This window comes from Bubalus bubalis, chromosome 23 (assembly GCF_019923935.1).
Source record: "Bubalus bubalis isolate 160015118507 breed Murrah chromosome 23, NDDB_SH_1, whole genome shotgun sequence".
NCBI lineage: Eukaryota > Metazoa > Chordata > Mammalia > Artiodactyla > Bovidae > Bubalus > Bubalus bubalis.
Genome location: NC_059179.1, coordinates 1,530,522 through 1,602,610, shown reverse-complemented (window position 1 = coordinate 1,602,610; position 72,089 = coordinate 1,530,522). Strand labels below are relative to the sequence as shown.

Below are 72,089 nucleotides of genomic sequence, written 5' to 3'. Positions count from 1 at the left end.
TGTGGAAAATTCTTCAAGAGATGGGAGTACCAGACCACCTGACCTGCCTTCTGAGAAATCTGTATGCAGGTCAGGAAGCAACAGTTAGAACTGGACATGGAAAAACAGACTGGTTCCAAATAGGGAAAGGAGTATGTCAAGGCTGTATACTGTCACCTTGCTTATTTAACCTATATGCAGAGTACATCATGCAAAACCTGGGCTGGATGAAGCACAAGCTGGAATCAAGACTGCAAGGAGAAATTCCAATAAGCTCAGATAAGCAGATGACACCACCCTTATGGCAGAAACGAAGAAGAACTAAAGAGCCTCTTGATGAAAGTGAAAGAGGAGAGTGAAAAAGTTGACTTAAAGCTCAACATTCAGAAAACTAAGATCATGGCATCTGGTCCCATCACTTCATGGAAAAAAGATGGGGAAACAGTGGAAATAGTGACAGACTTTATTTTTTTGGGCTCCAAAATCACTGCAGGTGGTGACTGAAGCCATGAAATTAAAAGACACTTACTCCTTGGAAGGAAAGTTATGACCAACCTAGACATCATATTAAAAAGCAGAGACATTACTTTGCCAACAAAGGTCCATGTAGTCAAGGCTATGGTTTTTCCAGTAGTCACAGATGTGAGAGTTGGACTATAAAGAAAGCTGAGCACCAAATAATTGATGCTTTTGAACTATGGTGTTGGAGAAGACTCTTGAGAGTCCCTTGGACTGCAAGGAGATCCAAACATTCCATCCTAAAGGAAATCAGTCCTGAATATTCACTTCAAGGACTGAGGTTGAAGCTGAAACTCCAATACTTTGGCCACCTGATGTGAAGAAATGACTCATTGGAAAAGACCCTGATGCTGGGAAAGATTGAAGGTGGAGGAGAAGGGGATGACAGAGGATGGCATCACCAACTCAATGGACATGAGTCTGGCAAACTCCGGGAGATGGTGATGGACAGGGAGGTCTGGCATGCTGCAGTCTATGGGGGCACAAAGAATCAGACATGACTGAGAGACTGAGCTGAACTGATATATGACAAACTCACAGCAAACATTATCCTCAATGGCAAAATATTGAAAATATTTCCTCCCAAACCAGGGACAAGACAAGGGTGCCCACTCTCACCACTACTATTCAACATAGTTTGGAAGTGCTAGCCATAGCAATAAGAGAAGAATTAAAAGGAATTCAGATTGGAAAAGAAAAATACAAAACTCTCACTGTGTGCAGATTATATCAGATCAGATCAGTCGCTCAGTCGTGTCCAACTCTTTGCGACCCCATGAATCACAGCACGCCAGTCCTCCCTGTCCAACAACAACTCCCAGAGTTCACCCAGACTCACGTCCATCGAGTCAGTGATGCATCCAGCCATCTCATCCTCTGTCGTCCCCTTCTCCTCCTGCCCCCAATCCCTCCCAGCATCACTCTTTTCCAATGAGTCAACTCTTCGCATGAGGTGGCCAAAGTACTGGAGTTTCAGCTTTAGCATCATTGCTTCCAAAGAAATCCCAGGGCTGATCTCCTTCAGAATGGACTGGTTGGATCTCCTTGCAGTCCAAGGGACTCTCAAGAGTCTTCTCCAACATCACAGTTCAAAAGCATCAATTCTTCGGTGCTCAGCCTTCTTCACAGTCCAACTCTCACATCCATACATGACCACAGGAAAAACCATAGCCTGACTAGACTCACCTTTGTTGGCAAAGTAATGTTTCTGCTTTTGAATATGCTATCTAGGTTGGTCATAACTTTCCTTCCAAAGAGTAAGCATCTTTCAATTTCATGGCTGCAGTCACCATCTGCAGTGATTTTGGAGCCCCAAAAAATAAAGTCTGACACTGTTTCCACTGTTTCCCCATCTATTTCCCATGAAGTGATGGGACCGGATGCCATGATCTTCATTTTCTGAATGTTGAGCTTTAAGCCAACTTTTTCACTCTCCACTTTCACTTTCATCAAGGGGCTTTTGAGTTACTCTTCACTTTCTGCCACAAGGGTGGTGTCATCTGCATATCTGAGGTTATTGATATTTCTCCCGGCAATCTTGATTCCAGCTTGTGCTTCTTCCAGTCCATCGTTTCTCATAATGTACTCTGCATAGAAGTTAAATAAACAGGGTGACAATATACAGCCTTGACGTACTCCTTTTCCTATTTGAAACCAGCCTGTTGTTCCATGTCCAGTTCTAACTGTTGTTTCCTGACCTGCATACAAATTTCTCAAGAGGAAGCATAGAAAACCCTAGGGCACTGCCAGACGCGCTGGTTGGGTGGGGTGCTATCTGTAAGCCCAGGGATTTTTCTCACCCAAGCATTGATAAAGCAGCACCCTGCTTGCGGGGCAGCTCACGCACAGGGGCCTAGCTTGAGAGGAGAAACAAGGTGCAGAAGGAGTACCTCACAGGACCAGAGTGGCTGTTCCACTAATAGAGGTTCCCTTTCGAGGTCTTGTGATGCACAGAGGGACTTGGAGCTTGCAATTGGTGGAGTTCTCCCAGCTGAGAAGCAAATTAAAGATAATTTGTGAGAGGTAAAAGCCCAGATTCACTGCTGCATAAGTCACCACCTAGAATGCCTTTGAAGCTGTAAGGTGTGGTAGTATGAGCAAGTAAATCTCATCTATCAGCTTAAAGAGAAGACACTCCAGCAGCAGGCCCAACAGCTCTACTGGTTACTGGGCCAGTTCAGTTGTCTTATTCATCAACTGGAGTGTAGCCAATCAAGTCTCAACGTGCCTGGACAGGCTGGGCAGTCTGACCCTCAAACCTGAAGATTCAACTGCCCTACTCTGAAGCTGACATAACTGCCCTGCACAAGGCAATCGCCACATTTGGGTCTCTTGAGCATTCAATACAGTTTTCTGTGAGTATGGTTTCAGTGTGTCTGCCCTCTAATGCCCTCTTGAAACACCTACCCTCTTACTTGGGTTTCTCTTACCTTGGGTGTGGGGTATCTCTTCACGGCTGCTCCAGCAAAGCACAGCCGCTGCTCCTTACCTTGGATGAGAGGTATCTCCTCACCGCCACACTTCCTGAACTTCAATGTGGGATAGCTCCTCTAGGCCCTCCTGCACCCACGCAGCCACGGCTCTTTGGACATGGGGTTGGTCCTCCCGGCCACCACCCTTGGTCTCAGGCGTGGGGTGGCTCCATTCTGAAAGAGATGGGAATAGCAGACCACCTGAACAGACTAGTTCCAAATAGGAAAAGGAGTACATCAAGGCTGTATACTGTCACCCTGTTTATTTAACTTCTATGCAGAGTACATCATAAGAAACGGTGGACTGGAAGAAGCACAAGCTGGAATCAAGATTGCCGGGAGAAATATCAATAACCTCAGATATGCAGATGACACCATCCTTATGGCAGAAAGTGAAGAGGAACTAAAAAACCTCTTGATGAAAGTGAAAGTGGAGAATGAAAAAGTTGGCTTAAAGCTCAACATTCAGAAAATGAAGATCATGGCATCCGGTCCCATCACTTCATGGGAAATAGATGGGGAAACAGTGGAAACAGTGTCAGACTTTATTTTTTGGGGCTCCAAAATCACTGCAGATGGTGACTACAGCCATGAAATTGAAAGACGCTTACTCCTTGGAAGGAAAGTTATGACCAACCTAGATAGCATATTCAAAAGCAGAGACATTACTTTGCCAACAAAGGTGCGTCTAGTCAAGGCTATGGTTTTTCCTGTGGTCATGTATGGATGTGAGAGTTGGATTGTGAAGAAGGCTGAGCACCGAAGAATTGATGCTTTTGAACTGTGGTGCTGGAGAAGACTCTTGAGAGTCCCTTGGACTGCAAGGAGATCCAACCAGTCCATTCTGAAGGAGATCAGCCCTGGGATTTCTTTGGAAGCAATGATGCTAAAGCTGAAACTCCAGTACTTTGGCCACCTCATGCGAAGAGTTGACTCATTGGAAAAGAGTGATGCTGGGAGGGATTGGGGGCAGGAGGAGAAGGGGACGACAGAGGATGAGATGGCTGGATGCAACACTGACTCGATGGATGTTAGTCTGGGTGAACTCTGGGAGTTGTTGTTGGACAGGGAGGACTGGCGTGCTGTGATTCATGGGGTCGCAAAGAGTCAGACATGACTGAGCAAATGAACTGAACTGAACTGAAGACCATTCAAATTCCTGAGCACCTGATGGCTCATGCTAGTTCATCAAATATTGGGTCCTTCTTAGAGAAGAGAGGCTATATCCCATTGCCAGAGCAGAAGTCAGCATCCAGCACCACAGCTGTCCCTCTCAGTGAATGGCGCCTTGGAAGCAAACCTGCCTTAGTCACCAGGCTCCTTACCTACGCAGCACCAATCTCCAGGACTGGCTCAACCAAAAGCAGACTTTGGAGAACAGCCAGACATCTGCTAGAGCCTGCAGTTTCTTGAATAATGTCTGGGGCAACCTAAAAGATTTGGAAAACTGGCTCCACAAGAGTCAGCAACAACTAGTTTCTGAAAAAGCAAGTTATCAAAAAGTCTTAATAGCTATACCACTACCAGTTCTTACTCCATTGAAATTGAAAAAGTTAGCAATCTAGAGCCTCTTGATCAAGATGAGATGGATCTTTCTGGTTGGCTGGTAACTCCCCAGGAATCCCATAAGCCTGAGAAGCCTGGGAATGGCAGCTGTGAAACCTCCAGTGAGAAGTTTAAGCTCTTGTTCCAGGTGTTCCGGGAGTCCTACAATGTGAATGACTGGCTTGTCAAGTCTGATTCCTGTACCAACTGTCAGGGTAACCAGCCCAGAGGTATGGAGACTGAGAACCTGGGCAATCTGAAATGCTTGAATGACCACTTGGAGGCCAAGAAACCCTTGTCCACTCCGTGACTACTGAGGATTGGCTTGTCCAGAACCATCAAGACCCATATAAGTGGAGGAGGTCTGCAAAGCCAATGAGCCTTGTATAAGTTTTGCAAAGTGCATGTGTGATGAAAATTGTGAGAAAGAAGCTCTGTGTAAATGGCTTCTGAAGAAAGAAGGAAAGGATAAAAATGGTATGCCTGTGGAACCAAAACCTGAACCTGAGAAACATAAAGATTCCCTGAACGTGTATCTCTCTCCATCCAGAAGAGAGGCAGCAGAACAAGCTAAGGCACCAAAGGCAATGGGTTCTTCTAGAATTGCTGATTTCTTCCAAGTTATAAGGAACAGTCCCTTGTCAAAGTGGCTCATGACCCCCTCACACAAAGAAGGATGTCCCAAGGAAGTGCCTCTTACAGAGGATAGGGCTAACAAACAAAAGCTTACACCCCTTGGCCACCTCCTGGTGTCTCTTTAACACAGCTGAATGGGTCTTGCCAGGAAAGACGACAGGAAATTTTAGCCCATTATCCTCAGGAGAAGACAAGTGGCTACTTTGAAAGAAGGCCAAGGAAGTATTGCTTAATTTGCCCCTACAGGAGGAACACAACTTTCCCCTAGACCGTTATGGCCTCCCAGCAGTTTGTGATCTCTTTGCCTGTATGCAGCTTAAGGTTGATTTTTAAAAAGTAATTGTATCAAACCCCTCTACAAATGTGAAGGAATCAAGTACTAGCCAAGCAAATTTTCTGCAGATTATCACAAATCCATGAGCTGAGTGACTGTGGCTTGAGAAATCATTGTTTCTGGGTCTGATGTAGTTCCTTTCCTGCCCAATTTCGAACAGAAATTAGTCATCAAATTATGAGTTACTGTGTAAAAGAAAATGGCTATTTGTTGATGCTGAGGTGATTCAGTTCCTTCTTACAGAAGTATTAATTCACCCCTACACTAGAAATGCATCTTAGTGGGTAGGTCTTTTTCATAAGCCTCCATGGCTCCTTAGATTGCATTGTTATTAGAAGTACATTAAAACACTGCAGTTTTAAAAAATGAAATAGTTTGATAATCAAAGTGTGTTGATGTATTCTAAAGCTAGTAAAATTACCCAGCTTTTTGGTTGCCAGTCTTTGGATGCTTCCCTTATCATGGGTTTTCTTCCATTAATGGTGAATTCTTCTGTTTAATTAAGATACTATTGTATTTTACACAATTAACCTTGGCAATATAATAGTTTTTCCTTACCAAAACATGTTTTGAAAGTCTTGGCAATTTTTGACATTTATCACAAAACATTTTAGCTTAGGTTCCAGATTCTACATCATTTTTCTTCTTTTGAAAGAAACTCAGCTTTTGCAAGATCTGTCTTTACTCCCTTCTTTAAATGTTATTATGAAAGAAGACAGCTCTTTCAGAAGGGCTCCATATTGCTTGAAGACTATATTCAGGGTAGTTCTATCCTCTTTCAAAATATTCTGAAGAGCTACAGGCAGAATAGCCCCAGTGCCTACTAATCAAAAAGCAAACTATGTTGGAAATGTAGTACTTGAACTATTCACTATCCTAAGTGTTATTGGTGCATCCTGTGTAAATGGAAGCTGAACTTGACACTTGGTGCTTTTAACTAGGTATAAATTAAACATCCGCTCACTGCAAGCATAGCATACCTATACCTCTAAAAGGATAATGCAGTGACATTTTAGTGAATAGGAAGTTTTGAACACTTGTGCCTTAGGGTGTTTATTGAAACTTTATGAAAACTATCGATGTTTCCTTAGTATCCAAAGTTATGTCCATGCTTGAAAAAGTTTCTCTGTAGGAGAGAGATGGTATTTATACCATGTTTTAAAATTCTCTGAGACGTCTTAGCTGCTTGCCACTTTTAAACTATTAAGCCACTCAACTTGCCTGTGTTATTGGAAATATCTTTAAAGTTTGTGATGTGATAATCTAGACAGCCCTTTTGAGGAAACTTCACAGTCTTGGTGTCATTGACATACAGCTTCACTAGAGTTCTTAACCACAGCTGAAAGGAGCCTATTATTTTTTAGTTCTTCCAGACACCATTTAGAACTTTAAGGTGGTGGGTAAAAACTTAAGGAGATTTTCATTATTTTAGGTTGCAGGAAACTTTGTAATTGAGGTTTAACACATTGTGTATCCCTAAATTAACATTAATCACTATGCTAATGAGCATTTAAACCATTCTTTTGCATTGATGCATTTTGTACCTCCCTCCATTCAATAAAAGCATAAAGCCCCCCCCCCCAAAAGAAAGAAAACCCTAAAGATGCCACCAGAAAATTACTGAATATAGTAAAGTTGCAGAATATAAAATTAATACACAGAAATCCCTTGCATTCCTATATACTAACAATGAAAAATCAGAAAATTAAGGAAATAATCACAATCACCATTGCAACAAAAAGAATAAAATACTTAGGAATAAATTTACCTAAAGAAACAAAACACTTGTATACAGAAAACTATAAAACACTGATGAAAGAAATCAAAGATGACACAGATAGATGGAGAAATATACCATGTTCTTGGATTGGTACAATCAATATAGTGAAAATGAATTTACTACCAAAGCAATCTATAGATTCAATGCAATCTCTATTAAAATACCAACAGTATTTTTAAAAGAACTAGAGCAAATAATTTCACAATTTGTATGGAAACACAAAAGACCCTGAATAGCCAAAGCAATCTTAAGAAAGAAGAATGGAACTGGAGGAATCATTGTTCCTGACTTCAGACGATGCTACAAACTACAGTCATCAAGACAGTATAGTACTGGCACAAAGACAGAAATATAGGTCAATGAAACAAAAGAGAAAGCCCAGAGATAAATCCACATACCTCTGGACACCTTATCTTTGACAAAGGAGGCAAAAATATACAATGGAGAAAAGATAGTCTCTTCAATAAGTGGTGCTGGGAAAACTGGTCAACTACATGCAAAATAATGAACCTAGAACACTTTCTCAGAGAAGGCAATGGCACCCCACTCCAGTACTCTTGCCTGGAAAATCCCATGGACGGAGGAGCCTGGTAGGCTGCAGTTCATGGGGTGGCTAGGAGTCGGACACGACTGAGAGACTTCACTTTCACTTTTCACTTTCATGCACTGGAGAAGGAAATGGCAACCCACTCCAGTGTTCTTGCCTGAAGAATCCCAGGGACAGGGGAGCCTGGTGGGCTGCCATCCATTGGGTCGCACAGAGTTGGACACAACTGAAGCGATTTAGCAGCAGAAGCAGCAGCAGAACACTTTCTAACACCATACACAAAAATAAACTCAAAATGGATTAGAGACTTAAATGGAAGACCACAGACTATAAATTCATAGAGGAAAACATAGGCAGAACACTCTGACATAAGTCACAGCAAGAATCTCTAAGACCCACCTAACAGAGTAATGGAAATAAAAAATGGGATCTAATTAAACTTAAAAGCACAGAGAAGGAAATTTGCACTATAAGCAAGGTGAAAAGACAGCCCTCAGAATAGGAGAAAATAACAGACAAAACAACTAACAAAGAATTAATCTCCAAAATATACAAGCAGTTCATGCAGCTCAATACCAGAAAAATGAAAAACTCAATCAAAAGTGGGCAAAAAACCTAAACAAACATTTCTCCAAAAAAGACATTCATGGATGATAATCCATGATAACACATGAAATGATAATCAGCATCACCCAATATTCAGTTCAGTTCAGTTGCTCAGTCGTGTCCGACTCTTTGCGACGCCATGAATCGCAGCATGCCAGGCCTCCCTGTCCATCACCAACTCCCGGAGTCCACCCAGACTCATGTCCATCGAGTCCGTGATGCCATCCAGCCATCTCATCCTCTGTCGTCCCCTTCTCCTCCTGCCCCCAATCCCTCCCAGCATCAGAGTCTTTTCCAATGAGTCAACTCTTCGCAAGAGGTGGCCAAAGTATTGGAGTTTCAGCTTTAGCATCACTCCTTCCAAAGAAATCCCAGGGCTGATCTCCTTTACGATGGACTGGTTGGATCTCCTTGCAGTCCAAGGGACTCTCAAGAGTCTTCTCCAACACCACAGTTCAAAAGTATCAATTCTTCGGCGCTCAGCTTTCTTCACAGTCCAACTCTCACATCCATACATGACCACTGGGAAAACCATAGCCTTGACTAGACGGACCTTTGTGGGCAAAGTAATGTCTCTGCTTTTCAATATGCTATCTAGGTTGGTCATAACTTTCTTTCCAAGGAGTAAGCGTCTTTTAATTTCATGGCTGCAATCACCATCTGCAGTGATTTTGGAGCCTAAAAAAATAAAGTCTGACACTGTTTCCACTGTTTCCCCATCTATTTCCCATGAAGTGATGAGACTGGATGCCATGATCTTCATTTTCTGAATGTTGAGCTTTAAGCCAACTTTTTCACTCTCCTCTTTCACTTTCATCAAGAGGCTTTTTAGTTCCTTTCTGCCATAAGGGTGTTGTCATCTGCATATCTGAGGTTATTGATATTTCTCCCAGCAATCTTGATTTCCAGCTTGTGCTTCTTCCAGCCCAATATTAGAGAAATGCAAACCAAAACCACAATGAGACATCATCTCACACCAGTCAAAATGGTCATCATTAAAAAGTTTACAAACAATAAATGCTAGAGAGGGTGTAGAGAAAAGGGAACCCTCTTATGCACTGTTAGTGGGAATGCAAACTGGTACAGCCACTATGGAGAACAGTGTGGAGACTCCTTAAAAAACTGGGAATAGAACTGCCACATGACCCAGCAATTCCACTGCTGGACATATACCCTAAGGAAACCAAAATTGAAGGAGACACATGTACCCCAATGTTCATTGCAGCACTATTTACAACAGCTAGGACATGGAAGCAACTTAAATAACCAACAGGTGAATGGATAAGGAAATTCTGGTACATATACACAATGAAATATTACTCAGCCATAAAAAGGAACACATTTGACTCAGTTCTAACAAGGTGGATGAACCTAAAGCCTATTATACAGAGTGAAGTAAGTGAGAAAGAGAAAGACAAATACTGTATATTAACACATATATATGGAATTTAGAAAGATGATACCAACAATCCTACATTCGAGGCAGCAAAGGAGACAGACATAAAGAACAGACTTTTGGACTCAGTGGGAGAAGGCAAGGTGAGATGATTTGAGAGAATAGCATTGAAACGTGTACATTACCATTCATAAAATAGATGACCAGTGCAAGTTTGATGCCTGAAGCACAGCACCCAAAGTCGGTGCTCTGGAACAACCCAAAGGGACAGGGTGGGGAGGAAAGACGAGGGGGTTCAGGATGGTTGTGGGGGGAACATATCTATGCCTGTGGGTGATTCATGCTGATATATGGCAAAAAATCATCTCAATATTGTAAAGGAATTATCCTCCAATTAAAATATTTTTTTTTAATTGGAGGGTTTTTGTAAATACACACACACACACACACACACACACATCCATTATATCCTTGAACCATGTGCTCAGAACATGTGAGAGTAGCAAAGAGAGGATATAAACATTTAATATTTGAGGAGAAAGACTGAAGGAAAAATGCTAGCACCCAGGACATTTATCATCATTTGGTGTAGTTAACATTTAGTGTCTCAAATTGTCAACAGTTTTTCACAGGAAGCAACAGCTGAGAAATGCCAAAATTCATTTGATTTGAACCTTTAAGTTTTATCCCAAGGTCAGCTTTGTAGAGGAGCTGTCAGGATCATTACTTAAAAAGTTAGTTGTATTTAATTGTTTTGCTTCAAATGTAAATATCTTATTGGATTTTATTTTATTTATTTTTTTAATTTTATTTTATTTTTAAACTTTACATAATTGTATTAGTTTTGCCAAATATCAAAATGAATCCGCCACAGGTATACATGTGTTCCCCATCCTGAACCTTCCTCCCTCCTTCCTCCTCCCTCCCCATTCCATCCCTCTGGGTCGTCCCAGTGCACCAGCCCCAAGCATCCAGTATCGTGCATCAAACCTGGACTGGCAACTCGTTTCATACATGATATTTTACATGTTTCAATGCCATTCTCCCAAATCTTCCCACCCTGTCCCTCACTCACAGAGTCCATAAGACTGTTCTATACAAACACATACAAAGCAAATTCTCCAGCAACAAAGGAACACAGCCCTGAGCTTCAAGATACAGGCTGCCCAAAGTCACCCCAGAACCATAGACATCTCATAACTCATTACTGGACATTTCATTACACTCCAGAGAGAAGAAATACAACTCCATCCACCAGAACATCGACACAAGCTTCCCTAACCAGGAAACCTTGACAAGCCACCTGTACAAGCCCACACACAGTGAGGAAACGCCACAATAAAGAGAACTCCACAAACTGCCAGAATACAGAAAGGACACCCCAAACTCAGCAATTTAAACTAGATGAAGAGACAGAGGAATAGCCAGCAAATAAAGGAACAGGATAAATGCCCACCAAACCAAACAAAAGAGGAAGAGATAGGGAATCTACCTGATAAAGAATTCCGAATAATGATAGTGAAATTGATCCAAAATCTTGAAATTAAAATGGAATCACAGTTAAATAGCCTGGAGGCAAGGATTGAGAAGATGCAAGAAAGGTTTAACAAGGACTTAGAAGAAATAAAAAAGAGTCAATATATAATGAATAATGCAATAAGTGAAATTAAAAACACTCTGGAGGCAACAAATAGTAGAATAACAGAGGCAGAAGATAGGATTAGTGAATTAGAAGATAGAATGGTAGAAATAAATGAATCAGAGAGGATAAAAGAAAAATGAATTAAAAGAAATGAGGACAATCTCAGAGACCTCCAGGACAATATTAAACGCTACAACATTCGAATCATAGGGGTCCCAGAAGAAGAAGACAAAAAGAAAGACCATGAGAAAATACTTGAGGAGATAATAGTTGAAAACTTCCCTAAAATGGGGAAGGAAATAATCACCCAAGTCCAAGAAACCCAGAGAGTCCCAAACAGGATAAACCCAAGGCGAAACACCCCAAGACACATATTAATCAAATTAACAAAGATCAAACACAAAGAACAAATCTTATTGGATTTTAAAATTACAATTTTTGTAAGATCTATGGGAGTATGATTAATAAATTACACCACTAAATAACGGAATAATCAGTACAATAATAAAAGCTTTGAAACAAGTGTATAAGAATCTAAAGGAAACAAAGAGAATCATAGGAAAATACGAGTAAGAACTATGAAGTGCATAGTTCCTCCCTATATATGATTTGCCAATGACTTTAGGTCATAAGTGTAAGACTCATTAAAAACAGCAAGGAAAAGATATAACCAATGGCTTAGCTACTCAGAACCTTTAATTAATAGCTTATACTCTTCATTTTCTTAGGAGTCTGAAGAGACTTGAGAAAAGTAGATTACGAGAGCATGGGCCTATTCATTTGAAGGCAATCTGTTTGGAGTTTGAGACTCTCAGATCAAGTCATTTTTCACTGCACTGTGAGGCAGTGTCTTACACAATGGAAGAGAGTACACATGGGAATCATCATTGCCAACAAAAACTCAGAGAAGTATACAGCTAATACTCCCCTCTTGAATTAATAAAACAACTGATTTTATACAAACCTGACTGTATTTAAAGATATAATCATTTTATCATGATGAAAAATTTGAAATCACATTTTGTGAGGCTTAGTTCTTAATAAAATACGAGTAACACCACTTTTTCTATGTCAATGATTCTGATTATTCCCTTTTCTCTATACTTATAAGAGGGATAATGAATAACACAAACCCCAGCATCTATATTTTGTTCATGGAAACAGCATTACAGTGTATGCAGGTTTGAGGCATGTGACTACAAATAATTGAGTTTTAAGATGAAGTGGACCACCTGGACAAATTCCTTCCTTTCTACAATTGTGAATTCCAATCCCCATCAGAGGCCATGAAAATGTATTTTCTGCTACTGACTTTCTGGGGGGAACAATTTATCCTGTAGAGAGATCTAAGAAATTTCTAAACTATCAACACAGGGTAAGGCTTAAAACAATAAATTCATTCCAGATAGTGGTATCACAAAGTGTGAGATCACACACCTCTTGATTTACAATGACAATAGACACCAAGTAGTATATTATAAAAGATATTGGTTTCCAAATATACTTAGAATATATTCTTTATGTTTGGATGTATTTCTTTCAATAATAGTCATAAAAATATGATTTACACTTCAACTGGCTTAAGAGAAAGGCATATCCTCTATCAGTGACAAATAGGTAAAACAGAACTATCACATCTTCCTTCAGATGCAAATATTTTAGCAAATTTACCTGGGGTCAAGATTTTTTTCCCAAAACATTATGAGGATAAAGGTGACAATGTAGTGAGATCTTTGGTAGATTCCAAAGCTTTCCACAAAAATAAAATACTGTCTCTTGTTATCAAGTAGATCCTGTTGCAAAAAGTTATTCTACAGATTCTGACAATGAGATAGGTACTAGATTATATAGGATTTTTGCTGCAAATAATATGTATACTTCTTAGAGGAGCTTAAGTAGAGAGTATATTAATCATAAGGATGGTGGTTACCTCAGAGAACACAAGTAGAGGAGTGGGATAAGGCCTCTGCAACAAGCTAGAACTCAGGACTTAGAATACCACACCAAGGTTATTCCTGCTGTTCTATGGACTCCTGTCTATACATCTGCTCTGGTCCTCTCCCCTTTCCTCCTTATAAAAGCATTTCTCTCTTCCCCAAGACCCTCTCTGGTAGCACCCAATCTTGGATCAATCCCAACTGTGGCTGATAAGTCCCTCTTTCGGATTTTGGGATCTAGGATTAGAGTTGTAGCATGTAAATGATAGATTTAAACTACTGATGCCATTCTCATTTCTAAGACACTTTTACCCTCACCTTAGGAGACCCCTCTGCCACATGTGAAGAGGCCAACTATCTTCTTTTCGAAACTCTCCACCCATATTTAAAGCTTCAACTTAACATCTGGTAGTTCTGTTTTATACATTTGTATACAGCGGTGGATGTCTCCTCAAGCTTGATGTACTTTCAGATCTAGATTTTGAAAAGATCAGGTAGTAGTAAGTGTTTCCATAATCCCTACTTGTTATAGGTATTTTCTCCTCCCAACCCTGTGAAAGTGAAGGTTGCTCAGTTGTGTCCAGTTCTTTGGGACCCCATGGACTAGACAGTCCATGGAATCCTCCAGGCCAAAATACTAGAATGGCTAGCCTTTCCTTTCTCCAGGGGATCTTTCCAACCCAGGGATCAAACCCAGGTCTCCCACATTGCAGGCAGATTCTTTACCAGCTGAGCCACAAGGGAAGCCCAAGAATATTGGAGTGGGTAGCCTATCCTTCTCCAGCAGATCTTCCCGACCCAGGAATTGAACCAGGATCTCCTGCATTGCAGGCAGACTTTTTACCAACTGAGCTATGAGGGAAGCCCGGTCCCAACCCTACAGGGAAACATAAAACCACAGAAGTCACATACATGACAAAAAATCCTCAATGAAATTTTAAGGAACATAATTGTAAAGTACATTCCCAAACTGTAGAACTCAGAACAACATATGTGGAAAGACAAATAGGTGGTTGGAAAAAGAAACAAAAGTTTAATATGAAATGAAAATTTCCAGTAAGATTTCAATATGCAGTTTTAATTAGCTTTAGAAATGAATGCTATTTCTAATGTATAAATATGTACCTACTGATATAAAAAGTATACATAAATGTCTAATTAGAAGTTAACTTTGTCAGTCTGGATTGTTAACCAGTTCATATCTGTTTTTCATAAAAGCTCAGCAAACAAATATATGATAGAATCAAATTCCTTGAAATAAAAGAAACAGAGATAAAGTTTAAATTTAATTCTACAGGTTTCTGTGCAGAAGTTTTCAAGTTTATTAACAGAATCACTGAAATAATACACATAAATATATTCATGACTGTCATTTAGGAAATTCATATTTGTGAGTACCAAATTTGCATGCTATTCAAAGTATAATTTTTATTTAACTAAAATTTAGAAAATTTAAAAATTATGCAATAATATGACTAAAATCCATCAACTAGAAAAGATGAAACAGTATTGCCATTTTTGGATGGTTCCTCCAGGAAGACATTGAAAATTAATTAAGGGCAGAATTTTAAAATCATTAAGTCATTTTAAGCATTCATTTAGGTAATAAGATTTTGATAAATGTGACATTATGCTAACCAAAGTGAAATTTAATTCAGGAAGCAAAAAAGAATTAGTATCTACAAAGGCAGTTAGGACTATTCTGCAAAATAGCAGATTAATGAAGTCTCTTGAGTGAGTGAGTGAAGTTACTCAGTTGTGTCCAACTCTTTGCAACCCGTGGACTGTAGCCCACCAGGCTCCTCCATCCATGGGAGTCTCCAGGCAAGAATACTGCAGTGGGTTGCCGTTTCCTTCTCCAGGGGATCTTCCCAACCCAGGGATCAATCAAACCCGGGTCTCCCGCATTGGAGGCAGACGCTTTAACCTCTGAGCCACCAGGGAAGCCCCCATGAAGTCTCTTAAGAATCATCTAAAAAACACGAGTATAATTAAATTTTTCATTTTGTAAGTATGAAAAACTTAGAATTTTTCATGATGTATTTAAACCAAATGAAAGAGAAATCATAGCATCTAGACAAAATCACTTATATCTAGTTTCCTTATGCAATAACATATACCAATTTCACTGTGATATCATAGGTGCAAATGACGTAATGCTTTGGAAAGCATATGATTATTTTTTCCCATGTGAGTCAGTGTGTTGTACTCTGTACCTTGGCTGTTGCAGAGTCAATGCCATATGATGATCAAATGCCATTTCCTTTTCCTCTTGGGCCTACATTCTCCAGGTTGCCCGTGGGTTTGCATACCAAAAATTGCAATTCTATGCTTAAGCTTTGCAAATTGATAGATTTTAAGAAAACACATTGCATATATTTTTAATTTTCCAAGTTTTAATTATTCCAATTGAACTGTGAATACCATGCAAATATTGTACCCATAAGCATGAATTTCCTAAATGGCATAATGAATATTTTATATTGATTATTTTAATGATACTTTTAATTAATGAACTTAGAAATTTCTAAGCTATAACCTGTAGAAGTTAATTTGACTTATTAATTTCTCTCTTCAATGGACTGTGAGCAAAGCGATATGCCATTTTCAGACCACACCTCTAAAACTTCCCATATGACCTTCCATGGTCAGCCATATGCAGAGGACCCAGTGCAGAATTCCAAGGCACTAAATGATGGCGGAGACACAATATGAAAATAGCCAGTCCCTCCATGACTCGGAAGGAAATTGCACTGTAGACCTACACTGGACAATCCAGTGAATGAGAAATAAAATTGCAATGTGTTACAACACAGAGATATGGAAGCTGTTTGCAACAGCAGGTAATTACACTGATTTAAGAACCTGACTTATTACTAGTTATTACAAATGGGAAGTCAGTACACATATTGGAGAGGGAAATGGCAACCCACTCCAGTATTTTCCCTGGGCAATTGCATGGAGCCTGGTGATCTATATACAGTCCATGGGGTCACAAGGAATCGGACATGACTGAGTGACTAAATAGCAGTAGCAGCACACATATAGGTACAAGAGTATTACTGACTTTTTGGTAATAATGTGATTTAATGAACTACAATAGGATACTAACATTTAATGTCATGTACATATATGCCAGACACTGAGTCAACCACATGACATGTATGACCCCAAATAAACCTTACCATCAATGAAATAAGCAATATCATCACTCTTTCAACACAAATATGTAATAGTTGATCTTGGGAAAATCATTTCAAAATCTGGACCTCAGATTTCAAAGGTTCCTTTGAGTAGTAACATTTTGTAAGTCTAATCCAGAATTAAGATGCTTAAAATTGCTCAGTTACCAAGTGCAAGTGCAAGTCACTCAGTCACGTCCAACTCTTTGCGACCCCGTAGACTACACAGTCCATGGAATTCTCTAGCCCAGAATACTGGAGTGGGTAGCCTTTCCCTTCTCCAGGGGTCTTCCCAACCCAGGGATTGAACCCAGGCCTCCCACATTGCAGGTGGATTCTTTACCAGCTGAGCCACAAGGGAAGCCTCTTTCTAAATCAAGCTCTCCTATGTCTGTGTTTTTTTTTCCTGATATAGAGCATATTTCTTAAAATTCTAAATTTGGGAAGTTGGGATAAAAATAAAGCACCACATATAGAAATTTTTTATAATAGAGAATTGTTGCCTTTTTTGTCCCTTGGAAGAAAACAAGCAAAAATATTATGTTATGTTTAGGATTTTGAAACTGAGCATCTTAGGGTCTGCAAATGAACAACGAATCAAAGATATTGTGAGACAAAGAAATGTGAGACCTCTAATGAAAAACAATTTCATTTGTAAGCTTATGAAACACTTTGACTGAGCCGTTCAAATAAAGGGTACTGAAATAAGCTCATGGTCTAAGTATTAGTCTTAAAGAGGAAGGAGCAGTTGGGAAAAGACTGGACTGTATCTGACAGGGCAGAAGTGGGTTCATGCCTTGGCATGTCTTAAGGGAACATATTTTTTCAGAAAATTACTTGAGACCCTGCTTAACCTTGACATCTCCTATGAGAACCAGTCAAAGATAAGGTCCCTGGAGAAGCCAAGAAGGTGTTTTATACACTGTAGTCACAAACATCCTGAGGAGGAAAAAAAAAAAAAAAAAATTCTTCCTGAGAAACCTCCTACTTGAGGTCAGGATATACAAATAGAGCCATAGATGTCTGCAGCTACACTTTTTCACACTATCTCTTTAATGCTCAATCACGTATTTTCCTTTCTTGGGATACCTGGTGTAAATAACCTTTAAATTGAAACATGAGTAGACAAGAGAAAATTGAAGTCGACTTTTAGTAATATATTAGTGAAGTTGCTCAGTAGCATCAGATTCTTTGCAATGCGACTGGAGAATTCTTTGAATTCTCCAGGCCAGAATACTGGAATGGGTAGCCTTTCCCTTCTCCAGGGGATTGAACACAGGTCTCTGCATTGCAGACAGATTCTTTACCAGATGAGCCACTAGGGAAGCCAAATATTAGAGATAATCCAAAAGCAATTCTACAATACCTGGATATCACAATTGTTCACATGTGTATTGTTCTGTAAAGCATTTAAAGTTTCACTATTAGCTACATTAGGATTTCCTTTGTGTTTTGTTTAACTCTCAAGCTTGATTTAAAGTATATGTTAAACTAAACAATCTAAAGTGGAATCATATATTTCCTTATAACATGCTATTCATATTTTATAATTTAATATGGTCTCAAATAGTCTTACTGTAGCTCTGACTTGTTATACATTTAAAGATTTCTATTTTAAACAATTAGAGTAATTTAAAACAAGTTTATCTTTATATCATGTTTCTCATTTATTTTGGTCATTTATTTAAAAAAAAATGCTACTCTTTCATTTCTGTCATTCAGCACTGTGTCTCTGATTGCTGATGGATAGCTAGAGTGCCAAGATAGAAAGAAAACATGAAATAAAAGAACAAAAAAAGGATGGAAATCTACCTAGTAATTTCAGTTCAGTTTAGGTGCTCAGTCATGTCCGACTCTTTGCGACCCCATGAACTGCAGCACGCCAGGCCTCCCTGTCCATCACCAACTCCCAGAGTTCACCCAAACTCATGTCCATTGACTCAGTGATGCCATCCAACCATATCATCCTCTGTCGTCCCCTTCTCCTCCTGCTCTCAATTTTTCCCAGCATCAGGGTCTTTTCAAATGAGTCAGCTCTTCGCATCAGGTGGCCAAAGTATTGGAGTCTTAGCTTCAACATCAGTCCCACCAATGAACACCCAGGGCTGATCTCCTTTAGGATGGACTGGTTGGATCTCCTTGCAGTCCAAGGGACTCTCAAGAGTCTTCTCCAACACCACAGTTCAAAAGTATCAATTCTTCGGCGCTCAGCTTTCTTCACAGTCCAAATCTCACATCCATACATGACCACTGGAAAAACCATAGCCTTGACTAGGCAGACCTTTGTTGACAAAGTAATGGCCCTGCTTTTGAATATGCTATCTAGGTTGGTCATAACTTTCCTTCCAAGGAGTAAGTATCTTTTAATTTCATGGCTGCAATCACCATCTGCAGTGATTTTGGAGCCCCAAAAAATAAAGTCAGCCACTGTTTTCACTGTTTCCCCATCTATTTGCCATTAAGTAATGAGACTAGATGCCATGATCTTCATTTTCTGAATGTTGAGCTTTAAGCCAACTTTTACACTCTCCTCTTTCACTTTCATCAAGAGGCTCTTTAGTTCTTCTTCACTTTCTGCCATAAGGGTGGTTTCATCTGCATATCTGAGGTTATTGATATTTCTCCTGGCAATCTTGATTCCAGCTTGTGCTTCTTCCAGCCCAGCATTTCTCCTGATGTACTCTGCATATAAGTTAAATAAGCAGGGTGACAATATACAGCCTTGATGTACTCCTTTTCCTATCTGGAAACAGTTTGTTGTTCCATGTCCAGTTTTCTAACTGTTGCTTCCTGGCCTGCATACAGATTTCTCAAGAGGCAGGTCAGGTGGTCTGGTATTCCCATCTCTTTCAGAATTTTCCACAGTTTATTGTGATCCACACAGTCAAAGGGTTTCTCATAGTCAATAAAGCAGAAATAGATGTTTTTCTGGAACTCTCTTGCTTTTTCGATGATCCAGTGGATGTTGGCAATTTGATCTCTGGTTCCTCTGCCTTTTCTAAATTCAGCTTGAACATCAGGAAGTTCCTGGTTCATGTATTGCTGAAATCTGGCTTGGAGAATTTTGAGCATTACTTTACTAGCGTGTGAGATGAGTGCAATTGTGCAGTAGTTTGAGCATTCTTTTTGAGCATTCTTTGGCATTGCCTTCCTTTGGGATTGGAATGAAAACACTGGAATGAAATTTGAGTTTTCCAAATTTGCTGGCATATTCAGCGCAGCACTTTCCCAGCAACATATTCTAGGGTCTTAAATAGCTCAACTGGAATTCCATCACCTCCACTAGCTTTGTTCGTAGTGATGCTTCCTAAGGCCCACTTGACTTCACATCCAGGATGTCTGGCTCTAGGTGAGTGTGAGTGATCACACCATCATGATTATCTGGGTCGTGAAGATCTTTTTGTACAGTTCCTCTGTGTATTCTTGCCACCTCTTCTTAATATCTTCTGCTTCTGTTAGGTCCATACCACTTCTAGTAACTTCAGTGGGCAAGAACACAATATATAAAAAGATTCTCAAAGGAACTCACTGCTTTATGCAATCACTCTATGAAAACATTTCAAATACCATGAAGAACACATTCCTGCCTCAGCCTGGGACTGTCACGCATCACACTTGCACTTACACTGGAGGTCTCTTCTAATCACGTTATTACCAAGAATATGAGATAAGGAACCAGAAAAAGCTACACCAAATCTGCCTTGGATCAAGTGAGGTGGAACTAACTCCTTATGATATGGAAAAGATAGAAACAGGCTTTAACTGTCTTAATTGGATTAAACCTGAAGGGAGAAAAGGTATTTATCTTGCCTACCTTGCTTATCTAAATTACTCAAGCTATCTCAAGCTCTTTCCCCAGCCTCATACAGTCAGTAGTTGTTCAATGCCTATGTGTATGGGTACCACCCTGTTGCTCAGGACTATTTTTTCAGAAAATACTGGTTTTCTTTACCAACTACTAAATTCTTACCACTCAGCTTTTCACTATACTCAGCTTACAAAACAAAAATAAGAAAAGGATCATTTGTCCTCATTATTATTTTAAGGAGCAGTTCTCACACTCCTGCCATAAACTTCTTTACAAACTACAAGTTAGTCTTTTAGGTCTTTATCTTTACACATTACTTTTGTATCTGTGTCACATCTGACAAGATATGTGCTCACTCAGAATTTTTCCTTATATGTACCCCATCAGAATATGTTCCATACCTCTACATGAAACTATTAAACTAATAAATATTAAACAATGAGCAGCAAATGAGGAGCAAAATTAAAGGTCTGAATAAATGAAGAGACTTACCATATCCATGGATTGGATGGAAGACTCAGTATTTTCAAATATGTATAACAATTAAAACTGTATCTTCTTCCAAACAAACCAGTTAAAACTTTCTCTTCTCCAAAATATACCATCAGGAAATGGAAAGACAAGCTAAGCTACAGACTGGGAGGAAATCTTCAACATATGTATTTAACAAAGGCTAATATAGAGTTGTGGCTCAGCTGGTAAAGAATCCACCTGCAATGCAGGAGACCTGGGTTCAATCCCTGGGTTGGGAAGATCCCCTGGAGAAGGAAAAGTCTACCCACTCTAGTATTCTAGCCTAGAGAATTCTATGGACTGTATAGTCCACAGGGTCGCAAAGAGTTGGACACAACTGAGCAACTTTCACTTTCACTTTAGAGTATATAGCAAGAGATCAACAATGAGGAAATAAGCAACTTAATAAAAATAAGGCAAAGGATTTTAACCTTCATGTCACAAACACAAAAGTTGCAAATAAGCACATGAAAAGATGCTAAACATCTTTACTTTCAAGAAAATTGAAATAAAAGCACAAAGAGAGGATTTTGTATCCTTTAGAATGGCAGGAATTAAAAAGACTGATAATACTGACAAGTGTTGGTAGAGAGACGTAGAGAAACTGAAACTCTCATATTGTGGATGGAGTGATAAGTGTGAAACAATTTAACACTTTCTCAACTATAAAGTTAAGACAATTCTTTGTATCATCCAGCAATTTCACTTCTGAATATAGGCATACCAGTACTCTTGCCTAGAAAATCCCATGGACGGAGGAACCTGGTAGGCTGCAGTCCATGGGGTCGCTAGAGTCGGACACGACTGAGCGACTTCACTTTCACTTTTCACTTTCATGCATTGGAGAAGGAAATGGCAACTCACTCCAGTGTTCTTGCCTGGAGAATCCCAGGGATGGAAAGCCTGGTGGGCTGCCGTCTATGGGGTCACACAGAGTCGGACACGACTGAAGTGACACAGCAGCAGCAGCAGCATTTTACTGTTTCACTTTGTCATGCTTTACAGATACTATGGGTGGGTGGGTGGGTGGGTGGGTGTATATGTGTGTGTGTTTCATAAAGTGAAAGTTTATGACAACCATGTTTTAAGCAAGACTATCAGCAACATTTTCCAGTAGCATTTACTCACTTCATGTCTTGTGTCATATTGATAATTCTGGCAATATGTTAAACGTTTTCATTATTATTATATTTTTATGGTGATCTGTGATCAGTGCTCTTTGATACTACTATTGTAATTGTTTCTGCTGCCGCTAAGTCACTTCAGTCATGTCTGACTCTGTGAGACCCCATAGATGGCAGCCCACCAGGCTCCCCCATCCCTGGGATTCTCCATGTGAGAACATTGGAGTGGGTTGCCATTTCCTTCTCCAATGCATGAAAGTGAAAAGTGAAAGGGAAGTCGCTCAGTTGTGTCCAACTCTTTGCAACCCCATGGACTGAAGCCTACCAGGCCCCTCCATCCATGGGATTTTTCAGGCAAGAGTACTGGAGTGGGGTGCCATGCCTTCTCCATGTAATTGTTTCAGGGCACCACAAACTGTGCTCTTATCAAACAGCAAGCTTAATACATAAATGTTGTGTGTTCTGACTGCTCCACTAACCAGCCATTCCCTCTTCTCTCTACCTCTCCACAGGCCTCCCTATTCCCTGAGACATAAGAACATTAAAATTAAGCTAATTAATAACCATACAATAGCCTCTAACTGTTCAGGTTAAAGGAAGAGCCACATGTCTCTCACTTTAAACCAAAAGCTGGAAATGATTAAGCTTAGGGGCAAAGGCATAGTAAAAGTTGTGACAGGCCAAAAGCTAGAACACCTGCACAGTTAGCCAAGTTGTGAACACAAAGTTAAAGTTCTTGAAGGACATTAAGAGTGTTCCTCCAGTGAATACACAAATGATAAGAATGCAAAACAGTCTTAAGCTGATATGGAGAATGTGTTAGTGGTCTGGATAGAAGATCAAACCAGTCACAATGATTTTCTTAAGCCAAAGCCCATTCCAGAACAAGGCCCTAACACTCCTCAGTTCTGTGAATGTTGAGAAAGGTAAGGAGGCTGCAGAAGAATAGTCTGAGGCTAGCAGAAGTTGGTTCATGAGGTTTTAGGAAAGAAGCTGCCTCGATAATATCAAAGTGTAAGGTGAAGCAGCAAGTCCTGATGTAGAAGCTGCACCAAGTCCTAATGCAGAAGCTGTAGCAAGTTATCAAGAAGATGTAGCTAAGATAATTAATGAAGGTGACTATGCTAAACAATGGCTTCCCAGGTGGCACTAGTGATAAAGAACCCGCCTGCCAATGTAGGAGACTTAAGAGATGTCAGTTCGATCCCTGGGTTGGGAAGATCCCTTGGAGAAAAGAATGGCTACACACTCCAGTACTCCTGTCTGGAGAATCCCCTGGACAGAGAAGCTTGGCAGGCTATAGTCCATAGCTTTGCAAAGAGTTAGATGTGATTGAAATGACTTAGCATGCACACATGCTAAACAACAGATTTTCAATGTAGACAAAACAGCTTTATACTGGAAGAAAATGCCATCTAGGACTTTCAAAGTTAGGGAGAAGTCAGTGTCTGGCTTCAAAGCATAGTCTGACTCTTTTTGTAGTGGATCCTGTAGCTGGAGACTTGAAGTCAAAGTTCATTCACTGTTTGCAAAATCCTAGGGCCCTTTAGAATTATGGTAAATCTACTCTGCCTGTGCTCTATGAATGGAACAACAAAGACTGGATGACAGCACATTTCTTTATAACACAGTTCACTGAATATCATTGACTATTTTAAGCCCACTGTTGAGACTTGCTGCTTAGAGAAAAGATTCCTTTGAAAATGTTACTGCTTATTAATAATACACCTGGTCACCCAAGAGCTCTGATGGAAATATACAATGGGATTAAAATTTTCACACCTGCCAAAGCAGCATCCTTTGGAGTCATTTCAACATTCAAGTCATATTATTTAAGAAATACATTTCTTAAGGCTATAGCTGCTATAGACACTAATTCCTCTTATGGGTCTAGTTGGAGCAAACTGAAAGTGTTCTGAAGAGGATTCACATTGTACATGCCATTAAAAAAATTCACGACTCAGGGGAAGAGGTCAAAATATCAACATCAACAAGAATTTGAAGGAAGTGGCCAACCCTCATGGACGATGTTTGGAGGCTCAAATATTTCACTGAAGAAAGTAAATGCAGATGTGGTAGAAATCACAATAAAACTTTAGAAGTGGATCCAGAAGATGTTACTGATTCTTATATGCTGAGTACATCATGAGAAACGCTGGGCTGGAAGAAGCACAAGCTGGACTCAAGATTGCCAGGAGAAATATCAATAACCTCAGATATGCAGATGACACCACCCTTATGGCAGAAAGTGAAGAAGAACTAAAGAGTCTCTTGATGAAGGTGAAAGGGGACAGTGAAAAAGTTGGCCTAAAGCTCAACATTCAGAAAATGAAGATCATGGCACCCGTCCCATCACTTCATGGCAAATAGATGGGGAAACAGTGGCTGACTTTATTTTTCTGGGTTCCAAAATCACTGAAGATGGTGATTGCAGCCATGAAATTAAAAGATGCTTACTCCTTGGAAGGAAAGTTATGACCAACCTAGACAGCATATTAAAAAGCAGAGACATTACTTTGTCAACAAAGGTCTGCCTAGTCAAGGCTATGGTTTTTCTAGTGGTCATGTATGGATGTGAGAGTTGGACTCTGAAGAAAGCTGAGCACTGAAGAATTGATGCTTTTGAACTGTGGTGTTGGAGAAGACTCCTGAGAGTCCCTTGGACTGCAAAGAAATCCAACCAGTCCATCCTAAGGAAATCAGTCCTGGGTGTTCATTGGTGGGACTGATATTGAAGGTGAAACTCTAATACTTTGGCCACCTGATGCGAAGAGCTGACTCATTTGAAAAGATCCTGATGCTGGGAAAGATTGAGGGCAGGAGGAGAAGGGGACGACGAGGATGAGATGGTTGGATAGCATCAGCAACTCAATGGACATGGGTCTGGGTGGACTCTGGGAATTGGTGATGGACAGGGAGCCCTGACGTGCTGCGATTCATAGGGTCGCAAAGAGTCGGACAAAACTGAGTGACTGAACTGAACTGAGTGCACAATTAATAGACTATATTGTAAACATAACTTCTATAATGCACTAGGAAACCAAAAATTTTATGTGACTTGCTTCATTGTCATATTCCTTAACTGCATTATTCTGGAACCATACCTGCAGTATCTCAAAGGTATACCTACATCTACTCAAAATGAATTAAAATATATGTTCATACAAAGACTTCTACACATATATTCATAGCAATCTTGTTTATCATACCCAGTAATTAGAAAAATGCTAATGGGACAAGAATTGATATATTCTGGTAGACCTGCACAATGTATATCAATCTGCAATAAAAGGAATGAGCTACTAATAAAAGCAACAACATGGATATCTCACAGACACAAAGCCAAATGAAGAATTATTTTAAGAGCAAGGTGAGGATTCCATTTATTTGAAAATATAGAAAATGCAAAATTAAAATACAGTGCAAGAATTCAGATCAGTGATTTCCAGAAGTGAGTGGAAATGGAGAATATTGACTTTGAAAGGACCCAGGGAACTTTCTGGGGAAACAGAACTGTCTTACATATTAAGTGGCTTGGTGGTAAGACAGGCATTGACCTAAACATCTAAATGTGTGAACTGATCGTATATAACCTATATATCAGTAAAAAGAGTATGGTAAATGTAGAACAAAACACTCTCCTTGATGACTCAACCTGTGGTCAATCCCTAAGCTTCTACTCTATGCTATAGATAGCTTCAGTTCAGTTTAGTTCAGTCACTCAGTCGTGACTGACTCTTTACAACTCCATGAATTGCAGCATCCAGGCCTCCCTGTCCATCACCAACCCCCGGAGTTCACTCAAATTCACGTCCATCGAGTCCATGATGCCATCCAGCCATCTCATCCTCTGTCGTCCCCTTCTGCCCCCAATCCCTCCCAGCATCAGAGTCTTTTCCAATGAGTCAACTCTTCACATGAGATGGCCAAAGTACTGGAGTTTCAGCTTTAGCATCATTCCTTCCAAAAGACTTTCAGTTCAGTTCAGTTCAATTGCTCAGTCATGTCTGACTCTTTGCGACCCCATGAATCGCAGCATGCCAGGCCTCCCTGTCCATCACCAACTCCCGGAGTTCACCCAGACTCACGTCCATCAAGTCAGTGATGCCATCCAGCCATCTCATCCTCTGTCATCCCCTTCTCCTCCTGCCCCCAATCCCTCCCAGCATCAGAGTCTTTTCCAATGAGTCAACTCTTCACATGAGGTGGCCAAAGTACTGGAGCTTCAGCGTTAGCATCATTCCTTCCAAAGAAATCCCAGCACTGATCTCCTTTAGAATGGACTCGTTGGATCTCCTTGCAGTCCACGGGACTCTCAGGAGTCTTCTCCAACACCACATTTAAAAAGCATCAATTCTTCGGCACTCATCTTTCTTCACAGTCCAACTCTCACATCCATACATGACTATTGGAAAAACCATAGCCTTGAATAGACGGACCTTTGTTGGCAAAGTAATGTTTCTGCTTTTCAATATGCTATCTAGGTGGGTCATAACTTTCCTTCCAAGGAGTAAGCGTCTTTTAATTTCATGGCTGCAGTCACCATGTGTAGTGATTTTGGAGCCAAAAAAAATAGTCTGACATTGTTTCCACTCTCCATCTATTTCCCATGAAGTGATGGGACCAGATACCATGATCTCTGTTTTCTGAATGTTGAGCTTTAAGCCAACTTTTTCACTCTCCTCTTTCACTTTCATCAAGAGGCTCTTTAGTTCCTCTTCACTTTCTGCCATAAGGGTGATGTCATCTGCATATCTGAGGTTATTGATATTTCCCCCGGTAATCTTGGTTCCAGCTTGTTCTTCTTCCAGCCCAGCGTTTCTCATGATGTACTCTGCAAATAAGTTAAATAAGCAGGGTGATACTATACACCCTTAACGTACTCCTTTTCCTATTTGGAACCAGTCCGTTGTTCCCTGTCCAGTTCTAACTGTTGCTTCCTGACCTGCATATAGGTTTCTCAAGAGGCAGGTCAGGTGGTCTGGTATTCCCATCTCTTTTCAGAATTTTCCACAGTTTATTGTGATCCACACAGTCAAAGGCTTTGGCATAGTCAATAAAGCAGAAATAGATATTTTTCTGGAAATCTCTTGCTTTTTTAATGATGCAGCAGATGTTGGCAATTTGATCTCTGGTTTCTCTGCCTTTTCTAAAACCAGCTTGAACATCTGGAAGGTCACGGTTCACATATTTCTGAAGCTTGGCTTGGAGAATTTTGAGCATATTGATGGACTAAACCTGAAAATCGCAAAGAGTTGGACACGACTGAGCAGCTGAACTGAACTGAAACCTGGAAACATCATTGTTAGTCATCTTTCATTAAGAAAAACACACATTTTTTCAACATACACATCTCATGCAGTGGAGATATTTAAATTAAGGAACTACAGGTAAAGCTATAAACAATTTAAAGTAATTATCACATGGTCATTTCAAAGCCCCACTGCATTGATAACAACTAATTTAACATATACTCTGGTAAGGGGCTTCCCTGGTAGTGCAGTTGTAAAGAATCTGTCCGCCAATGCAGGATATGCGTATTAGATATTTGGGTCAGGAAGATCCTATGGAGAAAGAAATGGCAATCCTCTCCATCATTGTTGCGTAGGAAATCTCATGGACAGAGGAGCTGGTAGGATTGGGCTACAGTCCCTGGGTTCACAAGAGTCAGACATGACTTAGAAACCAAGCAATTAACAATGCTCTGATGAATGAAACCTGCTTAACCAGTTCTTTATAGCTGAAGAGCAAGCTTAGCCTCTAACTATAAAAGAAAAGTTGGTTCCTCATCATGAACATATTGTATAAACAGTGCTGATGAGCACTTTTCATGGTTATATACTACAGACCAGAGGTGGCAAATTGATGGTACACCTATTTTATATGGCCCACACAGTCTTGGCCTGCACTAGCTATATTTTTTTAATTATTTGTGAAGATGTAAAACTTCGGAGAACTCCCAAATAATTCTATATTTCTTTCTTTGCTTAAATAATTTGCCCACTTGGCATACTGAGCTTTACTCTCAAGTGGTATTCACCACACAGCCACAGTCTCTACTGTAGTATCGCCCTTACAACGAAGCTAAGAATCAGTTGTATTATTCTCATTTTACAGTAAACCAGACAGCAAAGTATTTCTTATATCCAAAGTGATGAAAAAGCAAACAATGAAGTCAAGAATGCTTTTGAGAAATGGGAATGCATACATTTCTTTACAGCAGTTCTGTCTAAAATGCCAACCAAGTCTGTCTGTGTCAAAGGAACTAACCTAGCTGCTGTATTCACGTTTGCTGTTTGACCATTCTCACCCTCTTACAGAAAATATACTGGATGGAGTTGGAAATTATTTCTCTCATGGACCTTGTATGTGTTAGCCATTAGTCATGTCCAACTCTTTGTGACCCCATGGACTGTAGGCTTCCAGGCTCCTCTGTCCATGGAATTCTCCAGGCAAGAATACTGGAGTGGGTTGCCATCTCCTTCTCCAAGTAACAACTAGGAGCTAAAAATTACAGTATGTAATCAAGTACTAAACTCGTTGAGAAGCATTTAGAAATGTTGTTTAAAGTTCTTTTTTCAGGGAAGAGGAAACCTTATGTTAACTAAAAAGTTTGGAAAGTTTGTTGAGATAGATATGTGAACTTTTCTCAAGTGCATGCTAAGTGCTAAGTTGCTTCAGTCATGTCTGATTCCTTGAGACCCTATGGACGGTAGTCCACCAGGCTCCTCTGACCATGGGATTCTCCAGGCAATAATACTGGAGTGGGTTGCCATGCCCTTCTCCAAGGGATCTTTCTGAGCCAGGGATCGAGCCCATGTCTCTTATTTCTCCTGCATTGGCAAGTGGGTTCTTTACCACTAGCTCCACCTGGAAATTAATATAACAAATATTGTATATGCTTCCAATATGTCTATGTAATCTAAGTCTTTAATAAAAATTAACACTCATTAAAAAAGAAAAATAATGTTAGTAATATGGTAACATCCATGAGAAAATTTATAAAAAGACACACAAACTAGTAACTTTGGATCTTTGTTTAAAACATTACATGTAGAATTGCCATTTTGTTACCTCAAGACATAATAATTGAAACTAAAAATCTGCCATTGTTCTGTAAACAATATATTGGTAAAAATATAAATAAAATCTCCATTAGCCATTGCTTTCAATGGTTAATCTTTTTATGTGGTTTTGAATAAATTATTTCAGAAGACTTCTATAACCAGAGGAGAAGTTTTCAAAGTAAATTATGACAGTGGAAAAATCACTTAACAGACCCATTTGTACACTTCATATTATATAATCTATTGAACTTTAGATGAAGTCAACAAAACCCAGTGATGTAAAGAAACAGATTTTATTTTCTAAACTGTCAAACTGTGAGCTATAAGAATTAATGAGATTTGTTGATCTTACCAAGAAAAGCTAAAAATGTTTTATAGGAAACTATGTTAAGTATGATTCATTTTTTTAGTATTGTTAGGCTTGGCTTGCATGCGCATGCACATGTGTGTGTGTATGTGTGAAAGTCTATCTCTCTAAAAGACTATCAGTTCTGAAATGATAACATCTTTACACTGCTGTAAACTCTTTTAAATGAACTGTAACAGCAGTAACTATTTCTCTGGGCCAACTGCTTTGCAAATTGTCCATGAATCGATACATAATGAGACACAAACAATTTATCTTTGTGGGATCCATAAGAAATTCAAGTGCATAATTAGATTATCTATCACCTGTCAAAAGAGCAAAATAAATAGAGGTTGTTACCCAAGAGATAAAGAAAGAAATAGAATAAATACAGACAAAGGCAGAAAGGTGCTGAAATGACTAAGGGGAAAAACGTTCCTTTGGAAAGGTCTGGGAACCACAACAGTAAAAGGGTATAAGTGAAAGTTGCTCAGTCTTCTCTGACTGTTTGCAACCCATGGACTATATAGTCCACGGAATTCTCCACGCCAGAATACTGGAGTGGGTAGCCTCTCCCTTCTCCAGGGGATCTTTCCAACCCAGGGATCAAACCCAGGTTTCCTGCATTGTGGGCAGATTCTTTACCAGCTGAGCCAAAAGGGAAGCCCAGTAAAAGGGTAACTAGGTTTTACGTTTGAAACTCTAGGGTTGAAATTTACAACTTTCATATATAATATGATTATAGGTATGTCTAGAAGAGAAGCTTCTATATATCTTATGTTCTATACAAGTTATGTATAGAATAGAAGTTATGTACAGAAAAGAGGTAAAAGGCAAAGGAAAAAACACAAGCTATACCCATTTGAATGCAGAGTTCCAAAGAAAGAGGAGAGATAACAAAGCCTCCCTCAGTGACCAATGCAAAGAAATAGAGGAACACAATAGAATGGGAAAGACTAGATATCTCTTCAAGAAAGTTAGAGATACCAAGGGAACATTTCATGCAAAGATGGGCTCAATAAAGGACAGAAATGGTATGGACCTTACAGAAGCAGAAGATATTAAGAAGAGGTAGCTATATAAAAAAGATCTTTATGACCCAGGTAATCATGATGGTGTGATTACTCACCTAGAGGCAGACATCCTGGAATGCAAAGTCAAATGGGCCTTAGGAAGCATCACTAAGAACAAAGCTAGAGGAGGTGATGGAATTCCAGTTGAGCTACTTCAACTCCTGAAAGATGATGCTGTGAAAGTGCTGCACTCAATATGCCAGCAAATTTGGAAAACTCAGCAGTGGCCACAGGACTGGAAAAGGTCAGTTTTCATACCAATCCCTAAGAAAGGCAATACCAAAGAATGATCAAACTACCACACAATTGCACTCATCTCACATGCTAGCAACCCCATAGACGGCAGCCTACCAGGCTTCCTCGTCCCTGGGATTCTCCAGGCAAGAACACTGGAGTGGGCTGCCATTGCCTTCTCCAATGCATGAAAGTGAAAAGTGAAAAGGAAGTCGCTCAGTCATGTCCGACTCTTCGCGACCCCATGGACTGCAGCCCACCAGGCTCCTCTGTCCATGGGATTTTCTAGGCAAAAGTACTGGAGTGGGGTGCCATTGCCTTCGGATACGACTGAAGCGACTTAGCAGCAGTAGCAGCAGCACATGCTAGTAAATTAATGCTCAAAATTCTTCAAGTCAGGCTTCAACAATATGTGAACCATGAACTTCCAGATGTCCAAGCTGGTTTTAGAAAAGGCAGAGGAACCAGAGATCAAATTGCCAACATCTGCTGGATCATCGAAAAAGCAAGAGAGTTCCAGAAAAACATCTATTTCTGCTTTATTGAATATGCCAAAGCCTTTGACTGTGTGGATCACAATAAACTATGGAAAATTCTGAAAGAGATGGTCAGACCACCTGACCTGTGTCCTGAGAAATCTGTATACAGGTCAGAAAGGAACAGTTAAAACTGGACATGGAGCAATAGACAGATTCCAAATCGGGAAAGGAGTACGTCAAGGCTGTATATTGTCACCTTGTTTATTTAACTTATATACATCATGAGAAATGCTGGGCTGGAGGAAGCACAAGCTGGAATCAAGATTGCTGGGAGAAATATCAATAACCTCAGATAGGCAGATGATACCACCCTTATGGTGGAAATCGAAGAAGAACTAAAGAGCCTCTTGATGAAACTGAAAGAGGAGAGTGAAAAAGTTGGCCTAAAGCTCAACATTCAGAAAACAAAGATCATGGCATCTGGTCCCATCACTGCATGGGAAATAGATGGGGAAACAGTGGAAACAGTGTCAGACTTTATTTTGGGGGGCTCCAAAATCACTGCAGATGGTGACTGCAGCCATGAAATTAAAAGACGCTTACTCCTTGGAAGGAAAGTTATGACCAATCTAGATAGCATATTTAAAAACAGAGACATTACTTTGCCAACAAAGATTCGTCTAGTCAAGGCTATGGTTTTTCCTGTGGTCATGTATGGATGTGAGAGTTGGACTATAAAGAAAGCTGAGCACCGAAGAATTGATGCTTTTGAACCGTGGTGTTGGAGAAGACTCTTCAGAGTCCCTTGGATTGTTAAGAAGATCCAACCAGTCCATCCTAAAGGAAATCAGTCCTGAATATTCATTGGAAGGACTGATTTTGAAGCTGAAACTCCAATACTTTGGCCACCTGATGCAAAGAACTGACTCATTGGAAAAGTCCCTGATGCTGGGAAAGATTGAAGGCGGGAGGAGAAGGGGATGACAGAGGATGAGATGGTTGGATGGCATCACCAATTCAATGGACATGAGTTTGAGTAAACTCCGGGAGTTGGTGAAGAACCAGGAAGCCTGGCTTGCTGCAGTCCATGGGGTCACAAAGAGTCAGACAGGGCTCAGTGACTGAACTGAACTGAACATACTCCAGGTAGAGAAATAGTATCAAGAAAGTTGAGCCTAGCATATCTGTGTCTTATGAATAAAACTCCTTCACTGAAAAGCAAAGTACAAGTTGAATGGCAGAATAGAGATAAGAGATGATTTTCAAAATGCTTAATCATCACAGCAAAAGTACCAAGTATTCTATAATATTTGCTCTAAGGGTACATAAAAAGGCAAACATTACAAAGAAATGGGGAAAGTGTGCATAATCATATAACTGATTCAAAAAATTCAACATCAATGAGATTTCAGATTTAAATGACCAACTATGTGCCCAGAATAATGATTCAGAATTCTATCTGCATCAATGATCATTATTATGAAATTTCAGAACTCCAGGAATAAAAGTGAAAAAACTAAAACTTCAAAAGAGAAAAAAAATTGTTTGACTCCAAGACTGAGACTGAGACCAAATTTCTCAGGAGCAAAATTGAAAACCACAAAAAAATAAATAAATACCTTGACAATCTTATTCTACATCCAGCAGAACTATCCCTAAGAGAACAGAATAAAGGTATTTCAAAGATTCAGTGGCTTAAGTAATAAATTTCCTGTGTACTTTTCTCAGGAAACTAAGAGGCCCATGAAACAAAATGAAGAAATGTAAAGTATCAAAGCTTTTCATATGTTGTAATGCCCTTAAAATATAAACTCCTTTAAAACATGCATAAATATTCTTGCCACTAAAATCACACCACTGACAACATTTCTCAGAAAATTCTCTTAAAGGAGTAATATTGGAAATTTTTTTCTGAATCTGTAACACCAGTTTGACACATAATACACAAATTGTCTGCAAAATAATTTCCAATGAGCCCCATTCTAATTAGCACCTGCCCAAAGTCAAATAATTCTTTATAAAACTGCTGAGAAGTAAATTACATTATTGTGAATCATGCAACCATTTTATAGCACAGTGATAATGTCCATATATCAGAAATGACAGCCCATTTTCCATCCACTATTATAAAAAGGAACAGGTGATACAAAGTCATTGCATTTTCTGAGTTAATGCCACATTATACAGCCAGCTTGTCTCCTACTTTGTCAATTTTCTCCAAATGAAACAAATAAGGCTGCCACTGGTTCATGTAGATAATAGCCTTCATGCTGGTCTATACATTTCATCACTGATGTATTAGGCAGTTCACACACACACACACAAAAAAAGATTTTGACTGTCACTAGTTATTAGGTTCCCCTCAATTGTTTTCCACAGAAACTGTCTCCATTATCAGAAAATGACTGCACACAGCACTGCCTCAAAAGATCGTTCCAAAATAATAGTCTTTGTATTATATGAAGATAATAGAATCTACTTCATAAGTTGAGAGGTTTTTTTTTTATTATTTTATTTTTAAACTTTACATAATTGTATTAGTTTTGCCAAATATCAAAATGAATCCAGTTGAGAGCTTTAAATGAGGCAATGGGAAGCACTGAGCACCATGTCTGGTACATAGCAAGTGTTCAATAAATAATGCTTTTATTAGTGGCTTCAAACTGGGGAATAGCATGAAAAAATCAAGACTCGGCAAAAGATAGAGCAAAGAACAAGAAATAAAGACTGTGGGACTTGTCTTGATGCTAAGATTTGTCCCTTGGCATTTAAACAAGAGGATTGTATAAGAGTGAAATTAGAGTTAATCAGAGGCATAATATCTTCTACAGTGTTTGGGGGCCTGAAAACAGAGGCCACTATTTTAGGAGAAGTATCCATGAAGTGTGATTTAAAGGCCTAAGTGCGAGCTTCATTCTGTGTATTCAAGATTTCCAAAAAATTTTCACAGGTTATTATGTGAGAAAGTCCCCCCATAATTCCATGATACATTGCATATATAAATATAATCCACTTCAGCTAATCACTATGAAATTGCAGGTAGCAACCAGTTGTTAAAAACCCATTTCTCAACTTGTAAAGATATTTTACATGGAACTTTCTAACTATAAGTTCTTTAACTCCTTATTATGCCTGTCTTGATTTTTTTCCATCTACACCAGGAACGCAGTGGCACATGCCCAACACCTATTCATTTGCTAGAGTAAGTACATCAGATAATTTGACATAAGAGACATCATGACAATCTGTAGAAACTTATTAATGAAAACCCAGATATCAGGGCCTCATCCAAGATATATTCCATCAGAATTTCTCAGATAGAGGGTCCAGGAATGATCTATTAAGTTAATAGACTACTTCTAAAGTTCAAACTTAACTAAAGACATCTTAAACTAGAAAAGCAGCATTAGTTTAGAAATCTGTAGAAACTTACTAATGAAAACCCAGACATCAGGGCCTCATCCAAGATATACTCCATCAGAATTTGTCAGATAGAGGGTCCAGGAAATGATCTACTAATAGAGTACTTCTAAAGTTCTAGAGATTTCTTAAACTAGAAAAGCAGCATTCATTTAGAAATAAATGGAGTCTATTCATAATAGAGACAATCAATACAAATATACAACTAACACACAATTAATTCTTGAAATGTGCACAATCAGGAAGTATGTTTAATTTTACAAAACAAAGTATCTGAACCTCTGATCAAAGGAATATGATAGGAGTCATTCTGACATGATTTTAAAACTAAATTATATTTCTTTCTACCAGTACATCAAAGAATGCTATGGAGCCAGAGAGGAATAAAGAGAAGGAAAAAATACAAAGTAGAGAAAATGTACAGGGAAAAGACAATAGGAGTATTTGAATATGTGCTAGTTTCAAAAATCTTAAAATCCAATTAATTTTTAAAAAGGCAATACTCTCCATAAAAATTGTTTCTTAAGCCTTGACACCTAAGTAAACTTTGAATACAGCACATGGAGAAACAAAGGAATTTTTAAATTAATGCTAAATTCTTGAGAGAATACATGTAATAGTAAGATAAGATGAAGACTACAGAAGAGAGGCAATATATATTAAATGAAGATTCAGGCAAATGAAAAAAGAAGACAAAGAGATCTTTCCTACAGCCACCCTCAGCTGTAAGGTTTTCACCGGGTTATGAAGTTAAGGACTGAAATGCATATTATGAGTGTATGCATGTATCTACTAAAATTAACATATTCAGTAAACTATGCACAGTTCTTATTATAGAATTTTTTTTAATGATTCACTAATAATCCTTTTTAATGTTAAGGTTACAAATTATGTCTCATGTATTGCTAAAAATCAGACATCCACACTAAACTAACTGGGTTACACTCTCAGCAATGGTGAAGTAAACTCCTAGGGCTGACACTCTCACAGATAACAACTATGAACTCTGGACAAAAAAGAAAAATTACATGAGCATACTGCAAAGCTAAGAAAAGTATACACATCTTGTAGGAAAGCTGATATTTGGGGGGAAAAAAGAGGGGACAGGACTAGCTCTGGGCCAGTTTCCTGCTTTTAGAGTTTTTAGTTGAGAGTAGGCCCTGTCAATACCATGCATGGAAGCTAAAATCCCAATACAAAACCCACCATCATTCTAGAACCAGAGGAAGAAATTGAGAGCATGACAGCCACTGTTTAAAAGTGAGAGAGGCAAACTGGAAGAGAGAATCAGAGGTTGGCTGCCCAAAGTTCTATGTATAAATTTTGCCCATTCTCTGGTGAACCTCTAAATAATGCATGCATGGGCAGATCTCAAGTAGCTAAAGAAACTGAACAAATAACTAAGCCACTGTCAAACAATAGAGCTATAGTTTGAGACCAACCAAATACGTTACCACCTAGAAGAGATTAAATAGAATTTAAATAAGTGGAGAGCTAAACCATGTCCATGGATCAAAACATCCAGTATTATTTAGTATCAATTCTCTCCAAACCAATCTTGAGAGTCAAGAAAATCCCTACCATTTTCCTAGAATGCTTTTATGCAGAAATTGACAAATGATATAAACATCCCAATGTTCACTGCAGCATTATTTACAATATAACTATGATATAGAACTGTCTAGTCTAATTCCACTGGCAGATAAATGGATTAAGATGATATAGGGGGATATGAATTTACATGCACATTCATAAGCATGAAAAAGAACTACAACAACATTGACGGACCTAGAAGACATTACCTGAACTCAGTCAGACAGAGAAAGACAATACTGTATGTTTTCACTTATATGTGGAACCTAAAAAACAAACCAGTCCATTCTAAAGGAGATCAGCCTTGGGATTTCTTTGGAAGGAATGATGTTAAAGCTGAAACTCCAGTACTTTGGCCACCTCATGCGAAGAGTTGACTCATTGGAAAAGACTCTGATGCTGGGAGGGATTGGGGGCAGGAGGAGAAGGGGACGACAGAGGATGACATGGCTGGATGGCATCACTGATTCGATGGACATGAGTCTGAGTGAACTCTGGGAGTTGCTGATGGACAGGGAGGCCTGGCATGCTGCAATTTATGGGGTCGCAAAGAGTCGGACACAACTGAGTGACTGAACTGAAAAATCAAAACAAGCAAATAAACATAACGTAACAGAAAAAGACTCACAGATACAGAGAACTAGTCACTGCCAGATGTAGAGGAAGAGGGGATGTGAAAAGTAGGTTAAGAGGGTAAGAGGCATAAATATCAGTTATAAAGTAAGTATAAAACAGGGAATATAGTCAATAATATTGTAATAGTTTTATATTGTGTGAAAGACAGTGAAAGTGAAAGTCGCTCAGTCGTGTCCGACTCTTTGCGATCCCCATGGACTATACAGTCCATAGAATTCTTTAGGCCAGAATACTGGAGTGGGTTGCCATGCCCTTCTCCAGGGGATCTTCCCAACCCAGGGATTAAACCCAGATCTCCTGCACTGCAGGTGGATTCTTTCCCAGCTGAGCCACACTGCATCACTGTCTTACACCTGAAGTAATATAATATTGTAAATCAACTATGCTTCAATTAAAAGAAATAATCCAGAATGAACATTTCTCCACATGGGTAATCTTCTAATGACTAAACTGTACAGATCAGGGAATTTCATAACACAACATCATGAAGAAAAATTCATTGTTCAGAGTAGTATGTCACTGAGCATTGTGCACAGGAACAAAATGGAATTTAGTCTCGTTAACAGCAGAAAGCAATGACTGCAAGACCTTAGAAAAGAAGGGGTGAACACTTCAGGCCACAATCAATAGCTAGTGGCAGCAAAAGGAGCTATGATGGAAGTTTGGTTCAAAAGACAAACTGTTCTTAAATTGACAGATTCCTCTGCTGTGACCAGTCTAAAGAATTGAAGGAAGCAATGGGATTGCAAAATTATCACAAAAAATAATCATTTAAGGGGAGAACATTTGCAAAGATTTTTTGTAAATAAATGGTTACATAAACACTAGAAAATCAGGGGCTCCATTCTCAACAGGTCAGTTAATTCCAAAATTATAAATCTCTTTTGCTTGCTGGTTTGGAAGAGTCACAGCAACAATGATTACCCCATTTTTCCTTCCCAAGGACTCTTTTATGAAGTTTGATTAAATTTCATAGAAACTCTCAACTTTCTTAAACTTAACTTTATCAACATTCAGCAGGATTTTCCAGAACCTTGTAAATGCTGAGTTACTAAGTTTGCATAATGGTAAAAATTTGAAGCATCAGACTCATTTTTTAAAACTCCCATTAAGAAGCTCACATATAGCACAGGGAGCTCAGCTGGATACTTTGAGACAACCTAAAGGAGTAGGACAAGTTGGGTGGGCAGTAAGAGGGAGATGCAAGACGGAGGAGATATATGTATATTTATAGTTGATTCACGTTGCTGTACAGCAGAAACTAACAACATTGTAAAGCAATTATATGCCAATAAAAATAAAGCAAAAAAATAAAAACTGAAATTCCATTAAGTAATATGAGAAACTGTACACAGAACACTAACGTCTGGCTCATAGTAGGCACTCCCCTCCTCCCCATCCATTCTTCACAAATGAGCATCCGTAAGTCCTAATTTTATATTTCAGACTTTGGTGCAACAATTAACCTTCCACACAAATATGGTATGTTTAAGCAGCAGTAGTACAGCCTCCAAAATTACCTTATTTTCTCCTGTCAGAACACATCTCTCCCAAAGACAAGAGGAAAATGAGAATGCAGTTTCTTCAGGTCAGATTTTTCTCAGCCATGATCGCCTACATTATTCAAAATGTACAATATCAGGCTAAATGAATGTATCTTCTCCCAATGGTAATTTGTCTGAGATCAAAACCTCTGGTTTTTTAATCATTAAAAACATATAATGTGCCAGTCATAGTTTGCCACTCTGCAGTACTATTTATATTGAAAGTCTCATATGATATATGCCAAAGTTACCCACAGAGCATGTCTATTTTGCTTATATTTTACAGCTCCCACCTTTTCAGTCTATAAACCCTTTCTACTGAAAGTGGTTTTGACAGTGACAGATATCAGGATAAATTTTAAAAACAAATAACTGATCTCAGAATTCAGTTCCCATAAGCCAATAGTTCATGTCACAGATAACAGATGACAGATTCTTTGTTGACTTTTTCACTAAAGAGGAAGTTTAGAAACAGCAGTAATTTTTTCTAAAAAGAAGACTGAATAAGACTGTGTCATCTACCATAACACATCTTATTTAAGTCAGCAAATATTTACTGCAAGAATAATTTATTTACTCCAGTTCAGTACAGACAGTCGCTCAGTAGTGTCCGACTCTTTACAACCCCATGAATCACAGCATGCCGGGCCCCCCTGTCCATCACCAACTCCCGGAGTTCACTCAGACTCATGTCCATCGAGTCAGTGATGCCATCCAGCCGTCTCATCCTCTGGCGTCCCCTTCTCCTCCTGCCCTCAATCCCTCCCAGCATCAGAGTCTTTTCCAATGAGTCAACTCTTGGCATGAGGTGGCCAAAGTACTGGAGTTCCAGCTTGAGCATCATTCCTTCCAAAGAAATCCCAGGGCTGATCTCCTTCAGAATGGACTGGTTGGATCTCCTTGCAGTCCAAGGGATTCCCAAGGGTCTTCTCCAACACCACGTTTCAAAAACATCAATTCTTCAGTGCTCAGCCTTCTTCACAGTCCAACTCTCACATCCATACATGACCACAGGAAAAACCATAGCCTTTACTAGATGGACCTTTGTTGGCAAAGTAATGTCTCTGTTTTTGAATATGCTATGTAGGTTGGTCATAACTTTCCTTCCAAGAAGTAAGCGTCTTTTAATTTCATGGCTGCAGTCACCATCTGTAGTGATTTTGGAGCCCCCCAAAATAAAGTCTGACACTGTTTCCACTGTTTCCCCATCTATTTCCCATGAAGTGATAGGACTGGATGCCATGATCTTCATTTTCTGAATGTTGAGCTTTAAGCCAACATTTTCACTCTTCACTTTCACTTTCATCAAGAGGCTTTTGAGTTCCTCTTCATTTTCTGCCATAAGAGTGGTGTCATCTGCATATCTGAGGTTATTGATATTTCTTCCAGCAATCTTGATTCCAGCTTGTGCTTCTTCCAGTCCAGCGTTTCTCATAATTTACTCTCCATATAAGTCAAATAAGCAGGGTGACAATATACAGCCTTGACGTACTCCTTTTCCTATTTGCAACCAGTCTGTTGTTCCATGTCCACTTCTAACTGTTGCTTCCTGACCTGCATACAGATTTCTCAAGAGGCAGATCAGGTGGTCTGGTATTCCCATCTCTTTCAGAATTTTCCACAGTTTATTGTGATCCACACAGTCAAAGGCCTTTGGCATAGTCAATAAAGCAGAAATAGATGTTTTTCTGGAACTCTCTTGCTTTTTCCATGATCCAGTGGATGTTGGCAATTTAATCTCTGGTTCCTCTGCCTTTTCTAAAACCAGCTTGAACATCTGGAAGTTCATGGTTCACGTATTGCTGAAGCCTGGCTTGGAGAATTTTGAGCATTACTTTACTAGCATGTGAGATGAGTGCAATTGTGCAGTAGTTTGAGCATTCTTGGGCATTGCCTTTCTTTGGGATTGGGATGAAAACTGACCTTTTCTAGTCCTGTGGCCACTGCTGAGTTTTCCAAATTTGCTGGCATATTGAGTGCCGCACTTTCACAGCATCATCTTTCAGGATTTGAAATAGCTCAACTGGAATTCCATCACCTCCACTAGCTTTGTTCATAGTGATGCTTCCTAAGGCTCACTTGACTTCACATTCCAGGATGGCTGGCTCTACGTGAGTGATCACATCATCGTGATTATCTGGGTCTTGAAGATCTTTTTTGTACAATTCTTCTGTGTATTCTTGCCATCTCTTCTTAATATCTTCTGCTTCTGTTAGGTCCATACCATTTCTGTCCTTTATCAAGCCCATCTTTGCATGAAATGTTCCCTTGGTATCTCTAATTTTCTTGAAGAGATCTTTAGTCTTTCCCATTCTGTTGTTTTCCTCTATTTCTTTGCATTGATCGCTGAGGAAGGCTTTCTTATCTCTTCTTGCTATTCTTTGGAACTCTGCATTCAGATGCTTATATCTTTCCTTTTCTCCTTTGCTTTTTGATTCTCTTCTTTTCACAGCAATTTTTAAGGCCTCCCCCAGACAGTCATTTTGCTTTTTTTCATTTATAGGAAACACTCTGGATTCAAATCCTGATTATACCAATGCTGATCGTGTGACCTACAGAAAAACAAATAAACTGAATCCTATTTCCTTGTCTCAGAAATTATATTAATAGCTCACATGTTTAACTTTCCAGTATATCTGGTACCATATTTTGGATTTCATTTGAGCAGAAAACGTACTTTGCTTAGTCGTTCAGTTGTGTCTGACTCTTTGTGATCCCGTGGACTGTAGCCTGCCAGGCTCTTCTGTCCATGGGGATTCTCCAGGAAAAAATACCAGAGTGGGTTGCCATGCCCTTCTCCAGGGGATCTCCCAGACTCAGGGATCAAACCCAGGTCTCCCTCGTTGCAGGCAAATTCTCAATCATCTGAGCCACCATGTACACCTAATCTTTCCCAGATGTAATCACACAGTTACTTTAGTCTTCGTATCCACACTGTTAATAATGCTCCTATATCTTTTTACATGGACCATGTGCTTGCATCTGCTTCTGAATAGTTCATAGAAAGTCTGTCTAAATTAGGCCTTACATTAGCTTGCAGCTCAACAGACACAGCAGCATCCTGGTAGGTATCCTAGTTTAACCCCACATACCCTCAACAGATTTCAGCAGATTTCAAACTGGTCTTACATCTAATCCTTAGTCAAATACTTCAGGCAAACATATATCATCAAATACAACAAGCCTTAATAGCCACAGGTCCACCACCTCATCTGCTGTGCCACTTCCCCCAACAATTCATTCACCCGGCACTTTGCAGTCACCTGTCCCTAGTTAGTATAATATTAAGAATATTTAAATAAGGCCTTGGAAAACAGGTGATATTAAACCGGTAAACATCCAAAGTTCAAGAAGTTGTCCTGGAAGAAATTTTTAACCAATACATTGAATATTGTCAAATTGACAGTGTGACAAGAAGTTTCTCACAAATTTTTCAGTGAAAAGTCAATCCATAGAGCTAGTAATACCACAGTATATTGTTGCAAAAAAACAAACACTGTACGATGTCACATATGTAGAATCTAAAACAGCCAAACTCATGACAACAGAGACTAGAATAGTGGTTATCAGGCCCTGGGAAATGGGGGATGTGAGGAGATGTTGGTCAAAGGGTACAAACTTCCAGTTATTTGATGAGTAAGTTCTGGGAAGCTAATGCACAGCATGGGGATTACAGTTAATAAAACTGTATTATAATCAAACAGCATAACTTTGTATGTCAATTATACCTCAAGAAAAAACAATACTGTATTATATACTTGGAAGTTGCTGAAAGAGTAGGTATTAAATGTTTTCACCACAAAAAAAGAAATGGTAATTTTGCAATGTGATAGAGGTGTTAGCTAATGCTATGATGGTAATCATTTCACAGTATAAGTGTATCATATCAATACATTGTACATCTTAGACATATACAATGCTATATTTCAGTTATCTCAATAAAGCTAGAAGAAATTTTAAAATAAAATTAAATCAAATTAAATTCCTCACATGAAACGTGGTCTACTGGAAGACTTGGTCACCAGTGCCTAACCATATACCCTGGTCTCATACCCATTATGCTTAACTGTGTATATATTCAATGCTTAGATTTTCCTAATATTTTTTCAGCCATGTCACTACTAACTTTTGACACAAAGGGAAAAAATAAAAGAATGAGGGCTACTTGATTTTTTAAAGCTTTCAATGAAACAATGCATCTGTGAAGAAAAGGAACAAGGTTTAACTAAACTGCTTTCTGCTGCACAGGGCCAGTGGTTAGTGGTATTCTTGGCCTTGTCTTTGTCTTCCTCAAAAGTGCCTCCTCATTGCAAAGCTAGCAACTGAAATCTAAAGATAAAAAGAGAAGCAGCATGTTTTCTGTACAACAGATGCGATAAAATACCCCAAAGCTTTTCTTATTGAACACATCTCCAGAGTCTGCTTGAAGTGATTTCTTTTCATCTTTAGTCCTTTCTTATATCGCTACATGTATAGTGTAATAGCCTTTAGTAAACTGGTTTTCTTTTCTTATTTTTTAGTGAACAAGCAGGATCATGTTGCTTTTAAAGACTTCCCTGAGAAAAGCAATGTCTTAACATAGAGTAACATTAGGGAAATGAAGCCACACACAAAATAACTGCTTTCCACTTATCCTGAACTTTCCTTTCAACTGTGCCGAAGTTCCGTGAAGACCTGCAGATACTACCCAGGGAAATGTAGAAAATACTTTAAAAGCTATGTTTTTATGTCATACTATTTACCGAGTTTTTCAGAGCCCCTTGGACTGCAAGGAGATCCAACCAGTCCATTCTAAAGGAGATCAGTCCTGGGTGTTCACTGGAAGGACTGATGCTGAAGCTGAAACTCCAATACTTTGGCCACCTCATGTGAAGAGTTGACTCATTGGAAAAGACCCTGATGATGAGAGGGATTGGGGGCAGGAGGAGAAGGGGATGACAGAGGATGAGATGGCTGGATGGCGTCACCAATTCGATGGACATGAGTTTGAGTGAACTCCGGGAGTTGGTGATGGACAGGGAGGCCTGGCGTGCTGTGATTCATGGGGTCGCAAAGAGTCGGACACGACTGAGTGACTGAACTGAACTGAACATGACATAGTGGTTTATCTTCCATGGGTAACTCAAAACCTGACAGATAAACGAGCTTAAATTTACTTCATCTACTCAGTGACTTAAATGTTTCACAAGAGATCATTAGCAAGTTTGAGTTCAAATCCAGAAACAGGAGCAGTACATATGACTCTCATTTTTGAAAGAAATAAATATCCTTTATTGTTTGTTGCACTGTGCTTAGTCACTCGGTCATGTCAAACTCATTGCGACCCTGTGAACTGTAGCCCACCAGAGTCCTCCATCCATGGGGATTCTCCAGACAAGAATACTGGAGTGAGTTGCCATGCCTCCTCCAGGGAATCTTCCAAACCCAGGTCTTCTGCATCACAGGCAAGTTCTTTACCATCTGAGTCACCACGGAAGCTTTATTGTATAGGTATTTGTAAACCCACTTTTGTCGCAATACTGTATACACTTTTAAATAATCAAAACAGTAAAAAAAAAAAAAATTGGAAAAAGAAAAGTAGACTTGAACACTGAAGCAACCTCAAGCATTCCTTTATTATGGTGACTTTTTGTAAGGGAAGTTTTTACATGATAAATTTATTTAAAAGTGGAAGTAAACAAAGAAAATAACCACTTACAAACACAACATGTGGGAATTTATGGATCAGTATTTGGAATGGAACTAAAGGAAGATCTGGAATGTAGCCAGAGTCAAGAGACAATGGAGAATGTCACCCATTGCAGTGCTTACAGGGACTCTGAAAAATGAACAGGATTATTACAGGTGACCAAGTTGAATGTGAACCTTGACACTAAGCTCTGCACTTTGTAAATCAGAAGAAATACAACACATCCTAGACAATTAGGCAATAGGTCCAAAGCCTGTGTTTGATTAATTTTATTTCATACATAGGCCTTTTTACAACTTTGTCTGTGGCTCTGTGTGAATATCAATAAATAAGTTTTGTTAGTAAAACCAAATTCAGATATCTTGAGTTGATGGTTTTGTGATCTATGAGCAACCTACCTTTATAACAGATCAAAATTTTTATTTATAGTTCATATTTATAAAAATTAAAATTATAGTATTAAAGCTAAAAAAAGAACCCATGAGGATCTGGATGAGGCAGTCACAGTACCCCTGGAGAGGTAAGGAAGAACTGACATATTTATTAGTTTGAAATCAACAACATGGAGAAATATACCATGATCATGGATTTAAAGAATCAATATAGTGAAAATGAGTATACTACCCAAAGCAATTTATAGATTCAATGCAATCCCTATCAAGCTACCAACAGTATTCTTCATAGAGCTAGAACAAATAATTTCACAATTTGTATGGAAATACAAAAAACCTTGAATAGCCAAAGCTATCTTGAGAAAGAAGAATGGAACTGGAGGAATCAACCTACCTGACTTCAGGCTCTACTACAAAGCCACAGTTATCTAGACAGTATGGTACTGGCACAAAGACAGAAATATAGATCAATGGAACAAAATAGAAAGCCCAGAGATAAATCCACGCACATATGGACACCTTATCTTTGACAAAGGAGGCAAGAATATACAATGGAGAAAAAACAATCTCTTTAACAAGTGGTGCTGGGAAATCTGGTCAACCACTTGTAAAATAATGAAACTAGAACACTTTCTAACACCATACACACAAATAAACTCAAAATGGATTAAACATAAGACCAGAAACTATAAAACTCCTAGAGAAGAACATAGGCAAAACACTCTCTGACATACATCACAACAGGATCCTCTATGATCCACTTACCAGAATATTGGGAAAAAAAGCAAAAATAAACAAATGGGACCTAATTAAACTTAAAAGCTTCTGCACATCAAAGGAAACTATTAACAAGGTGAAAAGGCAGCCTTCAGAATGGGAGAAAATAATAGCAAATGAAGCAACTGACAAACAACTAATCTCAAAAATATACAAGCAACTCCTGCAGCTCAACTCCAGAAAAATAAATGACCCAATCAAAAAAATGGGCCAAAGAACTAAATAGACATTTCTCCAAAGAAGACATACAGATGGCTAACAAACACATGAAAAGATGCTCAACATCACTCATTATCCGAGAAATGCAAATCAAAACCACTATGAGGTACCATTTCACGCCAGTCAGAATGGCTGCGATCCAAAAGTCTACAAGCAATAAATGCTGGAGAGGGTATGAAGAAAAAGGAACCCTCTTACACTGTTGGTGGGAATGCAAATTAGTACAGCCACTATGGAGAACAGTGTGGAGATTCCTTAAAAAACTGGAAATAGAACTGCCTTATGATCCAGCAATCCCACTGCTGGGCATACACACTGAGGAAACCAGAAGGGAAAGAGACACGTGTACCCCAATGTTCATTGCAGCACTGTTTATAATAGCCAGGACATGGAAGCAACCTAGATGTCCATCAGCAGATGAATGGATAAGAAAGCTGTGGTACATATACACAATGGAGTACTACTCAGCCATTAAAAAGAATACACTTGAATCAGTTCTAATGAGGTGGATGAAACTGGAGCCTATTATACAGAGTGAAGTAAGCCAGAAAGAAAAACACCAATACAGTATACTAATGCATATATATGGAATTTAGAAAGATGGTAACAATAACCCTGTGTACGAGACAGCAAAAGAGACACTGATGTATAGAACAGTCTTATGGACTCTGTGGGAGAGGGAGAGGGTGGGAAGATTTGGGAGAATGGCATTGAAACATGTAAAATATCATGTATGAAACGAGCTGCCAGTCCAGGTTCGATGCACGATACTGGATGCTTGGGGCTGGTGCACTGGGACGACCCAGAGGGATGGTATGGGGAGGGAGGAGGGAGGAGGGTTCAGGATGGGGAACACATGTATACCTGTGGTGGATTCATTTCAATATTTGGCAAAACTAATACAATATTGTAAAGTTTAAAAATAAAATAACATTTAAAAAATAAAAAAATAATAAAATCAACAACATCTATTCATTAAGTGACTGTTAGATAACAGCAGAGAACTGAGAACAGGAGTCACTACTGACTCCTATGTACTGATATTTCACATTTCCACCAATCACATTTGGAAATGTAGAAGATACAGACTTCAGCAGAAGGTAAGGAATCTAAAGTACCTATAGTGTGCCATTTTGAAAGTTATGACAATAATAAAAGCAGTTATTAGACTTACCATTGCCAATGATCTACTATGAGCAAAGTCTATACTAAATGTTTTATATGAAATATTCTGTATAGTCCTTATATCTATCATTATCTTCATTTTTCATATGAGGAAACTGAAGCACAAAGAAGTTTAGTAATTTGCCCTAAGTCACAGTCAGTAGGTGGCAAAGCCAATATTATCCACACGAGAACTGGTCCCATACTTGTTTGAGACTCATACATTTGTTAATCCTAAGGCTCATGAGTATTACTTGCTGGGTGTATAACCTAAGGCTTGTAGTTCAATCACATCACCCTTGTTTCTTCTTACTGAAAATAAGGACAGTGCTTCGTGATCACTAAACTCTTCCAGTTCCTAAACTTTTCATATTGGGGAAAAAAAGAAGAAGAAGAAAGAAACTTGCTGAAAAGCCTTATGCAAGCAATAATTTGCAAGTTCAAAGGAGGAATCTTGCTGGGCATTGTAGATTTATAATGATCAAGAAGGCAAATTATCGCCCAAAGATAGAATGTTCTTATATCAATATTTAATTTGAAGTGAATATAAAAGAAAACTCTCCCTCTTCATATCTAAGGCTACTAAAGGAATTAAATTATTTTTAAGGCAGTGCTTGGGAAATTAATCAACCATTTTAGAAGGAAGCATATTCTTCAGAATCTAAGCATTTGTCAAATAAACCAGGCAACATTCCAGGACCTTGAGGTGTCTTTATGAGGAAATTAACATGTTTTTTAGGTCCAGCTCATGTTCATATAATCGTAAGCCTCTTCTCTGGCCTTCCAATAGTTAGTTGCTGATGACAAAGTAATAGCATCAAGTACTCATTCTCTTAGCTCAAAGTATCTCAAATAATCTATTTTACCAAAAATAAAATTGTCTTCCTACTCAACAATATATTTCTGTACCTTACAGTAAAACCTTATGGAGGGAAAAACAAACTTATCCATATATATAGCTGTGCCTATGACTATTCTCACAACTAATGATTTCAGCATCAGTAACACATGATGCTGTATAAAATAGACAGCTATTGGGAAGCTGCTGTATAGCACAGAGAGCTCAGCTCAGTGCTCTGTGATGACCTAGAGGGGTAGGACAGGAGGTGGGGGAGGCTCAAGAGGGAGGAGACGTATGCATACATATAACTGATTCATGTTGTTGTACAGCGGAAATATAACACTGTAAAGCAGTTATACTCCAACTAAAAAAAAAATAAATTTTAAAAACGGAAAAAAATACGATGTGAATTTTGGCTATAAAGAATCATGCCATCTGACCTTTCTAAATACAGCTGATTTTAAAGTAACTGTCCACTGATACCTAAAAGGCTGATGTGGTGGCTTATTAATAGATTCTTCCAGGGAAGTAATTGTTTTCCTTAGATTAGACAGTCAGCAGAGAACCCATGTATGTTATTAGCTCTGTGATATAGTATCTTTGTTAATGTCTTATCACACCAGAACAGGAATAATCAAAATAATCCTTTGTTAGGTGCTTCTAAGGACCTCTGGGACTTAAAGAAAAACACTCAGTTTTACTGGCATATTAATTATTAAGATACCAGTAAAAAGTTTGAAATGGTTCAAAAAAATCACTTTTAAAAGCCCCTTGTTCCAAATAAAAAATTCAAAGGCAATTTTTCATAAACTCCTGGCTATTTATTATAATAAGAATGTTATCTTCTACTGTTTGCTCATATTGTTCTTTCATGATTTCTACATGGCAATACAATGGTGTCAGCATTCAAAAATAGGAATATAAGAAGCAAATTCTCTGAAATAAATTTCAGTCTGGTATCTTTTTGTAACAGGCAATTTAGTCATCCCCTCATACCTTTTGTAAGCATGAAGAAATACATGTGTCTTGTATTCATGCTAGAAACTACATTGCAACATCTGTTTCCCTCTCTCTTTTATATGTATATATAAAGTCCAGCTTTTCTGGGCAAAAAAATATATATATCCTTTACACCATCTGGAATGAGTTCTTTCAATGATCATTGAAAATGCATGTAAAGTTCTGTCATCTTCAAATGCAAGGTCTAAGTTTGATTTGCATGAAAATTTTTTCAGCATATAAAATGGTGGGTCTCATGGAATGTCAGTAAACATTCACCCAAAATTTTTAAATTGCCCCTAGCTAAGAATCATTGGCTGTATGTATAAGTTTAGTATTTTGACAAAAGATACCTTATCCCACATATTAATAGGAACAGAACTCCATCTTTCCATAAGATGTACAAACAGAAAAAATATATTTTCTTTATCGATCTTGAAAAAACTATGTAGGATTTAATTAAAATAGTCTCCTTTAAAACTCTTTAATGATGGAACTGAATAAATGGTAATACTAAAGGTAAAAAAAGAGAGGGAATCAGGATGGAACCTGCACCCCTGGAAGGGAGCTATGAAAGAGGAAACGATCCTTCATACCAGAAACCTCCTTCCCCTGCTGGGAGTCAGCTGAGACAGACAGGGGGCTTCAAGGCCCATAGGGGAGTGAAGCAGCTGGCCTGTGGCAGGTGGGGCAGGGAGAGACCAGCACAGACGCTCCTTGTCACACTGCTGCACTTCCCACGCAGCCCAAGAGCCCTATCTGCTGGTATGTGCAACAGCTGGGTGCTGAAACTCAGACCTCAGTGGACAGACCTGGAGAGAGGACTCAGTTTGGCTGTTCAGAGACAGCCTGAGAGGCCTGGATTGCGGTCTGGCCTGCAACTGGAGGTGTGCCCAATACACAGCCTGGGTCCACCGTAGGAGCCCCAATGTCAACAAGCACAGGAAGGGAGGAGCGTGGCCTAGCCTTAGCAATCACATTCCACCCTGCTTACAACGGGCTTGACTCCACCACTAAGAGCTCTAAGAGTCAAGAGCCAGCTGGTAGCCCCCAAAATGGAGGCAGGGCTGAAATCTGAGCTGAGTATCAGCAATTCCACAGCAGGTGTAGGGCACAGCTTCAGTAGGTATATTCCAGAACCTCTGTGAGTGCAGCACTTGAGGGACATCCAAGCCGACTTCCGGTGTTCCCATGCTAAGACAGGTCCAGCAGGCTTGGTTGGTGCTGACACCAGGTGGCAGGTGATATTACAGAGCATGCATCCTGGTGGACAGGACTACACAGTGTCTCCTTTCCCAGCAGAAGCACTCTCCACCCACCTACTTCACATCACTGTTTGGAACCAAATTTGAGGGCTTCTATTTCACCAACCGGCAAACAGATCCTGCCCCCAAGACAGCTATGATGACCATGGAGCAACGAGGAGGCCTCCTCCAACATTCAGTGCAGGCTCTGATCACCAGCAACACCCATCACATTCCCTAGCAAGTAGTTAAGGGTCAGCACACACTGAGGAAAGACCAGGCATTCACACCCAGAACAAACCTCACACTGAGAAGATCCGACTCACACAGGCAACATGGGGATGCTCTAACCTAAAAACAGCCATTCAAGAATACACTAGACAACTGTTTCTCCTAAATTCATAAACTCAGACCACACCACTTTAAACCTACCAAAGCAAAAACAGGAAACAACCAGTACAAAGCCCAATTTTAAAGTAAATTTTATCTTTATTCCCTTTAACTAGTGTACTACTAATACCTCCTCTTACTCTGTTACTCCACAAGAATACCTTCAAATTAGTCTTTGGCTGTCAGAATTTTGCTCAGTGTGGGTCCTTTGGGTTTCCCTATCTTCCATGTAATATGCTCCACAGTTACATCTTTTTACCTTTCCCACAAAGCTCCCCTCTCTCCCCTCGTGTGGACCTAAAGTGGATGTTAGGAAAGCAACCTGTCTGCACTAAAGCACCTGAGCAAAGGATTTCTTATCTGATACCTCCCACTCACCCAGTCCTCATATCTTCCCGAACAAATGTGTGTTTTAATCCTAATGATTTTAAAATTACAGAAGTCAAGACAAAAGATATTTGAGAAGAGATTTCTTTAAAAAGAAGTCCTGGTTTAATGATTTTTTAAGCTCAAGAACGTTTTATTCAAACACACAGAATTCCATTGCATAAAACATTAAAAAAAAAAAAAAAAAAAACAGAACTTCTTGTTGCAGTAATGGCAGCAGAACATAAAGACCAGTGCTATAATTTGCTCTCTCACACAGAATAGCCTTAGACATGCATCCTCAGAATCTTTAAGGGTTGCTGTTGAAATCAACTTTGAAAATGACTGAAGGTTCATTCTAACCTTTCTCCACTATCTCTGAGCCTTAATTAGGAAGGAGAAAGAGAAGCAGAACTTTAGCTACTTGCTTCCATCATACAAGACAAAGCCCATAACTATTAGGACTACAAATAGTTCTGCCATTCTCACTCACCACCAACGCTCTATCTATACTCTTCTCTTAGAAGAAGGACTCACAGGAAAACCACTACTAGCACCCTTTTCCTTCCAGTACAAGAACTTTTTCTAAACTCTGATGCCTGGAAAAGCCCAATTCAATCACAGACCTACCACATAAAAAGGACAAATGCCACAAGTGTTGAGGAACACCACACTCTTTTAAATGAAATATTCTAAGAATCTAGCTTTATCATGCATAATCAAAAAGTTTGTGGAATGGTAGAATAAATTATATTTTAAATAAATATATTAATTATATTTGAAACCCCTACTCTGAAATCATTTTCCATTTTTATTTCTGTGATATAAAGGTTTCATTTATATCAAATAGCTTTCCGAGGTCCGTCTAGTCAAGGCTATGGTTGTTCCAGTGGTCATATACGGATGTGAGAGTTGGACTGTGAAGAAAGCTGAGCGCCGAAGAATTGATGCTTTTGAACTGTGGTGTTGGAGAAGACTCTTGAGAGTCCCTTGGACTGCAAGGACATCCAACTAGTCCATTCTGAAGGAGATCAGCCTTGGGATTTCTTTGTAAGGAATGATACTAAAGCTGAAACTCCAGTACTTTGGCCACCTCATGCGAAGAGGTGACTCATTAGAAAAGACTCTGATGCTGGGAGGGATTGGGGGCAGGAGGAGAAGGGGACGACAGAGGATGAGATGGCTGGATGGCATCACTGACTCGACGGACGTGAGTCTGAGCGAACTCCAGGAGCTGGTGATGGACAGGGAGGCCTGGCGTGCTGCGATTCATGGGGTTGCAAAGAGTCGGACATGACTGAGCGACTGAACTGACTGATGATTAGTTTCAAATATAGAAACAAAAATCACATGTAGACAAATTTAATCAATAAGGCAATTTCAGGATGACGGGTAAATGAATTTTTACCTACCCAGAACTGCCAGAGAGCAATGGTATTCTCAGTTCACTCACTCAGTTGTGTCCGACTCTTTGAGACCCCATGGACTGCAGTACGCCAGGCCTCCCGGTCCATCACCAACTCCCAGAGTTCACTCAAACTCATGTCATTGAGTTGGTAATGCCATCCAACCACCTCATCCTCTGTCGTCCCCTTCTCCTCCCGCCTTCAATCTTTCCCAGCATCAGGGACTTTTCCAATAAGTCAGTTCTTTGCATCAGGTGGCCAAAGTATTGGAGTTTCAGCTTCAGCATCAGTCCTTCTAATGAATATTCAGGACTGATTTCCTTTAGGATGCACTGGTTGGATCTCCTTGCAGTCCAAGAGACTCTCAAGAGTCTTCTTCAACACCACAGTTCAAAAGCATCAATTCTTCAGCGCTCAGCTTTCTTTATAGTCCAACTCTCACATCCATACATGACTGCTGGAAAAACCATAGCTTTGACTAGATGGACCTTTGTCAGCAAAGTAATGTCTCTGCTTTTTAATATGCTGTCTAGGTTGATCATAGCTTTTCTTCCAAGAAGCAAGTGTCTTTTAATTTCATGGCTACAGTCACCATCTACAATGATTTTGGAGCCCCCAAAGTAAAGTCTGTCACTGTTTCTACTGTTTCCCCATCTATTTGCCATGAAGTGATGGACCAGATCCATTATCTTAGTCTTCTGAATGTTGAGTTTTAAGCCAACTTTTTCACTCTCTTTCATCTTCATCAAGAGGCTCATTATTTCTTAATGTTCTGCCATAAGGGTGGTGTCATCTGCATATCTGTGGTTATTGATATTTCTCCCAGCAATCTTGATTCCAGCTTGTGCTTCATCCAGCCCAACGTTTCTCATGATATACTCTGCATATAAATTAAATAAGCAGGGTGACAATATACAGCCTTGATGTACTCCTTTCCCTATTTAGAACCAGTCTGTTGTTCCATGTCCAGTTCTAACTGTTGCTTCCTGACTTGCATACAGGTTTCTCAAGAGGCAGATCAGGTGGTCAAGTTGAGTGCTATTTGAAACATTGTACTTTTTCAGCTTTTCAAAAGTTTTATTAATTTGCCTTTCAGGAGTTGCTTTGGAAAATGACATATCATATTTTAAAATTGTTTATAAGATTCAAATATACTAGATAACTTCCTCACACCTGATTAAAATTATTACTTGAAAAGCAAAGAGTACCATATTCCAACCACTGCTTTCTACTACTCTGTTACTTTCTAATAAGAAATTTGGATGTAATTTTCAATGGAAGGAAAACAAAGATTTTCCAAAGAAAATCAAAATAATTTGGCAATTAAAAAGAAAGCTGTACACTTTAAAAGACTTCCATTCCTTTAAAAATAGGACATATACACCTCCAAATTTTTATAAATAGGAAAATGGTTTGTCTGCTAGAAATCATTTCAGACAGTTTCAGATTGTTACCCTACTGTTGAGTAGCTTCCCTAAGTCTGTCCTACTTCTATGTTGAATGGAGAAAGCCAGATGTTAGTAGAGTTAATGGTACCATGACAGTCTCCAATAAACAGTAGCATATTCTAGATTAACAAACCTTTACTTTTAATTTATGGATATATAGAACTATCAAGTAAAATAAGTAGTTTTTTAAGTTATTATAAAGTAATATTTTATATTTCCTTATGTTGGCCAATAAAAAAAAAAACAGCCTTGTTTGTGATTTATCTTAGTCCCACACTCCTATCTTGCTCCTGCTTCTTTCTCCCCATTGATAACCACTAGTTTGCTCTCTATACTTGTGAGACAGTTTGTTTATAAATTTGGTTATATATATATACACATTTGCTTTATTTTTTAGATTCCACATATTAAATAAGAGTATTTGTCTTTTTTCTGATTTTATTTCACTAACCATAATACTCTCAAGGTTCATCCACATTGTTCCAAATGGCAGAATTTCATTTTTTATGACTGAGTAATATTACACTGGGTGTGTGTGTGTATGTGTGTGTGTGTGTGTGTGTTTATGTTCTTTATCCATTTATCTGTTGATGGACACTTAATGTCTTGGCTATTGTAAATAGTGCTTCGATGAACACTGGGTGTATATATCTTTTTGAATTAGTGTTTTCATTTTCTTTGCATAAATACCCAGGAGTGGAAATGTTGGATCATATGGTAGCTTTTATAGCTTTTTCTCTAACATTGGCATCTTCAATGATGTAATCCCTTTAGACTTTCATGATATCCTCTCTCTAGGGGTTCTCATCCATAGTGCTGACAATCCTTATGTCTAATAAGCCTTAAAGTTTCTTATGACACCACCACCCCAATCTAGAGGCTGAATTAGAGACATTGTGTTTTGGGGCCAGAAAATCACTTCAGTACCTTCAATGTTGAACTCATGGGGTTCAAGGTGGCCAGAGACATTGTCCAATTATCATAAAACTTTTAAAATCAGTCCTTCACTGACATGATGGGTTTCCCTGGTGGCTCACTCAGTAAAGAATTCACCTGCAAGTGACTTGGGTTCAATCCCTGAAAAAGGGAATGACTACCCACTCCAGTATACTGGCCTGGAGAATTCCATAGAGAGAGCGGCCTGGCAGGCTACAGTCCATGGGATCGCAAAGAGTTGGATATGACTGAGCAACTGTCACTTTACTTCACTGACATGATACTTCCTGACTTCAGGAACAAAGTAACAATGGAACCAATTCAGAAAAAAGTTATTGTCCAGGTCTTCTTGCACAATCAAAATATTAGAAGCTAGTGCTGCTTTTCCCTTCAAGGCTCAGGGTTAGCAGCTTTATATATAACAGCAGTAGTGACCATAAACCCAACTGCGTTCGCATGAAATAGTAATTAGCCTATCCCTTCCTGCCGTAAGTCCTGTTGCTCACTTCTCTTCCTTACTACTAAATGTCCTTTGTGGCATTTTCCCCCAGAATAGGAAAAACATAATCTGCATTAAAAACCTGGTCAGGCAGATATTCTTTCTCAACAATTTTCTTAATGGCATCTGGGAACTAGTCTGCTGTCTCAGTCAGCAGAAGCTGCTTCTCCTGCTACCCTGACATTTAAGCCAAATCTCTAAAATTATCAAACCACCCTTTGCTTGCATTAAACTCTCCAGCTTTAGATCCTCCACCTTTTCTTGCTTTAAGTTAGCATATAATGACTTTGCTTTTTCTTGAATCATAGTCTATAAGTATGCCTTTCTTAAAGCATTCCTACATCCACATAAGCTCCATTTTCAATACAAGAGAAAAGAGTGTTTCACAACAACTGTAAGGTGTTCACACCTGCTGGCATAACTACAGAAACAGCTTCATGAATTTGTTAAAAAAAAAAAATGGGCCTTAGGCTGGATTCATTTATCTTGAAATGGTGGACAACAGCAGCTGTAGGCCTTTATCTGTGGAATATACAGAGCAATTCAACCTCTTGTAACATCAGGACTTTTCTCTGCATCTTGGAAGCACTTCTAGCATCACAAGTGCCACTTTGTATGGGCCTCATGGTATTATTCAAGGTTTATGGTATTGTACTAAACAGGATGAAAAATATGTGAGAACTACAAGAAATCACTTTTTTACTTAGATACACAACTTACTTGAGACAAAGTACTCACACAAAGATTAGCATTACGTGGTGCTTTAAGGGAATTCTTGCAACCTAAGCTCACCACAGCAGCAATAGGAGGTAGTGGCTACAAAGTTATTACAGTAGTGCAGTGTGTACTGCCGCAAATCTTAGGCAATTATAGTTTAATATTTTATCTTTACATTTCTCTCAACTGCAAATGACACCATGTATGGTCTGTGTATGTATAAAATTTGATAAAATTTTTCTTATAATAAATTTGTGGTAAAACAGACTAGCATCTACCTATACTCATGACATACCTTTTTCTTTAGTTTTTTGATATTTCTAAGCCCCATGGTTCATCTGGGAGTTTTTTTGACCCGTCACAAAATTCAAATGTTTTCCCATCTATTTTAAAAAGTCAGCTTAAGTAGACCCACCGACCAACCCCTGTTGTTTGAAGATAAACTAAATATCTTAATTTATATCCAAACATTGTGAAATAACATTTGAGTATATTCTATTACCATACTATTACATTATAATACAATTGACTGTTTCAAAACATAATGGTCAAATTTTAAAAGTTTAGCACTAAAGAGAAAGAAAAAAAGCCTGAGCCGCACAATCACCAGCTAATTGCTTCTGCAGCCCCTGAACTGTACATGTGCAGCACTAAGTCAATGCTTACTTCCAACCACATTCAGTTTAAAAAGCAAAATATATCAGTTCTGTTTCTACTGTTTCCTGTTGCTGCTGTAGATGTTGGCACTAAGTTCTTAAATTCTTTTCCTTTAATATTTCCTCTTTACCTCCTGAACCAAATGTTGATGGTGATCATGCTGATTAACTTTGTATATCAACTTGACTGAGCCATGGGGTCCTCAGATTATTTGGTCAAGATTATTCTGTATGTTTCTATGAGGGTGTTTTTGGATAAGGTTAATATTTCAATTGGAAGTTTAGGTAATACAGATTTCTCTCCCTCATGTGGGTAGGCCTCAATCAGTTAAAGCCCTGAATAAAAAAAAGGCTAACCCTCTCCCCAAGTAACACTGAATTCCTTTTACCTGACTTGCCTGCAATCTGGGACATTAACTTTTTTCCTGCCTGTGGATTTGATCTGAAACACTGGCAGTTCCTGGATCTCAAGATTGCCAGTCTCTGAGCAGAAACAACATTATTATCTCTCCTGGTTCTTGGGTCTTCAGGCTTGGACTGGAACTAAACCATCATCTCTCTTGGGTCTCCAATTTGCTGATTCACTCTGCAGTGCTTGGGACTTGCCCTCATCCAATATCACAAGTCAATTCTTTACAATAATTCCACATATGTAATTATAGAAGGGAGATACAGAGAGAGATACATACAGATCTCTTATTGGTTCTGTTTCTCTGGAGAACTCTAACTAATATAGTGGTGTTACAATTTTATTGATACAATCCTCAAACCAAAGATTTGTGCACTACTTGCAAAAGACATGGGTTATTTTCAATAGCAAATTTAGGACCCCAATTTATTTTTATTTCTAATATGTTTGCAGGCCCTGGATGTTTCACACAACCATTTGAGAAAAAATTACCTTTAAACAGAAAACTGTGGCAATGGAGATATAAATTTGAGTTTCAAGATGACAAAATTATCCCCAAATTTCCACCTGCAATTCAGCTTTCATTGCATTTATACTCATTTTACTAGCTTTCCTGGAGTAGAATAGTAGGAAGATCAAGCAAGCCTTTTGTAACAAATACCTGCCTTCAAGAAATTTCAGCAAGTTCTGCCAAAATAAACTATTTTCTTTAAGGCCAGTACTGTTTCTTCATAATTCTATCCTGGTATTGGTTCATATAGCTATGAACCAATTATTTCATAGCTATATAAGTAATGTTAACTACAAAATACAGTATTAAAGCTATTTGTCTCAAAGATTTTTTATATGTAATTACAGCTATTCCAAATTATTTGAATATCATAAGGAAGCTATGAAATTTCTTACATATCATGCAGTCTGTCTATGGCTGAAGAATAATGATAAAAGAAGCCCATTATCTCTCTAGCTATGACCAGTAATTCTGGAGTATCTTCTATGCTGGGTTTTCTTTCTGAACACCCAAATGAAAAGTGTGCATAAACATGAGAGGCTTCCCATATCCTTCACAGCCCTCACAAGTGCACATACTATCAGTAACATTTCTATGATGCTAAAATACATATGCAATTACTCAGTTTCCCCAAAGCTAAGCCATACAGCAGATGTGTGCAAGTATGGAAACAAGACTAAAGCCAATATTTAGTGCATCCCTAAAGTCAGGCTGGGAGACTAACTCAATTAGCCAAAAATATAAGAAAAACTTATCCACCCTATCTCTTGGATCGAGCACTTGCCTAAAGTAAGTAATGACTCAGATTCCTGGGTGGTGATCAGCACTACTAGAAGTGAACCACAGCTAATGCCCAATGACAGTGCACCATGAGGACATTCCAGGGATTACGTGGGCAAGAAAGAATCCACAGCAAATCTTCCAGTTATAGCCACAGATTAAAGGACAGTTTCCTTTAACAAGAGAAGGGTCAATAAGTAACTGAGTACAGATCAGATTATCTTATTTACAAGGTGACTGATGAGTTCCTACACACACCCCATGTTTCTACATACACTCTTAGTGGATACATACTACAATCTGAGAACAAAAGAAGATAATACTGATGGTAATATCAAGGCTTTTCTAAAATCTCTTTTTAATTTTGGCTTATAAATGAAAATGAACTCAACTTGACTAGAAAAACAAAAATAGGAGATAAAATGGTTACTTGTCATAATCACATGGAAAAATTATGTCTAAAAGCAAAATATCCCATTATTTGGGAAAGGTGAGCAGTTCCCATGATGAAAACTTCACTCCTTTTTTTAATTTGGTTGTGACCAAAAGTAACCTGGAATCAAACTCAGGGCAGGTAAATGGTTAATTACTGAATTTTTTATCCAACTGAGCCATTTAGATAAGAAAAAGGGGCTTATATTTTAAATGCTGCATTCATTTCAGACGTTATGCTTCACTGATTTTGAGAAGTAAGACATTTATGTGCTTTTATGGGCTCTGTGATAAGATTTTATACAAAAAATGCTATAATATGCATTTGCTTTACTTTGAGAACAGCTCTTGTATCATTGAAAGGGGACTATAAGTCACAATTACCACTTCTTTCTACCTGCCATTATCTAGGTGATTTTCTTTGAGAAACCATAAGTCTACCTGATTGACCAAAGGGATCACTAATTCTATTAGAATCAACAGCTGAAGTTGAGTATAGGTAAATTTAACTTCTCCTGGGTTATTACAAAATTCTCACTTGTGAATATGTTTATTTCCTTATTACTAAAATCTATGTTCAGGGGAGAAAATTTAGAAAACATGGATAAATAAATAGAAAAACACAGACACAAAATAAATGACTTAAATTCTAGCATTAAGGCAAGAGGAGAAGGGGACGACAGAGGATGAGATGGTTGGATGGCATCAGCAACTCAATGGACCTGAGTTTGAGCAGAATCTGGGAGATGGTGACGGACAGGGAAGCCTGGCGAGCTGTAATCCATGTGATTGCAAAGAGTCGGACACAACTGAGACTTAACAACAAAGATAACTGAGTAAACAACAGGTTTACAAAGCTATATTGATGAATAACCAAAATATTTTGTTAAGCAAAATAAATCTGACACAGAAAAGTACATATGATTCCATTTTTATCAAGTTCAAATAAGTAAAATCATCTCTTAAGAATAAGTACAGTGGCTGCATATGAGGATACTGAATGGGAGAGGGCACAGGAGAATTTTCTGAAGTAATGAAAATGTAAATATTCCATATTTTTATAAGATATTGGTAACATGGCTCTATTAATTTGTAAATCATATCAAATTTTATCAATCTTATCAAATTTCACACTTTAGATCTATGCAATTCATTACATGTGAGTTATATTTTAATTAAAAACACAATGATGTTAATGGATTTTCCAAGAGAGCCAAATTATTTACTTCATTTTATTTTGTTGTCAAGTTATTTATAATTTTTTTTAAAGCTTACCTTAAAATTATATCGGAATGCTATTAATCTTTATTTTAAAAGTGAACTTTAGGACCACTAGCCATTTCTTTGTAAGCTAGACACAACAGTGTTCCTAGAAGAACTTTAAATGACCCCACCACCACCCTGTTTAAACAAGTTATCTTGTGGTTATTTAAATCTAGCAGAATAACTATTTATTGCCCTATAATTAATTAGGGCATGTGAGTCAATATGAATGAGTCAAATTCAGTCAACTGTCATTTAAATATTTGCTACATCAATTTAATTTCTAGCAGTATTAGTATCAATACCCAACATAGATTAACCATTTATAAAATTCTTTCACACCTGTTATCTTACTTAGAGCTCTTAATAACTCGATAGACTAGGTATTTTCAGCCCTCCTGACATGCTATGAAAATGGGCAATCAGTGAAATTTAAGAGATTTTCCATAGAAAACGTGTAGCTATCAAGTATCAGAGTTAAGACTGAGATCTGTTTCCATGCACACACCAGATCTAGTGTATGAAAACAAGGTTATTTCCCAACAAATTCATAAAAGCAAGAAGGGAAGTGAGAAACTCTCTGCTGCTGTAGGACTAAGATAGTAGCCATGTCTTAAATCATAGACTAACAAAATATTTGAAAAAAACTTTTAAGATGACTTTAGTAAAAGGTCTATACAAAATAAAATTGTTTAAGCCTCAAAAGATAACAGTAACATTTACCTATTTTCTAATCTTTACCTATGATATTTTTATAAAAGTTTTATTTTATTACATAGCTTTTTCCATAACTTGCTAGTTTAACTGCATATGGTATACTCATTGACACTGAATTAACTATTCTTTTACAAAAAGCATTTTAACAGCTACATATCATTCTACTGTATGAGTATGCTATAAAATATTTTAACCATGGAATTATCTTATTTCTAATCTGATGACAGGTATCTAAGTTTTAAAAATCAATGATGATTCAAATTGCATTGACTGTTTCTCTAATTACTGAAACTCATAGAACTGGTCGAGATTAAATTACTCACCAAAGTCTATTCTCCCCCTTCTTCCTGGAAACATAGCTGGAGAGCAACTACATTCTCCAATTCCCTTGCTTCTAAGTGTGGAATGTAACCAGAAGAATATGTGCCACAGCCAGGCCTAAACTGAAAAACATTGCACATATGCTTCCCTCCATTCATCTCTCCCCAAACACATCCCATCCACACATGCCTCAACTGAAACCAAAAATTCTCAGCAACCCAGGTTTAATCAAAGCAGATGACAACATACCCTAGAATAGCTCATTAACTTGAAAGGAACCCGATTCCCTGAATGACTGAGTGGAAGATCACTTCTCCACACCATTCCAGGACAACTGTGAGGAAAAGAAAAGAATGTACCGTGACCCTTAGTATCTGAAGGTTCCATATCCTCAGGTTCAACCAACCACAGGTTATGTACTATTGCTATAACCTGCAGCTGATTGAATACATGAATGAGGATCCACAGACACTGAGAGCCAACTATGAGACTTTAGCATCCACAGATGTTGGTATACTGAAGTAGGACTGTATTTGTTCTTTATTAGTAACTTTTTTTATTTTTTTTATATTTTATTTTATTTTTTAACTTTACAATATTGTATTGGTTTTGCCATATATCAACATGAATCTGCCACAGGTATACACGTGTTTTATTGCCTCTCTTTGTTACAATAGCAATTACACCTAATTCACCTTCTAGTTGTTCAATGGTGGTTTCTCTACAGTAAATAGTAATCCCATTTAACTTGGTCTGTAATTCATTGCATATTGGAACTTTCTAAAGTCTTGAGACCTATATGAAGCAACTCAATCATAACTTCCATTTCTGCATCTAGTAGTAATAATATGGACTAAGCATTATTAGGACTAACATTCCTTTCACCACAAATAAGGTTCTCAATGTTACCTGCTTCCTCTAGAGTTTACTGACATCTGAAAAACAAGGCAATACCAACCCTCAACTCAAGAAGAAGCTCACTAGCCCTGTCACTGATATCAACTTGCTATTCATATAATAATAGTAGATATGTACAAAGAAGCCCTGGAAATCAAGTTAAGGGCCTTCTTTTCACAAATACAGAAACTGACGTCCAGAGAGGTTGGAAGTCTGCCAATAGTAAACAGATGTAGATGCAACTGAAGTACCAGAATTAGAACTCAAATCCTGCTCTAGTTGAGAATATGTTCCACTGTTCCAAAATACACTAGCATAAAGAAAAATTCTTTTCCAAATGTTCTGACTTTTGAATATCCAGCCATATTTATTTTTCCCCAATGTTACGCTTCTTTGAAGTCAGGCATACTGCAGTTCAGTGCACACAGTACAACCATGCTGAGTGATAGCCATTCAATGACCAATTATTACACAACCACTATGAATTTAGCACTAGTGAATCCGACATAATTTTTAGGGATACGAGTATCTGGAAAGCAAGAAATTATAATAAAATCTTTTGAATGTGAAGACCTATGCAGTAGGGGAGGGGAATACAAAATGTTTATGGTTTTATATAATCAGAAACCCTAACCCAGTCTTAAAGGTCCTTGAAGGCTTCCTGGAAGGGGTGCTATGAAGCTGATTCCTAACAATGTATAGATGATAGACAAAGAAGTAATACTGGAAGCACCACATATAATGGAACTCTAAACAAACCCCAATTTAACAGCTATGCCCATTTCTTTTGAATACTTTACCTTCTTACCCTCTCCATATTATTTCTCATATTCCAATTTCTATTTTAAGTGGGGAGACAATAATAGTCATAACCATGAGGGGGTAAATGTAATACAGACTTCAATTTAAATTAAAATTTAGGGCAATAACTTCATTTTACTGCTGATTTACAATTATTTACCATCACATTAATGTTCCTACAAAACTGAAATATATGATGCTGAAAATATCCACGTTTTTCATGCATGAAGGACCATGATTTTAAAACTTCAAAACTTGTCTCTGTAGTTACTTAAAAGATGGATGAAGCTTGTAATATCTGTCTGGATGGAGAAGGTAAACGGACCTGCAACAGGGTCTCTGGGTCATGTAATCATCTGATTCTCCAATCTCTAAACAAGGAACTCTCCTGATTGATAGCATAGGTGCAAATTATTTCACATAACACTGGCCTTTCAAAAAAACCTCTTTATTATCAATGTAGAGGTTTGTTGCATTTTATTAAATGTTTAAACAACTATGAAGATGATCTGTGCTCCATATTTAAATCTGTTAAAGCATTACCAATAAAACTTTGCAAACAGTTTAATAATATAATCACAAGGTTATATTATTAATGAATTTTTAGTGTATATATATATATATAAAATGATGATGTAAAAAATACTAATGTGTCAATATAATGAAGTCTTTTCAAGGATGTACAGATATATACTAAAAATTCATTAATGATATAATCTTGGGATTATATCAATTTGAAACATTCCAACCCAACATAACGATTTTAAATAAAGACTAGAAGCATGAAATGGACCAAAATTAAATATTTTCTACCCATTACTGAATAAGAGGCAATTTATTAATGATGCATACCAAAGTAACTCTTTTGAAAAGATATGAAGAAAATCTCTTAAATTATGTATTAATATTATGAAAAGCTACTGAATGAAAAAAATTTAAGAGACCAAATAATATTAGGACAGTCCAATTTTAAGACAAAACTTTACCCAATGCAAAAGCCTCATTAATAAATCCTTATACTAAAGTCACAGATGTAATAACACCATCATAAAGATGCAGGTCTCATGAATCAAACATTTGTTTCATAGGAAGAAGAACACTCAAAGAGCAGGATATTTTAAAGATTTAAGAATTAAGCCACCATTTTACAAAAAGCAAAATGTAACAATAACAACATCCTGAAAAAGTGAAAACATCCCACCCAGAGTGTAATATACTGGTTGATTACTAAATACCCCTTTCTAATACACCTTTTGGACAACAAGCCTTAAATATCATAGCAGCCTTTTGGGAAATATACAATTTATTGTCAGGCTTAATGTGGCATTTCTCTCCTACTTTCCTGCTGTCAACATCACCCAAATGACTACAACCCTACCTGCTCCAGAGTCCCAAATGGTCAGGGTTCCTGTGGGTATTCTCACTTCTACCAACAGCCCAGTAAGTCCTGTGTTATTCTGAATACCCCATATCAATCCTCTCCTATGACCCCAGCTCTTACGCCAAATTCAACTGCACACCTGATTTGATTCTTTCATTAGTCTCAGAGTATATCCAGATGGCACTCAGCTGTGTAGCTTGTCTGGAGCCATCCTATGCATCTATCTGATCTTGCTTTGAAAATGCTGACACATTTCAGCCTATCAACACCAAGGTGAGCCAAGGCCCCTCCAGGCTCATGTTGAACATGTAGTATTAGCAAGGAAAAAACTTGTTGTACTGATTTCTTACCTCTAGTGTAACCACTGTCACTTCTAATATAGTAATTAAAAGAAATGTAAAGAACAGAGTTAAACACACATGTATACCTAACAAACTCTAATTAGTTAGACCTAAGGTATGCTATTGTTGGAAGAGGGTGTTTGCTATGACCAGTGCATTCTCTTGGCAAAACTCTATTAGCCTTTGCCCTGCTTCATTCTGTACTCCAAGGCCAAATTTGCCTGTTACTCCATGTGTTTCTTGACTTCCTACTTTTGCATTCCAGTCTCCTACAATGAAAAGGATACCTTTTGGGGGTGTTAGTTCTAAAAGGTCTTGTAGGTCTTCATAGAACCATTCAACTTCAGCTTCTTCAGAATTACTGGTTGGGGCATAAGCTTGGATTACCATGATATTGAATGGTTTGCCTTGGAAACAAACAGAGTTCTGTCATTTTTGAGATTGAATCCAAGTACTGCATTTCGAACTCTGTTGTTGACCATGGTGGCTACTCCATTTCTTCTAAGGGATTCCTGCCCGCAGTAGTAGATATAATGGTCATCTGAGTTAAATTCACCCATTCCAGTCCATTTTAGTTCACTGATTCCTAGAATGTCAATGTTCACTCTTGCCATCTTCTGTTTGACTATGGTTTTTCCAGTGGTCATGTATGGATGTGAGAGTTGGACTGTGAAGAAAGCTGAGCATCAAAGAATTGATGCTTTTGAACTGTGGTATTGGAGAAGACTCTTGAGAGTCCCTTGGACTGCAAGTAGATCCAACCAGTCCATCATAAAGGAAATCAGTCCTGGGTGTTCATTGGAAGGACTGATGCTGAAGCTGAAACTCCAGTACTTTGGCCACCTCATGCGAAGAGTTGACTCATTGGAAAAGACCCTGATGCTGGGAGGGACTGGGGGCAGGAGGAAAAGGGGACGACAGAGGATGAGATGGCTGGATGGCATCACCAACTGGATGGACATGAGTTTGAGTGAACTCCGGGAGTTGGTGATACACAGGGAGGCTTGGCCTGCTGTGATTCATGGGGTCATAAAGAGGCGGACACGACTGAGCCACTGAACTGAACTGAAGGTATGCTGTAGTCCATTGGGATCACAAAGAGTCAGACAGGACTTAGCAACTGGACAACAAGGGAGCCCCTTAGGGATTAAGTGGGAGTGGGTGAGGTGCGGGAAGCACTAGCCTCAGGAACACCACCTGGTGGGGGAAGGCAAGCAGATTATCCAACAAGCAAATTACCCAACAAGCAAGAGAGCCTGATGACCCAAGCAGGCACACAGGAGCGAAATGCGCATGTACCTACCTTGATGACTCAGCATCCAGGTTCCTGGGATCAGTCTCCCAGTCTGGATCACTGATAGGCCGGGCACAGGCGAAGACTTCTAGGGGACAAATTGGACAGCCAAGGTCCTTTCCCGCTCCAAACCCGAGTTGCTAATTCCCCTGAAGCCAAACCTCACAGGAACTCCGTAGCCTCCTCCTCGGCCTGGGAGGGAACCGGGTGGGGGGCGGGGGAGCGCATAGAGCTCACTGATGAGACACACCTGGGAGACACACCTGGGAGATGTCATCTAGCTCAACAACCTTCACTCTGTACCTGGCATGCAGTCCAGTCCGTGGAACCCCTGGCCCAGGAAGATGGCTAGCTGGGTGAGGGCAGCCCATCTCCAGGCAGAGCTGGAGGTCCTGGTGGCTGAGGTTAGGTGAGCGGAGTGCCCTCCACAGGTGTGTGCTGTGTCGCTCTGCTTCCAGGCTCTTCAGGAAGGGTCATAGGTCCTGACATGTAGGGACAAACCACCACAAGTTGGGACTTCTGGGGACACATCAGCTGTCTGCATCCATCACATTCCAGGACAGAGTTGCTGATTCCCCTGAAGCCAGAATTCACAGGATTTCTGAAGCCTTTATAGGGCTGCAGGAGGTAGGAGGCAGCCAGAAATCAAGATTGTCAGGCAGGCCCCAAGTTCCCTTAGAACAACAGTGCCACAAGCGGTCTGATGGTGGCCACCGCGCACTGCAGGAAATGCTGACCCAGAAACCCTGCTTAGTGGGTGCTGCCCAGTCATACCTAACCCGTGGACAGACCCTGAAGACTCAGGCTGCTGCACAGACGCCGAAAATGCTGCGCATGGGGGAAGACGCAGCCTCAGCCCCAAGCCTTCCTGGGATACATCCTCGTGTTCTGGCCACATAGGAATTAACTGGTCACAGGTGGGGGCTTTTCGGAGCCACACCGGGCTCAGGGTGAATTGCGCTCCTAGACAGTTGCTATTTCCCCTGAAGCCAGATCACCTGCACTCATGCTAGCTCACAGTCCGGAGAATCCAATGATGAGAGACACCTAGGAGATCTACGGACACAGAGGGCTTGTGTATCTTCCCAGAACAGGTCCTTACCTGGTCTGGGCTCAAACTAACCTTCCTGTTTCAGGAACTAAAACAAACACACAAACAGACGAGAGGGAAGGAGGGAGAGTGAGGGAGAGAGGAGAGAGAGAGGAGAGAGAGAGAAGGAGGCAGGGAGGGCAGAAGGAAAACACAATCTACTGGCCATTTGTGTCTCTACTGTATTAAGCTAACCCAGACACCCCTAGAGGGCCATAGCTATTAAAACAGGAATGGATCTGGCATGGGTAGTAATGGTCAAGAACTATAATTATGATTTGCTGTATGTTTTGTTTTTGTTTTTGTTTTGAGGAAGGTGGTGAGTAATGACTTTAAAGACAGGTATGATATTGTCTTCATTTAATAATATCAGAACAGTATTAGTGAAGCTGAGCAATTTGCCCAATGTCATACAGCAAGTAGGAAGACATGGGAATTTACCCCCAAGCCCCTTCTTATGTCCATTCTGATGCTCTTAGCTATCTACTGATTCAGTATTTATGGAGAAATCTGTTATATCCCTGACCTTTTTCTAGATGCTGTTGACACAGTAGTGAATAAGACAGATTCCATGGAGGTGGTATTTTAAGATGGTGTAGGAGTAAAGCTAAAAGAAAATTATAAATACATTTATAGAGAGATGATATATAGATAATTTATGTATAAATATGTATGTACATTTAAAACACACACTAAAATATATTTTTTCAGGAAATATAAAGGCTAAGCAGAGATTTAGTAGAAAGTGACTGGAAAACCACATCAGACAGGTTAGACAGGGAAGGTATCTCTGAGGAGTCTGGACTTTAAACTGAGACAGGGGTGATAGAACCAGTCATCTGAACATCAGAGGTAGAATATCCCAGTGCAGAAATCCTAAGGTAGAAATGAAGTCAGCTTTGTCTGTGCGTGCTAAGTCACTTCAGTCACGTCCAACTCTTTGCGATCCTGTGGACTATAGCCCACCAGGCTCCTCTGTCCATGGGATTCTCCAGGCCAGAATACTGGAGTGGATTGCCATGCCCTCCTCCAGGGGATCTTCCTGATCCAGAGATTGAACCCAGATCTCTTAAGTCTCCTGCATTGGCAGGCAGGGTTCTTTACCACTAGCGCCACTTGGGAAACCCCAGGTTTGCCTAAGCAACAGAATAAGGACAGTATGACTGTAACAGAGCAGGGAGGCAGAAGGAAGGGAGCAGGATAAGGATTCGGAATTTAATTCTAAATGTAATGGAAAGAAGCCACTGGTTGTTTTAAAAAGGAAAGTGACATTCCAGCTACTGTATAGATAACAGATTGTATGTAGCACACAGAAGACAGTCTAGTTAGGCACGAATTAGGCTTATCTAGGGCATCCCTAATAGCTCAGTTGGTAAAGAATCCATCTGCAATGCAGGAGACCCCGGTTCAATTCCTGAGTCAGGAAGACCCACTGGAGAAGGGATAGGCTACCCACTCCAGTACTCTTGGGCTTTGCTTGTGGCTCAGCTGGTAAAGAATCTGCCTGCAATGCTGGAGACCTGGATTCGATTCCTAGGTCAGGAAGATCCCCTGGGATAAGGGCAAGGCTACCCACTCCAGTATTCTGGCCTGGAGAATCCCATGGACTGCATAGCCCACAGGGTTGCAAAGAATCGGACACGACTGAGTGACTTTCACTAGGCTCATCTAAGAGGGAAATGATGGTAGTTTGGGCTAATGTGCTAATGGTAAAAAATTAAATCAAAAAGGTAAATTCTGGATTTGTAAATAGAGACACACAGTTTATGGTCCTAGCTCCCTACTGAATGAACATCCTAAAAATCACTAGGAAGACAACAGCACTGTCATCTTCCATGAAATAGTTCTACTTTAGCAGACTCAGCAAAGAGCTAATATCCTATCAAATTTTGGTTTGAGGTGGTATTGAGTCCTTGGGGAAATTACTCCTACATATCAACACCAGTATACTATTTGCTGTGTTCATCAATAATGCTGTACTATAATGGTAGAAATAAAATTAAAGTGAGATAAAACCTTAAAAACTCTAATCATCTTAATAAACACATATTTTAGCTCCTCCAAGCATTTTATTGCATGATTTTAAATTTAAGAGTAAGACTCAGAAACCAAACCATCCTTCCTTAAATTGCCTCCCTAAGTGCATTTTGTAATATATGAGAGTTCTGTAAATCTCTTCAAATGATGCAAGGAAAGAACTAATGAAGAATACTGGCTCCTTATTCCTGTGTGTTTACAGAGGTCCCATTTTCCTTTATGGGCTTTTAATGAAGTTTAAGCAAAGTGATTCCCAACAAAGTGAGAAATTGTCAGTACAATTTTTAATTTAAACCAGGGCATTAAATGGTTTTATAACTCTCAGGAAAAACACATCCATAGGTAAAGTTCCTATCATCCTAATTGATATCCTACTTATATCATAAGAAATTACTTTTACATAAATATGATTAGTGAGATCCTATAAAGTCACAGTCTAAGTTGAAGATTTCAGCATTCTTCTTTCACTACCAAGACTAGTGAAGTGGTGAAAATGAAAGTCGCTCAGTTGTGTTTGACTCTTTGAGACCCCATGAACTGAATTCTCCAGGCCAGAATACTGGAGTGGGGTAGCCTTTCCCTTCTCCAGGGGATCTTTCCAACCCAGGGATTGAACCCAGGTCTCTCACATTGCAGGAGAATTCTCTACCAGCTGAACCACAAGGGAAGCCCAAAAATACTGAAGTGGGTAGCCTATCCCTTCTCCAGTGGATCTTCACGACCGAGGAATGGAACCAGGGTCTCCTGCATTGCAGGAGGATTCTTTATCAACTGAGCTATCAGGGAAGCCCATGTGGTTATTCTCACCACATCCAAACTCCATGTAGAGTTTCCATCTTATCTTTAAAAGTACATTTACTGAAATGTGCTTAAAATTTTTCTACTCATTCTGCTTCCTTTGTTCTGGTTATAGTCATTTATCTTATAGAATTTCTGTGGTTCCATTCCCTACTTGCTTAACCTTGTGATCTGAGTGGGCAATTTATAAACATGTATTATTAAAGTCCAGTTTGTGCTTTATTTGTGTTTCTGTTTCTCTCTTTTTTCTGAAACTGGTATTGTTCTTGATTTGAGAAATTTTGAGCTGGTAAAGACTTAAATGTTTATTTATATATACTGGTTCCTCACCAACCTCTTCAGAGCAATTCCTCAGGGCTGAGAGGCTGTTTCCCAGGCTATAGTCCTCAGTTAGCTTTCTGAATAAAACTGAAATTCACAACTCTTACGTTGTGTATTTCTCTTTCAGGTGACAGTTTGCACTAGATGAAAGATAGTTACTGAGCATTGAAACATGATTGGTCAAATTTGAGAGGTGCTGTTAATTTACAATTCACACCAGATTTGGAAATCTTAATTGTTTAGTTGCTAAGTTATGTCCAACTCTTGCAACCCCATGGACTGTAGCCCATCAGGCTCCTCTGTTCATTACATTAAATAAAATACATACCTAAAGTTAATTCATCTGTTTCTTTCTAGTTTTTTAATATGGCTACTAGAAAATTTAAAATTATATATATGGCTTGCATTTGTGGCTCTTTCACCTAGCATATTTTCAGCTTGCTGAAAATTCAGATAAAGCACATACCTTAGATCAAATCCCTATGGCATATGAGGTTTCTTTATCACTTGGTTGAGACTTCTACTTCCAGTAATATAAATTCATATCACACTATATTTTAATGGGCAATTGTTCACATAACTAGCTTATAACCCATCCAGTATCTAAATAATTTAAATTTTTCTTGGTATGTGTGTGTGTGTGCATATGTTGAGAACCCATAATTTGCTCCCTTCACTGAAGAATTTTAAGTAGCCCTATTATCTTCTGCTGCCTATAAATGCACATTCTATTCTGTAACCTCACCAATTTTATAGATCAGTAGTTCTCAATCAATGATCCTTGCTACACCAGTGTACCATGAAGTTTTCATAACTGTGACACAGAAATGTTGATCATTAAAAATTTGTTTTTGCACTAAACATGCTGAAAACAGCTCTGTATTAATATATATATTTATACATTATACATACATACATATATCAGTTATATGGAGCATCAAGCTGAGAAAGCAGAACTGAAAAAGCATGTATACATTTTCATGCAGTGCTGAGAGGTATAACGTAATATCAAGCAGGCACCACGGAACCAGAACACACAAAAATGTTGCCTCACACATGCATGTGAAAGTAGAATGCAGCTAAGACATTAAACTGTTCTATTCTGGTAAGACTACTCTAATAAGGAACTAGGAGAAAGGGTGACCAAGAGAAAAGCCCAGTAACTACGCTTGTCAATTATTTCAATCATAGTATTAAAAATTCTAGATTGGAAAATGTGCCACAAACTTAAAAACATTGAGAATTACTGCTTTAGATTAAAATATCACAGAAGAGGACCAGACTAGACTTACTGGACCCAGCACTGGAGAATTTACAAGATGACATTGAACTTAATTGGATATGCTCTGAATATAAAATTCAGCCAATTTTGTCATAAGTAAGTCTATTTGTTATTATCTTGTCCATAAGTGCATAATATGTAACTAATTGTATAGTGTCTATAGCATTCATCTCTTTAACCAGTATACAATACTGTTTTTATGAAACCAGATTTAGCATTACATATTTTGCAGAAGCCTATAATAAACTGTGGAAAATTCTGAAGGAGATGGGAATACCAGACCACCCAACCAGCCTCTTGAGAAACTTTTGTGCAGGTCAGGAAGCAACAGTTAGAACTGGACATGAAACAACAGTCTGGTTCCAAATAGGAAAAGGAGTACATCAAGGCTTTATATTGTCACCCTGCTTATTTAAGTTATATGCAGAGTACATCATGAGAAATGCTGGGCTGGAAGAATCACAAGCTGGAATCAAGATTGCCAGGAGAAATATCAATAACCTCAGATATGAAGATGATGCCACCCTTATGTAAGAAAGTGAAGAACTAAAAAGCCTCTTGATGAAAGTGAAGGTGGAGAGTGAAAAAGTTGGCTTAAAGCTCAACATTCAGAAAACGAAGATCATGGCATCTGGTCCCATCACTTCATGGCAAATAGATGGGAAAACAGTGGAAAGAGTGGCTGACTTTATTTTTTTGGGCTCCAAGATCACTGCAGATGGTAATTGCAGCCATGAAATTAAAATATGCTTACTCATTGAAAGGAAAGTTATGACCAACCTAGACAGCATATTCAAAAGCAGAGATATTACTTTGTCAACAAAGGTCCATCTAGTCAAGGCTATGGTTTTTCCAGTAGTCACGTATGAATGTGAGAGTTGGACTATAAAAAAAGCTGAGCACAGAAGAATTGATGCTTTTGAACTGTGGTATTGGAGAAGACTCTTGAGAGTCCCTTGGACTGCAAAGAGATCCAACCAGTCCATCCTAAAGGAGATCAGTCCTGGGTGTTCATTGGAAGAACTGATGTTGAAGCTGAAACTCCAATACTTTGGCCACCTGATGCGAAGAGCTGACTCATTTGAAAAGACCCTGATGCTGGAAAAGATTGAGGGCAGGAGGAGAAGGGGACAACAAAAGATGAGATGGTTGGATGGCATCACCGAGTCAATGGACATGGGTTTGGGTAGACTCCAGCAGTTGGTGATGGACAGGGAAGCCTGGCGTGCTGCAATTCATGGGGTCGCAAAGAGTCAGACA

The 72,089-nt window shown here is 38.9% G+C and overlaps 1 long non-coding RNA gene and 1 pseudogene across 1 annotated transcript; one reads left to right on the top strand and one right to left on the bottom strand.

Moving 5' to 3' along the window:
* The window catches only part of LOC102392785, a 16,122-nt pseudogene extending 10,605 nt beyond the window's left edge, over window positions 1-5,517 (top strand).
* Window positions 5,518-14,449: 8,932 nt separating this feature from the next.
* LOC123331397 lies at window positions 14,450-66,340 on the bottom strand. Its single transcript, XR_006548008.2, has 2 exons — window positions 65,311-66,340; window positions 14,450-15,364 (listed from the first exon to the last, which is right to left on the bottom strand). It is a non-coding gene; the product is annotated as an uncharacterized LOC123331397 (long non-coding RNA).
* Between the last annotated feature and the right edge of the window lie 5,749 nt (window positions 66,341-72,089).